Here is a 72,089-nt window from a genome sequence, read left to right on the forward strand (position 1 = left end):
TTATTGAACTCTTTGTGTACATTCAGAGTTCCATTACATGTATAAATCATTTGACAACTATCTGGGCTCTCCTCAATTCCCCCAAATTCCGTTTAAAGGTAAATTACTATAACAACTGCTATGTGGAATTCAGTAATTAAGCCATCATGCCCTCATTACATTATATAGTGTCCGGAAACGGATTTATATAAGTTACGACAACTTGTTTTCGGATCATATCCATTTGTACTGTACTATGTGTTGTGGACTTGATGTTGAGTTCTGAATTAAATAATGTTCATATCAATACAGTTTCCCAATAACGTTATATGTTATGAGTAAATACATATCGCGTTTAAAACAAAAATATAAAATATCTAACACATATTACATATTGAATATCTCAGTTAAAATGAAGGTGCGAAAGAATAATCTGCTGAAAGGGGCATTCCTTTGTTTGAATAAAGTTTAGAGGTCTTCAAAATTAAACTTACAATCTTTAGATTAATACGGCAGTTTTACTCTCAAGGTAAACCAAGTTCTTATGGTATGAAGTCCTGAAAATTCTTCATTCGACCCGAAGTATCAATAATTATCGCAAAGACATACGGTATTTGAATACGAAACGCCTTCTTCCTGTACATTTTGGTGTTTATTTCATTACATGTACTTGTATGCACAAACACTCATCGTTCGGACATAGATTTCATCAATAGAAATTGTACATGTTTCTGATTTCAAAACGAAGGAATGCCCCTTTAAGTTAGATTCACAAATGCATTTTCTTACAAAGAACTAAGGTATAACCGGGGCTCTTTTATTCTATTTGATCATATTGCAAAGAAAGATGAATATCTTATTTGTAAAATCGCATTTATCAAAAGCTGTTTAGTCACATAATCGGCATCGTATGAGCTAATATCAATATGTTATGGTAAGCAGGTGCTTCATATAATCATTTTTAAATATTTGTGTAACTTTCAAATTTACAGATGTTAACAATGATGTCATTATTCAGTGAACTGATTGATGGATTAATGAGCTCTGATGATATTGTTTAAGTATGAACTATATTACGTCATTTCCTGTCAGAATTATATAGAGGGGTTAATTAATTCAATCTAAATGAGTTTAAGAAGACACGTGTCAAACATCCCTGTTGACTCTGGCACTTCCTCGACGATTAAACATTTTTACGTTAATTTATTTGGTAAATATCATATGAAATGTTCTTAATGTCTAAAATCCTTGGTTACCTAGCTCATTTCCTAGACTTGGCGGTGGCCATCACAGTTATATAAATAATACCTCAGAAAAAAGTCTCAGACGAATCTTAGTTAACGAGATTCTTGTCTTTAAGAAAATTATTAACATAAACTATGTAGTCACATAAAATTAAGTACGAAATGTCTCGGATAATTTGCTTACTACAATCATACTGTTGTACACCAGTCGTAATGTTTTCATATACAATGCTCACATCACAGAAATTAAATCAGGTCAGTTATCGAGGTACCTGAAGATTTTTATTGGCATCCGTTTTTTTCTTCTATTTGAAGACATGCATAATCATGAGAGATTTGATTAGGTTTAAAACCATTTATAATAAATTAATATGGCAAGCTCACCGCTCACTCACTTGTCCTGTCTGCGCGCTCTCCACCCTCCGATATATTATAAACAGTAGGAGAATCAAACTTAAGGATTTCGTATTTGATTAAAACTTCTTAAACATTTTATTTTAATGCTGATCTGGTCCATCCATTGTAAATTTCAATTGAAGGTAATTGGTTTCACACAAGCTTTACAGCTTGTTTCCATATCCTGTTCAGTCCTGAAGTGATATTTGTTGTAATCTGTCTCGTCTGCAATGAACGAAATATAGTTTATATTAATATTTGCATTTGTAACCAAATTTGAGGTCTATTTGACACGACACAAAACACAAATCGAAAGTAATTTAAATTTCACATTCAAACAACGATTTTATACTTCAAACTTTGACCAAGTCTCTCGAACAATGCTCCCCAGGAACAGAAGTATTTAAATTAATTGTATCGTAAATTAAGAATTAGATACACAAAAAAGGATGATATATACACGGAAATAAACATTACTGTCAGTTTTCACGGTAAGTATATAACTTAACTAGCTACACTAGTCTCATAGTATCACACATAAACGTAGACATTACATACCGGACGTTTTGTAATACATAGACTATCCCCGAGTCCGTCTCTTACTGTATATGTTACTCATTGCAAGGTAATTCTGTGATTTTGTACAACCCTTTAATGATTTTCTTTAAAGCATTCTATATCCAAAAGTACAAAATTGTTTACAGTTAAGGGTTAATGAACCTCCCATCTATATTTTAACATTTCTTTGGGCTCATTTATTTATTTTTTCAGCTGCATGGTAGTGCATTTCCGCAGTTTTGGCCTTCGCATCACTGACGAGCCCTAGAAGGAGTTGACAGCTGCATGGTGTATAGTTTACTTAATACATATTATAAAAGACACATACACAATGATGTACTTCTTCTGTATTGCAATAAGGATACTTTGTAACACTATAATGGAACCACCAACCAATTAAGAAATAGACTTTTGAAACTTTCCCCTCTGGGAATACAAGGTTTAGCCAGGGATACAATGTTCGGTAGCACCTGCATGATAGGCAAATATATTATGAAGTTCTACAATAGATTTTGGTTTATTTGGTTTTGGTATTATTTGTTTAACGTCCTATTAACAGCCAGGGTCATTTAAGGACGTGCCAGATTTGGAGGTGGAGGAAAGCCGGAGTACCACCGGCCTACGGTCAGTACCTGGCAATTGCCCCACGTAGGCTTCGAACTCGCAACCTAGAGGTGGCGGGCTAGTATAAAGCATCTTTAACCACTCGGCCACTGGCGGCCCTCTAAAGCAGTTAAGTAGCCTAATAGGTAACTATTCATAGGTAATAAATTTGGCAAGTCAGATTGACTTTTTAAAAGTTGAAGTCATAATAATAAACGGGTAGAAAATTTCAGATTCCTTAGAATTTTTACTGCGAAATTTATCAAATTTCAAAATGGTTATCCTGCAAAAATTTGTGCTGAAGGACTCAACTTTGTTATGTAGAGTTATAAGAGACCATAAACTTTTGGTATGAATCATAATTTCCAAATTTAATTCAGGAATCTAAATAAATGATATACTCCAAAACACTGACACTGAAGTCTATGGAAAAGCAAAGGGTTTTTTGGTCCCTATAAATGTGGGCATCTACGCGAGGGGAATTTTTTTGTATTATTGTTTGCAGTATGAGGTATTTATGGAACAGACAAAAAGGAAAAAATCGCGGAAATAACTCCAATGTCATACGTATAGTCTACCTATCGAAATCGAAAAGCTAAACGCCCGCGGAAATAACAAAGTTCCTTATAACAATATTTGTTTAAAGTATATTACATATTTTAACATCAAAAGAAACATTAGAAAATTAAAGCTAATATGTCTCGTTAACAAACACAAAGGTATAGATTAAAAGCAATATTTCTCCTGTGAACGTTTATATAACCATCCATAATAGACTGACATCGAACATTTGTAGTAAATTTACTAAAGTTTTCATTATTTAGGGTCATGACGTCATTTCCTGTTTTCGTGTCTTGTTTACTCTTTTTTTAACTTTCAGATTGTACCATTTTGTAACGATGACTCAATTTGTGGTTATTGTAGATAACTATAATTTTTTTTAAACAATTCAATGAAATTTAAAACATGATATATATATTAATTCCCCATTGTGGACCTCATTTCCAGGTAAGATCTAATTAAATTCAAATACATGTAAACATGACACGGACACATTGGGTAATGGAATCACGGAAGGTTCAAAGGATTAAATTTCCATAATAATCTTCATAAATCAATCAAAATGAATAAAATAATAGGATCGTGAGAATGTACCGCCATCTAGAACTCAACACATGAATCAGCCGTGGTAAGATTTTAACTTAAATCTATATACTGTAAAGAGGGGTTTTTGCCATCGTACAAAATTTGTAGTATTACCTGATGTTTAAGGATAAAGATGGTTATTTTTCACATGTTATTATGAAACGGACTATAATTTTCTGTAACAGTTTCACTTTAAAAGTGTCAATATTTCCGAAGTAAGCTTTATTCTCAACGTAAGTGAAGTAACGATTTTGTTGACAAGAAGAACGATGTATGTCATTGCCTGTCTTCGAAGTAAACAATGGTTTCAGCGTCAATCTGTTTTCTACAGTAATGTGTACAATCACTCATATTTATTTAAAAATGAAAATAAAGTGGCATTAATTGTTTCTTCATAAATGAGAAAAATATAAAATATTTCATCACACGATTTGAAATATTGCTTTTTAATATCATAACAAACCAACGATAAGCTCTTTATTACATTTCCTGTAAGTTTTTTTTAAATAAATGTTTTGGCACCGACAGCTGATGGACGACAACACGTAGCATCCCAACCAAAATATGCGTTTAGCTATCTCTTCACATAGGGGACCTTGTTAGTTTTACCAGTAGAAGTTGTTCACACACTGACCAGTTTCCGATAATGTGATATGTTTCCTTCATAAAAAAAAACAAAACAGAAACAAAAAACAAATTAATGTTTTTTTATCATCAAAACGTATCTGTTACTGGTTAATATCCTATAACAGTCTTGAGTATTAACAGCCACAGCCGCGGGTAGAATTTGTCAGGCTTCTACAGTCTTAAACAAATTTGACTGTATCTGGTAATCTGAAAACAAGATAGCACTGATCTGTTAGTTGTAAAGTTTATCATATATTAACATTTTTTGCACCAAATATGTTGGTCAACCGCATTCTTCAAATACATATTGATCTCCAGAGAAAACTTTGTTTTTTTACAACCATATACAATTTTAGTATTGCTATCTATCAAATCAAAAATGTGTAATTAACCTTCGAAAGCTGCTTCAATGGTTTAGATTTTTTAAAAATAAGCATTTTTCGTTATGAGCGCAAAACATACATATGTTGTCTTTGTTGAAAGCAAATCTTTTCAGCCGAGTGAGATTTCTGGATAGAATATAACTGTTACGATGATACATATCAGTTTATTCATGCCCAGTTGTTAAGATTTGACAGTCCGTTCCCGTTTTTTAAAATGTTCAATCTTAATAGGTTTCACAAAAAATCTAGACAATATATTAAATTGTGATATGTATAAAACATCTTCAATTTATTTCCATAAAAACTATTCCGGGATCCAAACAGTGTCTATAATTTTCTTAGATTCTCTAAGATAGTAATCAAGTGCCCTGTATGCAAAATTATCTTTACTGATGCATAATGATGATTTTGTATTGGGTTATAACATTTGAAATAACTATAGACATTTTCTTCATGGCTATAAGAGAAAAGTTTGCATCTCTTTTTCTCAGTTTCATTTTCATTTCTAGAATTTTGTTTTAATATTTATACTTGCAATTCCTCAACTAAAGCGCTTACAGCCCTGCATCTTGACAGCAATAATATTGGTTTTATTTTCACATTATTTTATTTTCTCATTTGCATGTAAAATAGATTTACCAATTAATTGGAGATTTGCATTATAACTTACAAGACCAAAAGGAATTCTTAAAATAAATGATATATCTGATCATGAACGATGCCCTATGGCTTATATTTAAAGTAATTGTCAACGAAACATGACACAACACATTAATGCTGTTCTGTAATTCGCCGACATTAGATGCCACTGTTTTCCAAGTAAATTACATTCAGTGTAATCAATATTATGAAGTTTTCAATGTATGCAACTGTATGCGGAGAGGGCGGTTGCACTCTTGATCAGATGCTTCGCCAGAAAAATGTTTAAGTCATATGATTGGTATCTAAAATTTCAGCAAGTTGTTTAAAATGACTCGAGGCAAATACAATTTAGCTTTGTGGTTTACAGAAGTGCCTGTTAGCACAATCATGAATACAAGTATTTACCAAAGATCGCAATGAATCAGGTGGAATGTTTAAATTTGGTGGATGGGTATTATATTTCCGTGTTATCAATAGTGTGATATAATATACTGCTACACAATATTAAGCATTCCTAACCAACTATCAGATAGTGTTTATTGCATATAGAGTCTTACACGAGTTTACATTGCATATATGATTTATGAAGCGGGTCTTGGAATTTTAAATTTAAAAAGCCTCTGGCGGTGTAAATGAAAAATTAATGTCGAGGTTTGTAAATTTCATATGAAATGAATCCGAATTATGATTTTACACAACTACTATCTTTGTGAAAACAGCATTTTATCAGGCTTTTTTGAAATATATAATGGGCGTGTCTCTAATTCATTTGTGACGTAAAGATCCTTGGCAATAATACATGAATGTTATAGTGTCAGGAATGAATGTGATGTCAACAGGGCCATTATGTAATGGGTTTTAAGGTACTGATAACAAGGTAGTTATGTAATGGGTGTTATGGTACTGATAACAAGGTAGTTATGTAATGGGTGTTATGGTACTGATAACAGGGAAGTTATGTAATGGGTGTTATGACACTGATAACAGGGTATTGATGTGATGGGTGTTATGACACTGATAACATGGTAGTTATGTGATGGGTGTTATGACACTGATAACAGGGTAGTTATGAAGTGGGTGTTATGACACTGATAACAGGGTATTGATGTGATGGGTGTTATGACACTGATAACAGGGTATTGATGTGATGGGTATTATGACACTGATAACAGAGTAGTTATGTAATGGGTATTATGACACTGATAACAGGGTAGTTATGTAATGCGTGTTATGACACTGATAACAAGGTATTGATGTGATGGGTGTTATGACACTGATAACAGGGTATTGATGTGATGGGTGTTATGACACTGATAACAGAGTAGTTATGTAATAGGTGTTATGACACTGATAACAGGGTAGTTATGTAATGCGTGTTATGACACTGATAACAAGGTATTGATGTGATGGGTGTTATGACACTGATAACAGGGTAGTTATGTAATGGGTGTTATGACACTGATAACAAGGTATTGATGTGATGGGTGTTATGACACTGATAACAGAGTAGTTATGTAATGGGTGTTATGACACTGATAACAAGGTATTGATGTGATGGGTGTTATGACACTGATAACAGGGTAGTTATGTAATAGGTGTTATGTGATGGATGTTATGATACTGATAACAAGGTAATTGTGTATTGGGTATTATTACACTGATAACAGGGTAGTTATGTAATTAAGGGTTAACTGTAATATTTTTTTTTACGTTATTGAGCAATAACACAAAAAACTGGGGTGTACTCTGAATAAACCGCGAAGCGGTTTATGAAAAGAGTACACCCCAGTTTTTTGTGTTATTGCTCAATAACGTAAAACAATATTACAGTTAACCCTTATAATTTAATTAACAACGATAAGAAACATTTTCATTAAGTTTAACATGTTTATTTTGCTCCAGATATTTAAAAACACATCGATAAATACAAAATCCCGTAAACAACTATTACTCCGCTACTTCCGGTATAACTGAAAGTAGTTCCTTTTATTTCTTTTATGTTATGAGATGATAACATAATTTGTTTAGCCAATGAAAAGGCTTGTTACAAGCACAATTAAATTATTAGGTGTTATTACACTGATAACAGGGTAGTTATGTAATGGGTGTTATGACACTGATAACAGGGCCGTTATGTAATGAGTTTTATGTACCTATAACAGGGTAGTTATGTTACGTCAACCTATATATATATATACATGTATATCATATTTATAAAAAGGTAATAATGTGAAAGTTGTTATAACACTGATAACAGGGTAGTCACATTATGGGTGTTATGATACTGATAACAGGGTAGCCATGTTATGGGTGTTATTACTCTGATAACAGGGTAGCTATGTTATGGGTGTTATGACACTGATAACAGGGTAGCTATGTTATGGGTGTTATGACACTGATAACAGGGTAGCTATGTTATGGGTGTTATGATACTGATAACAGGGTAGCTATGTTATGGGTGTTATGACACTGATAACAGGGTAGCTATGTTATGGGTGTTATGACACTGATAACAGGGTAGCTATGTTATGGGTGTTATGACACTGATAACAGGGTAGCTATGTTATGGGTGTTATGATACTGATAACAGGGTAGCCATGTTATGGGTGTTATTACTCTGATAACAGGGTAGCTATGTTATGGGTGTTATTACTCTTTTAACAGGGTAGTTATGTTATGGGTGTTATGACACTGATAACAGGGTAGCTATGTTATGGGTGTTATTACACTGATAACAGGGTAGTTATGTTATGGGTGTTATGACACTGATAACAGGGTAGCTATGTTATGGGTGTTATTACTCTTTTAACAGGGTAGCTATGTTATGGGTGTTATGACACTGATAACAAGGTAATAATGCTGATAACAAGGTAGTTATATGTGGCGTATGTTGTTGCAGTGTAGTGATGTAACGGTTGCTATGGCAATGATAACAGAGTAGCTTTATAGCGGATGATAACACGTTTCTGAAGGTTTTATTACCTTTAAAACTGCTATGTTTGTATCTTATCCTTTAGTGGTCACCATTAACTTTTTCAAATTTGAAATTGTCATTATATTGTGTTCCTTTTTAAAATCCTTCATAATTAAAAATATCAGTTATATTTCTTTAATCTATGCTTGATTACCTTGACGTTCTCTTACAAACTTATACCAAAGAGAAATTTAAATCCAAGGAAAAAAATAAATATAAATCAAATGCACTTTTTGCGTAATTGTTGTATTTCCTAGTTTTAAATAATGACACAATTTGATTTAATTTCAAAACGTGGACTTTATTCTGGTATAAACGTCATTTGCCCGCTAGTCAAAACATTCCGTATGGGACCAGCGTGTCTCAGCAAAAATTCTTTGACGAATAGAAGTGTAGCGTTATGGACACACGCTGCACCAGGTACACTGTTATATAGACCACAATTTACACACTGTAGTCACAATACATTGTAAATTACAGGTGTGATGTATCATACCTTACTCATCAGCCCCGCCCTTTTCTGCTTTTTTATCAGTTTATTTGATCAGTCTTGTTAATTTGTTGTGATAAAAAGTAGTTGAATAAAATACTTCTTTTTTAACTTCTCAAAGTTCGTGTTATCAAACTTACCCCATAACACTACCTGTTTACATGTTTGAAGTTTTCATAAAAACAACTCAAATTTTGATTATCGTCAAACACGTCTGAATAATGATTCTGCGAATGATTTGTCAAGTTTACAAGTCTTTAGGTAAGTGTTATCAGAAAACATTTACCCAAAAAATACCAGATAAAAAAAATGTTTCAATTATTCAAACGTAAAACGCTTGCTAAGTATAGAATAAAAGTTGGAATGTTGTGTATAGAGAAGCACATAATGTCGATATATAATATACAATGTACTGATGTATTTTGTTTCTATTTTTAACATTTCTGAAAAAAGATTATCGATTCAAAATAATTATTTATCAGTTAACAGAACAACACAACCGAAATTATGACACAATATGACTCTTAAAGACACATCCTTAAAAAAATAGATAATCTCTACAATTAAACGCATTTTAATTTGAATTTTGGTTTGTTTTTGTATAACGTCCTATTAATAGCCAGGGTCATTTAAAGACGTGACAGGTTTTGGAGGTGGAGGAAAGACTGAGTACCCGGAGAAAAACCACCGGCCTACGGTCAGTACCTGGCAAACTGCCCCACGTAGGTTTCGAACTCGCAACCCAGAGGTGGAGGGCTAGTGATAAAGTGTCGGGACACCTTAACCACTCGGCCACATTTTTTGTTTTTACATTGAATCAACCTTCGGGTGTTTATGCGAGAGGCGACCTATGTGAGGCTCTTTTCAGAATCGAAACTGATCCATAATTACACTTTGGATGATAATAGCATGTTTAGCCTCTGCCTATCCCTTCTTTCCGCTAGTAAGTCTCTTTAGGTTTTAACGTCAAAGTTCAACCAAAACTCTAACCTAATATCAATCAAATTATTAAATTCAAAAAATGACCTTTTAAAGTACAATGTAAATATATCAAGATTTTCCACATGAATAAGGTTTCTGACGTCATTGCCGACCACCATTTAAATCTATGTCATCCAAAGGTATGTAGCCTTTTAAAAACGAAACTGCGATGAAAGAAATACACCTTTAGATCTACCAATGACCAAAGACGAAGAACTTCCTCTTTATGATAACATGGTGACGTCCATAAGTCCACCATATTGTTATTTAGTCAATGTCAAACGAAATCTGTGCTGTACGTTTGTCAATTAACAGCCGGAATCATACATCGTGCCGAAATAGAGATACTACTTCCGAGAAATGTAAAAAAAAAAAAAAAATGAAGAAAAAAAAAAGAGGAAATAAGGACACTTCTTATATTGCTGCTTATTGATAGGCTGCCCCTGTTATTTACATTGTAAGTTGTAAGTAGAATCTAGGTAAGCAGTCGATGTGAAAGAGTCCGTTTTCTTTCCTTGATTCAATGTTGATCAGGATATGTACAATACCGTGCGATTGGCGTAAGCATTCAATTAAAAAAATGAACGAAACAAGAGAAATATGAAAGTAACAAGATACACGTGTATGTTGATTTCTTCCATGTACCATAACTCGGGTACACAAGAACTTAATAAACATGTACCCAAAGACAGGACGTATTTACGAAATATCGCCATGTAAACAGTAAACTATTTTTGTCTACATCCTAGTCACTCGGCAGCGAATTTGGTAAAAAAAATTCTTGTTTTAAAATGTATAGCTGTCCTTCTGATAAAAAAAGCAAAACGCAAGTATTTTTGAGCTTATAATGTATTTCAACAGTATGTATATATATAAACAATTGTCAGCGTTACTTTCGCTTTTTATAATTAACCTGTATTTAAGGATGTACTTTTATGAGAACTTCAATTTTGTTAATTTGTAAAGGAAAATTAACCACTTACATCGGTTCAAAGAAGGAACGAGGCAATCACGTGACTGCGAAAATGGTTGCACGTACATAAAAGACTTCTTCCTCGATATCAAATAATTCTAATAATTATGCAGAGTTTGAAGGTAAGCTACCAAAATAGCGCACAAGAGTATTTTAATCTCTATTGGGCGTGGGTTTGTGTGTGATAGTATGTATATAATATTATGTATGTATACATAATCATAACTATATATTATTTGATATCTCTGTTGCAAAAAAAAAAGGCAAAAACCCACCATATTTTATGTATTCATTGTTTACTCCTCCCATATTCCCTAAAATGTATTATTTGCCTATACCAGTTCTCGCCTTCATTGTCTATTGTTCCTTTCTCTACTCCTTTCTCCTTTTCCTGGTCCCTCGTATCCGTATGCTCACCTTTTCTCACAAGCATATACTGCACACGATTTATATACACCTACCTTATCACGTGAGAGAAACGCCTTCCGCTTCCTACAAAGGAATATAATTTTTTGAAAATGGGTACTGTAATAATAAAATGGGTACTGTAATAATAAAATGGGTACTGTAATAATAAAATGGGTACTGTAATAATAAAATGGGTACTGTAATAATAAAATGGGTACTGTAATAATAAAATGGGTACTGTAATAATAAAATGGGTACTGTAATAATAAAATGGGTACTGTAATAATAAAATGGGTACTGTAATAATAAAATGGGTACTGTAATAATAAAATGGGTACTGTAATAATAAAATGGGTACTGTAATAATAAAATGGGTACTGTAATAATAAACTGTGTTATAAAATTGCAATCGGACTCTTTTACATTAAAGGGCATAGCCTGTTCAAGGAAAACAAATATTTTTTATTAAATTTTCATCACCTCCCCCTTGTGCGAGATGCATGGGTGAGGTGTATGTGTGTGTGTTTCGGAGGTTGCTGTATGTTTACGTCTGTCTCATTGTGATAGCGCGGAAATGATACCGATTTTATAGGGCTACCTCACTGAATCATACTGCCAAAGACACCTAGCACGACACCCATCAGGGTCCGTTATACTGACAACGGGTGAGCCAGTCGCCCCAATCTAAAATGATACGAAATCAAATAGTTTCGAGGAACCTTTTACAGAAGACAGAAATTTGCTTGTGTTGAAATTTTGGTTAACGTGTCCGAACAAACAAAAACAACAATGAGGTAAAAATATAAAAAGATATTAGAAAAAAATATCAGATTACGCGATAGATTACATAAAAGATATTACGCATGTAAATCATTTTATGGACATTAAGGTAGCGATTTTGAAAATTGAATCGCGTCAGATCCGAAGGAAGTATTTGAAACTGTTTTTTGGTTTTAAACATATTTTATTACCATAAATAGTAAAAGGATTGGGCACAAGTTTCACAAACATTATCAAGAAGTGCCCCCCCCCCCCCCCCCCCCCCAACACACACACTAAAATCCGCCAGTGGACGATTGGTCAAAACAATGGCTAGTTACAACTGATCCCATTAAAACTAAAGCATTTTTATCTCTAGTATAACACAGCATTATGAATCATTATGATATATTGTTTATGCGAGACTATTCTGCAATTCTAAGAAAAACACAGGCACTTTGGTGTGACTATAAGCTCTATTACTAAGAGGAGTGACCATATAAAAAAACTTATAGCTGTCAGCATTGGAAAATGTAAATGTTTTGAGAAAGATAAACTTCTTAGTTAACAGAAAAGTACAAAGTAAAAATGATTATGGTTGGTACTTCCAACTTTGGAATATGCTTGTGAACTTTGGAGCGGTTGTTTTCAATTCCATGTTGATTTACAAGAAGAAACAAAGAAAAAAAACAATAACAAAAACAACAAGAAGCAGCCGGAATTGTAACAGGACTGCCTAGTTATGCAAGTAAACAATCTTTGTATTTTGAAACAGGATTGAAAGCTTCATTAATTAGACGAGACAGGGGAAAACTTAACTTTCTCCGAGTACTCTGGCTTTCCTCCACCTCCAAAACCTGGCATGTCCTTAAATGACCCTGGCTGTTAATAGGACGTTAAACAAACCAAACCAAAACCAGGAAAAGTCTCTCTTAACTATCAGGAACCAACCATCTCTAAATGCTTTTAAAACCTCTATACATACAAATTACAAATAACCTCCGCTCTGTTTGAACCACAGTGACGTCATCTTAACATTCTGCACACTAAGTTACATGCAGGACTCTAATTACTAATCCTTATCGTGTTTTAACTGAATCCCCTGAATCTGCTTATAGTTACCCCTGTGAAAGTTCGAATCCTTTTTGTTGGAATGTCCACTTAACTGGTCTGTAGGTAGGGTGTAATAATTGTACCTGCTGCCCCCATTGCATGATCGTAAGAGGCGACTAAATTTGGGATCTTATCTTTTCTCTTCTTTTTTAACAACTTTCTTCTTCCAAATGTCTCTCCCTTGACAATGCCTCACTTTAGGCCTTTAGTTGAACGTTCGCCCCTATGACCCTAGCTGTTGATTGGACGATAAACAATACTAAACCAAACCAAACCACTTTATACCAACATAAAAAATGATATGTTTATTAAGTCATTTCATCTTGATTCGCGTTTGCATAGAAGTGTTGATCCAAAATTAGAAAAAAACAAAACTATTTTTGAAATTGTCAAAATATTTATTCGTGCATGTGATAGATTTTGATTGATCGTCTTGCAGAGAAGGAGAGATGATCCTATAAATTATCCCCCTATTCCCTGTCTTTCTATACAACCTACCCGATCATATCACGACCTTTTTCTGAAACATCGGGTCATAAGTAATATATAAATTATATAAAATATGTGTTCTTTTCTGCATGGCACCGATAAACTATATCCAAGAGGAGCGCAAGTGCACATCAAAGCAAGATTATTAGATTAGAGCATTTACATAGACAAATTCAACAGTCAACAGAGGAAGAAGCTGGAGTGTGTATATGTAGCTAGTGTGTGCCAAACAGATATGGTATATATCATGCATTACTATACAATATTTTGTTGTAAATCACCAGCAGTTCTTTATGATAGTCTTTCCGTTTCCCTGCACTTCAGCCTGTTTCTCCTTTCAATTCCTTCATTTTCAAATTCGCTTTCTTGTATAAAATGTATATATATGTCTATTGTTGCTGTTATCGTATTGATTTATAATCGTGGAGGAAAGGATTTCAATAACACCGCGTGCAGCCTCACAATTGGGGATGCGGTATCGTGGGATATGGGTAGTCGGCGCCGAAGCGGTAGGGAGACCAAAATGGCAGGACAATAATTACTTCTGTCTTTTTCTAAGCATATCTATTTTTCTTAGAATGAAATGCACGAGTTGAGGGAATGTGTCGGTGACTTAACTGTGCAATTTCCTGCTGAATGTGCAGACACTCGTGGACAGTGTACATTAACAAAAAAAAACAACATTACTTTAATTTTATTGCGCAACTCTTAGTTATTGCCTAACATGCGGAAATCCCATTCTGCAAACACTGTAATACATTCAAGTAAAACGGAAAATATTTCGGTTCCTTGACTATATAAAAATTACAAAAAACTAAATAAATATAATCATTACAGGATAACAAGCCCCCCCCCCCCCCCCCCCCCCCCTGAAAAAAAATTGGGGGTTAAGTGATACTTCATGATTCAGTTTATATGTCACGATTTCAGGACTTTAAGATCATTTCAGATATGGATATAGAGGCCTTAGCTCTGCACACCTCGTAACCTGATCGACACAACGATACAGGGGACATAACTCTTACCATAAACGCATGTTAATTAAATCAATTCTTTGAGATAACTTGATGGTTTGCTCTGTTTGTGGAATTCGGAGTGAGCTTTTTCTAATAGAATCTGTACTTTATATCAATGGAAATTGTCTAATTCTTTTAAATCGTATAGTATTTTAACAGAACTAGACCATTCAATTGATATAATGTACAAATTCTAAAGAAAATTTCACTCGTAATTGTAATTTATTAAAATCTAAAATTGTTGGAGATACGCCCTTGTTCCTCTAAACAATCGAACTGTCTTTATCCACTTCTTTGTTTTCGTATTTGACTTTGTTTTTTCTGACTTCCCATCTTGATTTCTACACTTTTGGACCTCATCGCTTCTCTAACGAATCCTAGAAGATCGAGAGACCTACATATGATGCTATTTTTTAATCATTAATCGGTATACACCGGGTCTATAATTAAATATATTGTGTGCACGCATTTGGTTTTGGTGAAGCTGTAGGTAAGATGAAAAGATTAAGCATATGTGATATTAATGTTCGCTGTTGGTAACTGTTGACCGTCACACTTTGTTGGATTTGATGGAAGATATTTTGACAGATACCAGATGGGTTTGAAATCAAGAAAATATCTGTGATATATCAGTCTTCACGCATATGGAAATAAAATATTGCTGTTTTAACAGCTATCTATGAACATCGTCTTGATGGTGTAATTACCCCCTTCAGACCGTCAACACTTTGATTTGAAATATGAACCAGATGTGATATGTTTTAAATGAAATATCTTGAGCTCAACCTTTTTATTGCACTGTTGATCAAATATGACCTTTGAACCTAGGCCTATAACCCTTACTGATGACCAACAGTGTATGATGCGGTACAGAATCTGATGTTATAATAATCTGGTGCGAATATGAACCAAGTCTGTGAAGTTTTTAATAAAATGTCTAGTAAATAAGTCTTTCATTGCAGAAGGAGTCCGTTATGACTGTTGACCCTTTAATCCTGAACGATGAGCACCAGCATATGACAAGATGTAGTAGTGAATATTATGATATTATGGTATAAATGTGAAACAAATCTAGACCTGTTGAAGGGTTATTTCTTAAGGTATGTCATTAGTTCGGCATGGGACAGGACGCGATTCGACGTTACCGACGGACATTGGTAACACGGTATACTTGTTACGAAATTATCGAAGATTTCATCAGAAATTGTAACAACAACTGTCAATTTCACTTTTAGGTCTATAATGATGATGATTCTTTGGTTTCAACAAATGTAGAAACACATTGACAATATCGGTAGTATACACGCATGTGCTAATTGAAGGACAGAACAGACTACCTTTTTGCCACTTTTTTCCCTTCCAAGGTAATGCCTTTGTTTGACTTTCGGGACACTCGGACATTATCGATTCAATAACTACCAACCATGACGGATGTCCAGGGGAACACAGTCTCTTGGTTTTTATTGATTGATTGAAAAGTTATCTAAACACGACCCTTATTGACCACCGCAAGATCTATGTATTTTAAACAAATTGCTCCGACATCAGCCACATGCCTATATGTCTTCTTACAAATTCTCATAAAGGACAATTTCTTTGGTGTGAATATTCCATTATCTGCATTACTGCTTCCGTAACATATGATGTTTCAATATCCACTTTGATTCATTATTTAACACCTTTCCCCCCCAATAACAGTGTTACCGCGACCGATGTCGATATTAAACGTCCTGCACGGAGTTACGAGAGATGCAGGTTGGTGAAAACTTCAGGGAAGTTATATCGTCAGCAAACATTACCTTTGTCACTATCGCAGCTTTTATTTTGAGAACATGGCATCATATGGTTGGACCTTGTTTAGTATATCGGATATCGTCACTGAAGAAATAGATAGTTCGCTTCCTAGGGCACCTGGTATTAATATCACCCTTGTGTAGGATTGATGGTACTATGGAATCTTCCTTTATTATGGTAACACTTGTTAATAAAGTCTTAATTCGTTTTGACATCGTTATGGGCATTTCGTTATATTTTGTATCATTGCTACATTAAACATATATTTGTCCCATTTTCATTTTCTAGATTCCCGAATGGATCCCAAAATTTTAGGCCCTTAGCATCACTGATGAATCCTTGAGAAAAGACAGCGAATCACTCATTATTCGACATAATAAAATAATTACAAAATTCATTTTTAAATGTGATACTCGCCATCTCTTTGTGTGTCTATAGCAAACAAATGATGCATGGATCAATGAAGGTTCGTGTTATATGCATCATTAAGCGCAATAGTAAAACGTTTAATATATATATTATATACAACAATTTATTTTTTTTCATTTTTTTTTTCATTTTCATTGAGATCTAAAAGTATGCTATTTGATTGACTAAGCACATCATCGGGAAAATAAATGTGAAAACAGCTATGAAATTTATTTCAGTATTGTTTTCATTTGGAAAAACAGCGTGAAATGGAGGTTTTCTCGACAGCAACGATACATTGTAGAAAGGGGAATAACTCGAATGCATTGTATGACATTGATTGTAAGTCCGGATATATATATATAGTCACTCGACGTCCCACCTGGCAATATTGTCTCCCACACGAAGTCTTTTAGGCCATCGAAAATCCAAGAAAATGCATAGATCTTGCGGTGGTCAATAAGCCACCGCAAGATCTATGCATTTTAAACAAATTGCTCCGACATCAGCCACATGCTTATATGTCTTCTTACAAATTCTCATAAAGGACAATTTCTTTAGTGTGAATATTCCATTATCTGCATTACTGTTTCCGTAACATATGATGTTTCAATATCCACTTTGATTAATTATTTAACACTTTTACCCCCAATAACAGTGTTACCGCGACAGATGTCGCCATTAAACGTCCTACACGGAGTTACGAGAGATGCAGGTTGGTGAAAACTTCAGGGAAGTTATATAGTCGGCAAACATTACCTTTGTCACTATCGCAGGTTTTATTTTGAGAACATGGCATCATATGGTTGGACCTTGTTTAGTATAGCGGATATCGTCACTTAAGAAATAGATACTTCGCTTCCTAGGGCACCTGGTATCAATATCACCCTTGTGTAGGATTGATGGTACTATTGAATCTTCCTTTATTATGCCAACACTTGTCAATAAAGTCTAAATTCGTTTTGACATCGTTATGGGCATTTCGTTATATTTTGCATCATTGCTACGTTAAACATATATTTGTCCCATTTTCATTTTCTAGATTCCCGAATGGATCCCAAAATTTTAGGCCCTTAGCATCACTGATGAATCCCTGAGAAAAGACAGCGAATCACTCATTATTCGACATAATAAAATAATTACAAAATTCACCTTTAAATGTGATACTCACAATTTATTTGCGTGTCTTAAGCAAACAAATGATGTATAGACCAATGAAGGCTCTTGTAACATATGCATCATTAAGCGAAATAGTAAAACGTTTAATATATATATTATATACAACAATTTATTTTTTTTCATTTTTTTTTTCATTTTCATTGAGATCTAAAAGTATGCTATTTATTTGATTAAGCACATTATCAGGGAAATAAATGCGTAAGTAGCTATGAAATTGATTTGAGTATTGTTTTCATTTTGAAAAATGGTGTGAAATTGAGATTTCTCGACAGCAAAGATACCACATAGTAAGGGGAATAACTCGAATGTATTGTATGACAAAGCTTTAGATTGTCAGTTCGGATAGTCAATCGACGTCCCACCTGACAATATTGTTGCCCCAAACCATGTCTTTTAGGCCACAGTCCATGTCTTTTAGGCCATCGAAAACCCACGATTAAAAAAAATAAAAATAATAATAGTGATAAAAAAACGTCAACTTAAGAATAAGTGTCTGTCAAAAGATGACAAAAAGCAATTCAAAGTTATACCTTTAGATTTTTGTATGATTTTTGTTTGTTTCTACATTGCATCCCGATAGATAAGACAACTGGTCGGTAATGATAATAAGCGTTACACCATGGTTAGAGTGGCTCGAAATGGGTTTTCGTAAAAATGCCGATTATCAGACTCTGTATATATATTCATTGATACCCATTGTGACAACATTTCAGTGTCTATAAGTACTGTTCTTTAGTTTATGGTTATTATCGGCTGGGATTTCATGGTAGTTCTTTGTCGTGGTCGTCCCCTTTAATATTACGCGTTAAAAATGGTATTTTGATATTTTCAAAGTTTCCATGGTCCATAAAAGTGTATTATGTTGTGATATTCTCGTCATAATTAGCATTGATAGAAAATGTATGAAAACCCTGTTCTCTGAAGTATAATACACTATTAAACTTCGAGAACCAAATAACCCAGCTTTACATGTAGATGAGGACGTACGTTTTTAAAGCGGTGTCACCAACATCACGCGTAACGTCATAATGATAAGCATGTTGTCGAGTTATTAATTAAAGTATAACACCAATCTGAATATACTAGTCTATTGAAAAAAGGTGGAAGTTTCAGATGAAATCAGTTAATAACTTTATTGAAACTGTTAACTTTATTCATTTTACAACATATGAAAAACAAGTTAAACCCACTTTTTTGGCCCAAATGGAAGTGCGCGAGGGGTCTTATTCTGAGAAGAAACCAGAGTTCCTGGCGAAAACCCACGTGGTCGGGCAGGTGACCCTTTCCATTGTCATTTACTACAAATTTACAGGGGACATTTTTTTCTGACACTGTTGAAGATTAAAAAAATTTTTTTATCGGACGTTACAGTTAACCACTAAGAAAGGTGTTAATTGAAGATTTTCGAACCGTAAATACTCGTTCCAGTCAAACCTTCTTCGAAATTGGAATAAATTCGGTAGAAAATCTCGGAAGTGAATCTGAGAATTTCATTATTTCATACTCAATTTTATTGCTTCACAACGAATGGCAGTGTAACGAGGTTAGCTCATGAAATTACAACGAAATGTTTGTTTAATGTCCCAGCTACTGACATTCGTCTTAAACCTATATTTTTAAAGAGCTTGATATTGGTAAAATGTTTAAACCTATCGTTTTGATATTGTTTACCGGTCCAAACACCATAACGAGGGGAAATAATTTTGTTGGCTTTTCGATGTCCTCTACGATATTTTTCTTTCATCAACATCTATGGCGATAAAAATTAGGGTGGTATACAGGGGGATAACTGTACAGAACAACCTACAATATAATCTAAGTACACACATTTAAAAGTTAACAATTCACTTAATGACAAGCTAATTGGCTCCTCGTTAAGAAACATACCTTGACATACCTCTTCAAACCAAATACTTCGCAGCTCTATCGTAGACATGTTTTAAAGCAGTATTCCCACTTAACACTAGTCTTAATATACATGTTTGCGTTTTAAAAAGTTTCCACCCGGATCTGAATCTACATATTAAGAAGGTAAATTTAGAATTGGAATTATAGACTTTGAAAAGTAACTTATTGTTCCACTGTCAAACATGCATACAATGGAAACAAACTTTTCCAATGTACTTTACCAGGCTCTTTTTACAAGAAACCAAGTTTGGCAAAATACAAGTCAGCGTTTCTCCCCTTAGGAATTTCCAGAATTTCCGGTTCATCGTGAAGGTTGTTGTTCCATGTTGCAACGTTCATTAGTATTTCAAAAGAACAAGTTGTTTTTCAAGTCAATGGTACATATTGAATTAGGTCACTTAGCAAATAAAGAAGAAAAATTCTGAAAGTTTCCCAAAATACGTACATGGAGTCCGTTTAAATGACCACAGCGGTAGTGTAAAATAACAGGGGATATTTTTTCTGATACCGTTGAAGATCAAAAATCTTTTATTAGACGTAACAGTTAGCCACTTAGGTGGGTGTTAATTGAAGATTTTTGAAACATACACACTCGTATCAGTCAAACTTTCTTCGAAATTGAAATCAATTCGGTAGAAAATATCGGAAGGGAATCTGTGAGAATTTTTATTCTTTCATACCCAACTTTATTGCTTCACAACGAATGGCAGTGTAATGAGGTTAGCTCATGAAATTACAAGGAAATGTTTGTTTAATATCCAAGCCACTGACATTCGTCTTAAACCTACACGTTTTAGGAGCCTTATATTGCCGCGGTGGCTGAGTGGTTAAGTTGTCCCGACACTTTATCACTAGCACTCCACCTCTGGGTTGTGAGTTCGAATCCTACGTGGGGCAGTTGCCAGGTACGGACCGTAGGTCGGTGGTTTTTCTCTGGGTACTCCGGCTTTCCCCCACCTCCAAAACCAGGCACGTCCTTAAATGATCCTGGCTGTTTATAGGACGTTAAACAAAAACAAACAAAAAACTTATATCGCTAAATGTTTGAATCCATCGTTTTGAAATTGCTGACCGGTCCATATACCATAACAAGGGGAAATAATTTTGTTGGCATTTCGATGTCCTCTGCGATATTTTTCTGTCATCAACATCTGCTCTCTATAGGGTGACAATCGAATCCTCTGGGATGTACTCCTCTGGAAAAAAAAAAAACCCAACAAAACCCAACAAAAATAAAACTTAAACGTTAACAATGGGGAGACAGAACTTTTGTATTTGATAACGGTTGGCGAGTGGCGATATGTGGGATTTGGCGGAATTAACGGGGTTTTATAGAGTAAAGAAATCCGTTCCTATCAAAATTAAGGGGGTATGTGGGGTTGGTGATAAAATGGAGGGCGGTATACAGCGACTTACAGCGACTTATCCTGTCTGCTACATTTCTATATCTGCGAGATTGCCCCTTCTTTCAACATCTTGGTAATATTTAATTCAATAACATACTTTTGCTGTGTAACATGAATTTCCACCCCGGTTTCTGAATCCTAACAGTATTCCCAATGATAGAAACAAATACTTAGAACTCAATCGGTGACGTTTACTTGCAAGACATTATGAAGTATTGCACAGTATTGGATTTCGCTGCCGTTGCTATATTATTACCTAAATGCGAAAAAATGTATAATGTTTTCGTTTTTTTCCCATTGACTTTCAAATTGTTTCATATATCGATGGATCACTTCCGCTATGTACAAAAGTTAAGTTGATGCATTTTGAACAATGAATTATAAATCAAACTGATTTAATTTATAAATATATAGAACGTGGTTCCAGTCGTGCTTCCTTTGAACTTGTGATGCCCGTTCTGTTCGTGCATATTCTTATTTAGGCCCAGTGTTGCATGTTGACGTTATGGTATTTCTTCAAGGTATCCCCCCCCCCCCCCCCCCCCCCCCCCCTTCCTTGTATTACTGATGATTTCGGCATGTATCATACATGTTAAAAGTGTCCTACTGACAGGACGTTATAATTGTTACGTCTGTTCCGTCGCATGATTCGTCAAAAGGTGATACAATTTTCAGCACATTTTTTGCTTCATAATGTCTTCCATGATAATGCCTCTCTTTTGACCTTTAGATGACCGCTCGTCCCTGTGAGGAAGGCATTAGGTCTGTCCCCTTGCAAAGACATGCCACAGTATATAAAGATAAAAGTTGCTACTCCTGCACGCTGATCATTTTTGGGAGATGAGGTAGCATTATAAAGTCGGGATCAGTACCGCGCTATCACAAGGAGACAAACACGAACATACTGTGTTGTCCCAAAATATCGTACAAATGTACATAGGGGAGGCCCGTCCTAACATGACCATAGATGTTGATAGGACGCTAAACAATACACAGGGGATGCCGTCCTTAATGACCATAGATGTTGATAGGACGTTAAACAATATACAGGGGAGGCCGTCCTTAAATGACCATAGATGTTGATAGGACGTTAAACAATATACAGGGGATGCCGTCCTTAATGACCATAGATGTTGATAGGACGTTAAACAATATACAGGGGAGGCCGTCCTTAAATGACCATAGATGTTGATAGGACGTTAAACAATACACAGGGGATGCCGTCCTTAAATGACCTTAGCTGTTAATAGGACGTTAAACAATACACAGGGGAGGCCGTCCTTAAATGACTATAGCTGTTAATAGGACGTTAAACTATACACAGGGGAGGCCGTCCTTAAATGACCATAATATTGATAGGACGTTAAACAATACACAGGGGATGCCGTCCTTAAATGACTATAGATGTTGATAGGACGTTAAACAATACACAAGGGAGGCCGTCCTTAGTGACCATAGCTGTTAATAGGACGTTAAACAATACACAGGGGATGCCGTCCTTAATGACCATAGCTGTTGATAGGACGTTAAATAATATACAGGGGAGGCCGTCCTTAAATGACCATAGATGTTGATAGGACGTTAAACAATACACAGCGGAGGCCGTCCTTAAATGACCATAGCTGTTGATAGGACGTTAAACAATACACAGGGGAGGCCGTCCTTAAATGCCAATAGCTGTTGATAGGACGTTAAACAATACACAGGGGAGGCCGTCCTTAAATGCCAATAGCTGTTGATAGGACGTTAAACAGTACACAGGGGAGCCCGTCCTTAAATTACCATAGATGTTGATAGGACGTTAAACAATACACAGGGGAGGCCGTCCTTAAATGACCACAGTTATTGATAGGACGATAAACAACAGAAACCAAACAAACCATACGGTTTATCAACTTAATTTGATATTTCTTACTTGTGTGACTATAAAAATCTAAATATAATCATACTACATTGGAATTCTAGGAATTTATCAAGGAGAAACGAATTATGTTTTAAAACTTTATGTAAAGCTTAGATCTTTATTTTGTTTACAATGGCTTTATAAAATTCTTCTGGTACGGTTCATACGGTAATTGAATTTGCGGAAATCACCGACCTGGGAACGATACAAAATACAAAATAAAAGCATATTTAGTTACGGGGGTATGTCTGTCAAGTCAGCGTTCCAAATTTTATCAAACAACTGGGAAACAATTAATGTTTTTTTAATGAAATATCTTTTCAAAATCCAATATTCAGGAGCATAAACACATCTGAAAATTTCCCATTTGACCAACTAAACAACAAAATAGTATCGCTATTGTGAACGTCGAATAGAATCGGAGGTTGGATTTGCTAGACTGACATTTAAAACGTAGAATTAAAAAAAAATGATGCAAGTGACTGCTCTTCTGAGGCAAGTAAAACAGGAATACAGAATGGTTTTGATAAATTCAGCAATAACATTTCTACTGTCTATTTGCCAGATAGCACTAAAGGTAATTAAGTTTGTTTGTTTTGTTTTTAGGTGTTAAACTTTCTCGCAAAAACCAGGGCCATCTGAGGGAGGGTGTAAAGGAGACACCAGTTGTCTTTGTACCTGATCAATGTGCGTAATGCTTTGAATACTAAGTAAAAAGTAGAGTAAAACAATGGAATGTGACTTATTTCAGGTCCGCCATCAATCGATGAATTCCATAAGTAAAAATGTGTCAACTTTTTATTGATTATTTAAACATTCCTTTTCTAAACACGTTTGAAGAGGAACAAGAATTTTTGAGAACATGTTTTCCGGGAAGGTAAGCTACATCGATGACATCCGCCATGTAAATCAGGAATTAACACATTCTCAAAACGAGAACTGAAGATCCAAATGACACATCATACCATTTTTTTCCGGTCAATGGATATCAATTTGAAACCTTCAGGATTTTCAATAAAAGTTTGAATTTTACGTCAAGTATTCATATCTCTCATTGATATGGTTTAAACTTTCTTTAAACTTTTTTTTTCTAGAATCTAGTGCAGTCATATTTAAAACTTCGTAGAGTGCAGATGTTTTGAAAAAATGATTACTGAATATTCAGTATATTTTATTGAGGTTACATTACAGTACATTAAAGATTTCTGAAAAATAGTTGTAAACGGTAATTTGGGCGTTTGTAAAAGCAAAAAAGGAACACCTTCTAAAAACACGAAAAGCATTAACATTTTAAGTGAAACAGCTTCAACAAGTATAAGTGAAGGCATTCTATCTGAAAATTTCTGGCCTTAGATGAAGGGTCTGTTGGTTTCCTGTACCAAAATCATGTACGTATGAAAAGTTCAGTTACTTTCGAATCAAATCTGTCAGCATTGTGATAATGTCATAAATGTTCTTCAGGCTTAACAATTTATATTCATAAACCAAAACTCACCTTCAGTGGATTAATTTTAATGGATATTAAGTGCTAGCTTTCATCAGCATTCTTTACTTTTAAGACAACACCTTAACTAAATTTTTCGAAACTAATTTCCATAGGAAAGCATTATTGGATCAAAGGAAAATAAATTAGCAAAGGGACTCTCCTTTAGTTCTGTACTGCGTCTCTATGGACATTTTTTAGTTAAGACATTTCTTTAAATTAAGCAGTATTAATTAAAAAGATTCAAAATAGATAACAAGAAAGAGGAGCACCTCTCGTCCATATAAAATATACAGAAAACATACATGATACAAGAAATTCTCCGATGAATCTTCACACAATGACATTTCCATCATTCATTACAGGCTTACATACCCTATCTGGTATTCAACTGATTGCCATTCAAATCCAGCCTGCTTCTGTAAATGTTTCCGCAACGGACACACCAGGGAGCTGTATGCTTTCATAATTAAACATATTTCAAGTAAAAGAGGTAATGCTGAACGTCCTCAAGCTCAATGATAACAAATGACAAAAGAGACAGAATATAAGTTTATTTTGATAAACATTTTATATACAATGAAATTTGGTTTGTGTACTTGTTTTATAATTATCTTGACGACCGGTGATAGGATTACTCTCATTGGTCAGTTTAAAGTGTCATCATGCTGAAACATCTTAACGCTAAAGTGTGTAAACCGGAAGGAACATTTGATGGTGACCGATATATAAAAATAAATTCAAACTGTTCTCTTATATTTTTCTGTGAATGCCAAACTGGCTTCTTTTGTTGAAACGTGCGTATTTAGGATGTTTGCTCTTGTTTACTTCGCGTTCAGATAACAGGCAAAACAAGTGAAAATGTTTACGTGATTTCAGATTAAAGAGTAATATTTGCAGACATATGTGTATTAATGAGGGGAAATGGCAACGCTTCTTCGTTCATCAGATTTCTCCGAAAACTAGGTTCCTCTTCCGGTGAACGGTTTTAGATTTTCCACATCTCCATTTAAACATGCGGTTACATTTTCTGAAAAGAAAACAAAGAAACACAGTTACAAGTAAATAATTTAGCTGCCATGGCACCACGTTTTAACGGTCTTTTGATATTCCTGTTGTTGGTATATTACTTTTACCAATATTGAGTACCCTATCTCTCCCTTTCTATCTACATGTACCTTACATTAAATCAATGTACGACTTCTATGAGTAATGCACCCTTCTTTGTACAATTGTCAATATAGTCAGTAATGCCTGTCCGAGGATTAATATAGCTACTTGTCACGTCTAAATTCTAATACATAGTGACAAAAGTTGAGAGTGTACACACGTAAGTAATATTTTAAAATGTTCCAATATCTGCTTTTACCACATCTATAGAATTATGTTTGATTCCAGCAATGTCGACTCCTAGAATCGCGAAGAACTAGAAGGATGAGACCACTGAACAGCTATAAGACACATATATCTATATACTGTATCCTTACCATATTCACATGGAAATAATCTTTTATGTTTTTTCTTCTTCTACAAACCTTGTAAAAAGGCCTTGGGCGCGGTTTCATCAATATTCCATAAGGACTCACACAATCAAATAATTTACTATATGTTATTACTAGTGACCCCATCCCTTTATTCGCTCGTTTGAAGTTCAAATGATGTGAAATTTATATCAAATTAAAGTTTGAAGTTTTTTGTATCGGATAAATGTTGTTATTGTATAGGTTTAATGGCATATAAGAGCACACGCGTACTCGAAAGACAGTAACCCTGACATTTACAGTACACTAGGGAAATTACCTACACTACCTTTTTACATCTCGAATCCTACGTAATTCTATTTTCAGTAGGAGTGTATATTTTTGATTTTCCAAACCTCAAGACCTTATTCTTTATTATCGTATATAGAAAGTACCCATTTCATATGTTATTTACTCAGGAAAACAGCTACAAATCTAAGAAGTACATTTTTCTCAGGCAACTGGTTCAGGTGAAACACCAACTGATTGGCTGATTTAGTTGTTTGAGTCCTTAAGAGGAAATTCCATAACTATATTTACGGAAAGCGTTACAGAATATATGGTAAGTTTCTTAACTGATATTTTTTCCTAAAATTTATTAATTTTTTTTTGGAACATTTAAGTTATGGAATTTCCTAAGAATAGGAAGAAACCGGCACCTGCTAGTATCATTTAATTAATCCTAATCACTGGTGAAATGTTTAAGTCATCTTTGGGGAATAAGATCTAGAATGTACAAATATTTTTACATTGTAATATCACTTTATCTACAGCGAGAAAACTTAAGGCATTTTCACCCTACATAGCATGGTCGCCCCTCATTACATGGTCACCTCTCATAACATTGTCACCCCTCAAAACAGTGTCACCCCTCATAACATGGTCAACTCTCATAATACTGTCACCCCCTCGTAACATAGTCACCCCCTCATAACAATAGTCACCCCCTCGTAACATAGTCACCCCCTCATAACACTGTCACCCCCTCGTAACATAGTCACAATAGTCACCCCCTCATAACATTGTCACCCCCTCGTAACATTGTCACCCCCTCGTAACATTGTCACCCCCTCATAACACTGTCACCCCTACATAACACTGTCACCCCTACATAACATTGTCACCCCTCATAACATTGTCACCCCCTCATAACATTGTCACCCCCTCGTAACATAGTCACCCCCTCATAACACTGTCACCCATAACAAAGTATTAGTACCTCTACATAGCATTATCATCCCTACATAACATTGACACCCTACAAAGCACTGTCTACCTTCATAGCATTTTAAACCTTTATTGCATTTTCACCGTACATAACATCATCACACCTCCATAGCGTTGTCACCCATAAATAGCATTCTCATCCACTACTACGGAGGCAGCATTGAGTTATCTGTGTCTATGGATTTATTGAGACAATTGCTGAGCCTGTTCACCAGTTCTATACTACACTTGTTACAAGTAGTTTATTCCACGGCCATTAAGATTGCAACTATTGCAATATACTGTCTATGGTCACTGTACTGATTCATCACTTGGTTCACAAACAGCAACAACCATAAACTAGAAACTGTATCAAAATTGCAATTAGTAGTGTTGTTGCTTGATTGCTAGTAAGGGCAATTAAAAAGGGATCTGAATGACTAACTAGCTTTATCAAGGCCACACAAATAAAGTACTTATTTTCTAACGTAATCACGAGAATTCGAGGTCAAATGCAGTTTTAAAAATGTCCCAAGGGTTAGAGGTTGTCACATCATTATAGAGTTGATATTGATTTTCCCCCTGTCATAATTAAATAAAAAACAAATTGTCATGTCAATATAAATATTTCATTTTAATCCCGTTTTAAAGGCAAAGCGGTCTTCTTGTGAATTGGTGACGACTAAAGCATAAAAACGTGTCAGGTGATTTTTTCCATCAACAAGTGGACAATTCATCCTCCATCTAATTCTAACCAAAACGATAGAAATATACTCTGTATTATAAAGCAACTCTGAAACACAAAGCTATGATAATGCACTTGACATTTCTAGACAACCAGAAGACCTTATAACCAATACATTATGCACTTGACGACCTCTTGTCGTTCTCACGTGGTGTCTTTTTAAACAACTCACTTCCTATTTTACTTATACATTGTGACAATACAAAAAACACTAAGCAATAATTTATATAATATAATATCATTAGAAGTTTTATTACAAAGCAAAAACAGACAACGCGAGGTTTGTAGGTATATATGCTATATTTCGGCCGTTTCCTAATAGGATTTTTTCCACAGATTGTTTTTTGTTCTTCTTTGTAATTACCTATGTTTCCGGTAGCTATTGGTAAAGTAATATGTGCTGATGGCCGTCTAGTCTCTCGTTAAGGGGCTAATCTATTTCTGTAGACAATAAATTGGGTTGGTTTCGCCAGATGAGTCCGCGGCATAATCTCTCCGAATGAGAATTTAGGTTAAGTATACCCTCTAGAATATTGCAGATTTACGTTCAATTAATTCAGGGACGACTGACAAATCATAGAAACATGAACGATACAAAAAAAGAAAAGAAAACAAAAGAGAAGAGATTTCGCAATATGCCTTTCTTTAACACTGAATGTTCATTTAAGTGATTGTAATGTCGTTTTAGCCTTTTCTCGTGTTGTCATAGTGTATTTCAAAAGCTAATGTATCTAATTGGGAAGTTTAAGAACGTGGGTGTATTTGGTTTTATCCTATAATGACACACCGAGGTTAATCTACAAAAATAACAAATGACATGTCGGGATTAACCCACAATAAAAACAAATGAGACATACATTTGAAATAATGAGAACTAAAACAGAGGAAACGAGTTTTCTGGAAACATATCCACTATTATGAGTATGAATATTATGATTATTAATTTATATGCATCAGCATCTATACCAACCAACCAACCAACCAACCAAATGATGAATGAATGAATAAACCAATGAATGAATGAATATAGTATTATATATATCGTATATATACATATCCATGTAATGGTAGGCACTGAGAGATCAAAGGTCACGACTTTCTGTAACGTAGGTTGAAACCTAGTTATCTTGTATTGTTCAGGAAAGAGAACGGGCTTGAAAGCTTCACCCATCAATAAATCAACTACTATTTGTATCGTTAGTGGGCATAACAATTATGGCCACAACACCCCAAGGGATTCGCGCCTTATCTGAATCGGCCTTTAATGATCACCATCGTCACATAGGAAGGGATTCTTCTTACCAGTTCTGGTACTATGATAGTAAGCCAAACAGCCAATCGAATCTTAATGCGTTATCTCGTTAAAATGACGATAAAAAGCAACGTTCCCGAATTTAACATGCTTCGATTTTACGTTCCTAACAGCCGACCTCTCACATTCACTTACGAAATACTAGTATATAAACATTTATAGCATTAGACAAACCATTTCTTTTTTTTATATTTTCACGTTGTATTGTTGATAAGTAGCTATGACGAGAGAAACACATATTCATGTCGTTTTTTTAGAGGTCAACCTGATCATGTTGTCTTTACATATATTTATTTCAGACACATTAACGGTAACTTTGTTATTAGCCAATAAAAGTATCTAATCCTAACTCCAACGAGTCGATTGGGTTACGGATATATACTTGAGTTCAATGAATTTTGTGGAACTTTTGATTAAGTGTTTCTCAAATTGGTCATTAGTTTTGAGCATGTCCTCTATAGCCAGTACAGCTGTCATGCACATGTTGTGCCTGGATCACTGGGTTTGGCAATCTCTTAGGTAGGACCAAAGTAAAGCATACATAGAATAACAGTTAAAGTCATGTTTGAAGGTTGCAAGCATCAGCATGTTCTTCATGAAAACATAATTATATTATACCAACGTACCCCATACGACGATTTAGAGAAAATAAAACTACCTTTACTGTTTACTGATACTATCATCCGGTGGATAGTTTCCCTATCTATATAAATCAGTTTACCAAACAACATCAACTCTTATTTGTTTTCCGGAATAGTGTGTTACAGTAAATTTGATTGGCTGTTAGATGCAGCTGTTGTCCAGAAAGAACTTGAGTTACATGTGAGGTGCTGTCTAACGGAAAAGACGTCATGCTTAACAAAAACGAAACAAAATGAAACTGTTGGATTTGGACAACCAAGACACTGATACAGATATTAATAACCAATATGGTAATATTCTAAGAAGTCATGAAGAACTTGAAAATGAATCAGTTATATTTAATATTGAATTATTCGAAAACTGGAAAAATTGACTAAAATTGGAGTAATTTATAATCTTAATATTACTAATAATTGATATCAGTGTTTCGGTGTAAGCTGCCAGCAATTGACAAGTTTAATGCACATAACCTACATTTTTATTACATGTAATCAACTCATTTATGATCTCAGGTTTCAGTTCACGACGAAAAATCCATAAAATTTATCCTTGATTTATTTGCTCGGACTACATGTGCAAATTGCTCCGTATACATAATCTTAAACTTCTATCAGAAATGCTCAAACCACGAAGGTTATATCACCGGTGTCATAACTAATAGACATTGAAGGCCTCTTAAACGGAAGATTTATTTTGCTGATTTGCATAATACGATTGCTCTCACTAACACATCACGCCTCTTTCAGGTTAATGCCCCAGTCATCGATTTTCTATAAAAAGGAAAATCTCATGCTCTAATAGCAGCTTCTAAATCAATCATCGTGGTCCTAAATCTACTTCAATCTCCCCATTTTATGAGCATGCTCGGTTAATGATACTAAATTCATCCTGTACATCTTTCCGTATTTATGTGCTCGCATAGGCCCTTTCGTCTTGTCTTTTATAAATGTTTTGGTATAAGTTTTCTTAAATGTTAAGGTTTCTTCATTATGAATGTTCTGTATACCTGGACATTACGTCGATATGATTATAGGTGACTGATTACATGTAATTATATTAGTGTATCTCTAATTAACAATTCATTATTATATTGTAGATAATGACGGTATCATACAACTGGCGATAACGGTGAAAATATTCGGATGTAATCACACGACCTTGGTAGGTGGTGGTATAATTTGCTCATCTGGTACAGTAAACATTTGACATAATTTAGTGGGAGAGTTGATGAAAACTCCTCATGGTTTGTTAGAAATTGGAAACTATTTAATAAAAAGACTTCCTGAACAATAAGAAACTCCACAAATATTTCTGCTTTATTTAAGTGAGACCAAAAACTAAGAGGCATTTATGGTCGTCTGCTATGCTTGTTTACATGCACCTGTTCACACCACAACTTCCAGCCAGTGTGCCGACCACTCAAAAATATGTATGAACGAACATTCTCAAATAGTAATGGAAAATATCCAATATTTATTTTTTCGCAATTATAATATGGCTTCGGTCCTTATGAAAAGCCATTTTCTGAATCCGTAACAATTTAATCCAAATTGTCGTCAGACAAACTGATATTAACTATTATGAATTCATAGACTTCATCAGTGCGGACACCTTTACCGTGTTAACGAGTGCTAGTGAAAACCTACAACAGACCGCGTGCTGTTACCTCACCATATTAGCCGAAAACAATGTAAACGCGTACCATAACGACAAAGCTTGGTCAAACCATTTTCGATAGTCGCACCTTTCCCACAAACAAACATAATATCATCATCTTTATGGTCACACTTTCAGAGAAAAGAAAGCAAGGAACTTGGAAATTTAATTCTCCTAACAGGTAATTTATGAAGGTGAATCTATTGGCTTATTGGCCACAAGGACGCAAAGTAATTTTTTTTACTGATTTTGTCGGTCGAGTTGAACGAGAAAGGTTCAGTTATAGCTATATACACCTAAATATTCATTATCCATTATACAAAAAAATCTTTCTGTTAATTTATTATATACAGTGTATATTTTATTGTGCTATCGTTGCTAGTCTGTCGGTTTTTATAAGGACCGTTAAAAATACGCTAAAATAGTCTGAAACACATGAGAACCTAGCATGTAGAATAACACACATTTTGCACCAATGCCCTTCATGTATCCGCATTTGGGAATCCATCGAGTAAAGTGTAATCAGGTAAGATAAAAGCAAAGTTCAGAGAAGAAATTAATAAGCTAACGGCAGTGGTCGCAGGTGTAAGGAATGTCTTAAACAAGAGTCTACAGTATCCTTTCATTATGTTGCCTTTCTCGTTTTAATTAGAATGCTCGCTAATCAGTAAGAAATAGATATGGCTACAAGATTTATTTTGCCACATGCAGCACGAAGGTTATGTATTCATTAGTGGCTTAGTAGAAATGTATAGGGTATATATATACTGCATCAAAACGGCGTTAATCAAGCATTCTCTTCCACAGGATAAATACCGTCTGATCAAAGGTGATTAATCTCAGGATACATTCACAATAAACCTTATATTTGAATATGTAGCTTTGGACAAAATGTCAGAACAAATAAACACGTTTAATAAAACAGCGCCTGACAGGTACAAGTGTTGGTTTTCGTGATTACGAAATGTCACCAAATTCATATAGTGAGGTTTAGTTTAGCGAAATACTGTTGTTTTTTTTTTAAATAATTTTTTTTTTTTTTTTTTTTTTTACAAATCATGTAGATCGTCTAATACAACCTACACTATTTACCCGAAATACCACTGTTTGAAAGTTTATCATCAATTTCTCCTCACTTCATATTATTCAATACGATTAACTAGCAACAACTTGAGTTAACTTGAGTTATTGTTTAAAAAATTTTTTCTTCATTTTATCGTTCTCATATTTCGTCTTTCGGCATATCTATATATTACTTGTCATTATTAACTAAACGAAATGTCAAGTAACTAATTAAGTGGATGATATTGAAACTGAGGGAACGTGGAGGTAGGTTTATATGTAACTAATGATACTACTTTGATACTAGATACAACAAGACAGGTCACACCGGAAGCGGAGAAACAACTAACTTAGGAACAAAAGTAACTAGGGAGGCAACTCGACAATAAGAGAGCACAGGACGATATCTGTAACTGTGAAACTGAGAAGATGAATGGCGCTAGAAAATTAGGGAGATGAATATCTGGAGATACTATGGGATCAGCATAAGGAATATCATGTGACAAATATCAAGAATATTGACAAGAAAATTACGTGAGGGACGAGTAATAAGGTGTCACGTGACATGTAACTAGGGAAACGACAAAACAGGTAACTAAGGATCCGTGGATGTCGTAACCAGGGAGGCAAGAATAGATGTACATATAACTAGGGAGCAGAGGGACAAATAACTAGAAATACATATTTCATTCATATCTGTATGAGCGGTTTCCGCTTATTAAGATGTATGGTCATGCCACATCTACAAGAATAGCGTTGAAATAGGGACGGCCGATCTTATTGACACCCAATTACCTATATAACGAAGCAGCCGAGCCCATATCTGTATTCGGTAATATGTGAAATTAGAGTCATAGTGAGTGTGCTCTATATCGATAAACAAGGATTGTTTGTAAAAGACGTATTCAAAGCCAAGTAAACCAAATAGAGCTAAAGTGGGCTTAAGCTAATTCCAGCTCCTCGTTACCTATTAAGAACAATACTTACGCCCATCCCATTCTTCTTTTGTCAAGGGAAGCTATTTCCGAGTCTAAAATGGTGTCGATAACATCGTCCTGATCTCTGAAAACTAGATAAAATTAGAAAAGATTTAACAATTTTTATTTTTCGCAATTTACAAATAGATAAAATGGTTTCTCTAGTTCCTTAACGTATTGTCAGTAATCAGAAACTGTATGTAAACATAGGAGTTTTCCGCCTCCTTGACAACACATACAATTTTCATGCATAGTGGTCTAATCTACTTTGGATCGCGTTATCCGGAAATGAAATATAATCACATAAAGCATATATAATGTAGCTATGTCTATCTACTATCATGATAAAAATGAATATATTTCATTTAACATCAATCAGTCTCTATTAATTATGTAGAATGACATATATATTCATTGCTTTGAGAAGTTCGAAAATACATATACGTTTATTAATCATCGAGTTAATATAGAATGTATAACCATAGGTATCACTTCCGGTCTACATGCAGACACATATATGTCAGATTACACTTTAGGAAAGCGTCCGGTTAGCCGTGGACTAGAATGCCGCCAGACTGTGTTTACTTTATTAATATATAATCTATACTCCACGAAAAACTTTCATATTCGCTGACATGATTATCCAGAAAACTGAGGGAGAAACAGCTCCTCTTTCTTGGATCAATTGCATTTGAATATTAGTCTGAATTCATATTAGTCTGAATTCATATTAGTCTGAATTCATATTAGTCTAAATTCATATTAGTCTGAATTCATATTAGTCTAAATTCATATTAGTCTAAATTCATATTAGTCTAAATTCATATTAGTCTGAATTCGTATTAGTCTGAATTCGTGGGAAAAACTTCCTTTATCTTTGCTTTCAGATACATCCACGATGTGTGTGTGTGTGTTTTATTGCAAATAACTTGCATTGTTTTTTTTAAACTTGTAAGATCTCTTAGAAGGTTCGAAGTTAATTGCAACTCTGCAAGAGGTTCAATCATTTCAGAGTCGCAACTGAAATATGACGTCGTCATTCATAAGATTATTATACACGCATCTTCTACATAATTTGTTTACTGTATGAAAATAATTAATATGTAAACTATGTGACTAATCAATTTGCTTTTGCAATCAGGATAAGGTTTAGTACAGAGACGTGGACTTGGCGCGTGGTATTTATGTTTCAAGGGTATGCATTAAAAAGAATATATATAAAATTCAAAATCCCTGCATTTACCGAAAACTCTGACATTTTGGTTAAACAACTGGAATATTCTGTATTCGAGTGCAGATTTGTAAACGAAACAGTGCGAGGAAGTGAAATAAGTATAAGATCGTGTTATTTATTTGTTTATTTTATCAATAAACATTATAGTATCGTATAGGGTATATTTTCAGTTTTCGAGTGGTTTCTCGGATCAAATTTTGGGCACTGATAAATTCCCATTACACAGTCGAGCCGCCAGATACATAATGATATAAAACCGTGTCGTTTTTTGAATTGGAATTGTTGCTTAAAATACCAAGGAAACATGGCATGGCCTAACCCATCTACTCCATAGAGACATGACTATTTTTAGACAATATGTCAGAGACAGAGTCCGATTGATCAAGGATATCGAGATAGGCCTAAATATTGCTGACGTTGTCGGAACACAGGGGCACGCCACTATTCGCACGGTATGATTACTTTATCACTCAAGCATATAAAAAGCCATACGATAGACCGTGTCCCTATGACACGGTCTTATACGACCGAATAGATGATTTACTTTTTTATGTTTGGATATAAACATAAAATCTGTCACGTCTCGAAACTTCGATCATTCAAGCGTTTTACAGCGTGACGTTGCCATCCAAATGTTAAATGCAAACGCATAAACAAACAATCATCTTATAAAAAAAAAACAGTTATCAATATACCTCCTTTATTTTTACATTAATGTCGTCTGTCGTGAATCAGGCGGCTCCTACATATTCCGTTATTGCTGTGGATTTCATTGCTCTTTGAACGCGACCTTGTGTTAAAAGCAAATGACTGTGTATTACCCACGAAGAATCGGAATATAGAAAATTACAGCTTGGTGATTGACCAATCAAATGCTTAATATTTCATTTTTGCAGTATGACAATCAACAATATTTCGTATCTCTGTTTGGCATTGGGAATAATTTAAGCAAACGCCTCATATATTCTGGGTTTAAGACATAATTTTAAAGAACAGCTTTTAATAACGGGGATGTATGTACGTTTGGTGACATTCAAGCTCGCGTTTAATCCTTAACACCGAAGGAAGGTATCGCCGATATTCCTGAGCTAACTCAATTCAGTGAGTGTCTACATTTTTCTGTTGGACAATTACCTATCTTGGGTTTTGTGACTTTCCATCAAATTAGATAAAAATGACTTATGTTAGGTGATTTTCTGAATTATTTGTTGTTGTAAATGTTATACTCTTATTATTAGAATTCCCCGTTTCACCTTACCTGAAGCCATATGCACTGATGACGTCATCAAGATCGTACATACAAGGAACAAGATGGTAAGTCGGCACATGTATTGCATCATCTGCAATGATAGGAGAGAAGAAATAAAATGTTAACACATTGAACAATAAACCATTGTTTCATAAGTAGCATCACAGTCAATTATCAAGTTTTATTACCAGAACCTAATCAAAGAAAGGGACTTTAATGTAAGGATGTTACGGGGATCAGTGGTAAAAGACAGGAGTATACGCGTTTGGTATTTGCCAACGACTATTGATTATAGTGTAATAGTGGTCGCTGTTAGTCATAAGCATTGTTGAAAGATAAAAGCCTCCTTTTTCTGGTACGAAATAGGTCAGAACTGTTCAAAGGCCGTTGATATGCCTGGCTGTTCAGTTTGCACCAGGTTACTATTTTAAGAGCGTCACGGTTAATTGATTTCGTCTCCTTAACAAAACCAGAAGACGCTTACCCTTCCTTTACCCCAGTTCTTACTTTCCTTATACTTATTAATGGCCATAACGTCGATATTTTGTTCATATGTTGCTTTCGTTTGATCGGTTTTTAGTTGTAACTGCGATTTAGCTTACAAGTCGGTAGTCTCTGTTACAATACACTTTTGGGAAGTCAGGTGACACATTGGTAACAAACCTGCCTTGTACCTAGGTGACAGGGGTTCGATTAACAGATCGGAGTGGACAGGTATTTGGTCAACCACGTGGGTTTTTCCCGGGTTCTGGTGTTTTTCCCTCAGAAAGACACCTCGCGAGCTTCAATCCGTGGCAATAAGCGTGATTTATATAAGTTGATATAACTTGTTTCGCAATTATTGTAAAATAAAGTTTACATTGACATTTACATTGCAATCCATATGTTTACCTTACATTTTACACTTTACATGTTTACCTATTTCTGAGACAAAATATTATACATGTGAAATATTTCAGATTTGATTAATATGTATTATTTTCCTTGACTTATGAAAGTAACCGAACAATCAAAATATTTTCACATGAATTCATATACCTGAAGCAACAAGGAACTAAATCATTACCAACTAAAATTAGCTCTGCATAAAAGAAAACATTTTGATAGTGCATTTTGTTACTCTATCTACGAGGAAAAATTTCTTTTTCGGTGTCCTAACAATTAATTTGACCAAACCCTTACGGAAAGTAATTTACATATACGTTTACGTGTCTGACAATTTCGAGTAATGGCAGTCCGTCTGGTGTTTTCAAGGCCACGCCAGGACACAAAAAATAGTGATTAATTTTGAAAAGAGCACGACCTTTATAACTTGGAAATAAACCAACGTCTTGTATATTTGGTTTATATACACATTAATCAACCACAACAGATGTCATTTTCTGCTGATCTGTACAAATTAAATGACATTTCCAAATATGTTGGTAATATGTCTTACTGTAAGTGTACATATTATTGCGGTAATATTATTTTAGCCTTTTTCGCGCTAGAAGAATTACGCTAAATTATGATTGCGCTCGTTGCACTTTCTATATACCGTTTCTATATAAGACAATTTTGGCGCACCAATTCATCAATACGCTAATCTGTTAAAATTTGCTAATGCGCTTAAATAAGAGATCGCCAAATAAAACTTGTTTACAGTAATCTGAAAATTTAAAGCCACATACTCCAAAACGACCTAAAATTCTACTTGAACACATGTATTAATGGCAATCCAAGATGCTCATTCACGCTCTCCTAACAATATAATGACCACTGGCCTGGACACTTGACCGGGGGAGTCTTTGAGACATCAGTGTATAGAAATAACTCGCCGCATTTATATTTATCGCGAGATGTGTCACGGAGCCGAGAACGAGGCTATAAAAACGTGCGCTGCATATAAACTACACACATTGCCGTTGTTTACATATCGTGAATACGTGAACTTTGCCTAAGTATGCTTTCATTTGAGCATATTAACAGAATATTAGCGTAATAACTGAACAAAATAAACATACATATAGTTTACATTTAAATACTTAATTTTCAAATGTAGCAATATGCATAAAACAAAACATCGATAAAAGTTTAGATCAGTGAAGTTGACAATGTTCAAAAGCTAACCAGCAATCCAATAGACGTCCGGCAAAATCGGAATTCAAGTCTATTTCCTTTTTTTTGGCAGAATCTGTCTGCGTTTTCCCAGGTCCACGCTTTCGGCGTTCCGCTATTTTGTATGGACTGTAAAACCCGCCGTTGCATTGTGGGACTAATTTTCAGAGAAACTTGGTCCGGCAGCCACAGTTATTATTTATGGGAATTCCCCGTATACTTTCATAAATACACATTTTCTTTCAGTTTCTGATTCATGATAGTCTGTTAGGTATGTATCAAGTCAGAAAACTGAAAAAACTCAAAATGTAAAACATTGATATTTGTTTCTTCGGGAGTATGTGGCTTTAAATAAAGAATAATTAAGGTGCTATTCAATTGCAACATTTATTTTGCACATTACTATATTTTTGATTTTACTTGCTGATGTTATATTTTTAAATTATATAACATACACAATTTTACATGCAAAATTTTACTAAAAAAAAAGAAAAGAAAAAGACTGAACATCGACAACAAGTAAATGTTCATGGCGTTTGTATAAATTATATATCTAAATAATAAAAAGGATTTGTATTTGGAGAAAGCCTTTAAGAATAAATGTTTTTGGATATCTTTAACCCGCGATAGCGAATCCAGCATGCATTGTATCTAGAATCATATCGTACCTGGAGATATTTCTTAATGAAATCAAGATATAAATACCGAAATAAAGAAGAAAACAACATATCTTAAACAAATGTGATGGAGCAATCGACATCAATCAGGAAAATAATGGTATAGGACACAATCAAAAGAGTATTGAATAAATTGACACCAGTATATCTCGGCAGCAAATATGGAGAGAGGGAGGATGTTACTATCAGGAAATGGACATTCACACCCGGAAATTCCAAAATGCGACATTTATGATAAAGTTGTATGAGATGAGGGAATTGAAGTAGAATAGAGTACTTCATTTACGTTCAGATGGGTGAATACGATATTTGTTTTCCCATTTAATAGATTAATCCATTAAATAAGATAATTTGAAGGACTTTACAATGTCTTTATCTTAAATTCTAATGAGCCCTTCAATGAATTCTGCCTAATAGGAAACGAAACCAAATGAGTCATATTTGTTCCATGGAAACGCCAAAAGTTGTTTGGAAGACATTGTCTGCTAATGCGTTATCTGCCAAAATTATAATAATTCTCATAATTCTAACTAAGTGTCATTTTGGCCCTATCATTTTATCACGATATATGCTTCAATATAGTTATTTGTCATCTATTTTCTCAACATTTTGCAAATGAAAACTCTCATGGCAAGTGGAGCGTTGTTAGTTTTGGAAAGTGGTCCGATAATTCATTTTTTTTAAATTCTTAATAGAAAATGCATTTTTGTTGAGTGGATGTTTCTAGATCGACGAAACTAGCTTCCCAAGTCTTTGAAATTCGTATAGGAAATAATTGGAAATTGAAGAGGTAGTAAGTTTTTGCACGGAGTTATTCGATGCGTTAACTGAAGATACAGTCACAAACTTGAAAATCGCTGTGTGTGGTTGTAGCAAGAGGTACAAACATGTATTTTGTTTTATTTTACAATGTTTTGAAGCTGATTGTCCCGCTATGAATAACACATATAATAGACTTGATCGTTTCAATTCCATATCATTTAACCACTTGCCAATGACCGAGACTGATTTATTGTTTATCAAATATAGTGTTCTCAAGTAATTTTGTGTCTTTGGTGACGTTATGATAGTACTTGGCACTATGCAAGTCATTTATTTAAAATGTAAAAACAACACCTAACCACATACATCTACAATCAGAGCGTATATAAGCGGACAATTGTTTAGGTATATTTCATGAATAAAAAAAATTATTAGTCAAAATGATATGCGATTGGAATTGTAATTCAATGATAAAGAACTAAAGCACGTTCTTTGTTTCTGAATGTCACGTGACGCTTGAACGTATCACACGCACGATGTTATCGGCGATGATAAACAGTTAATGAGTTTAACGTCATTACTATGCCGGAAGTATCCAATTCAAGTCTAATCACTGTAATGGAATTCCGATGTATTTATTCTTTAAATAGACGCTAAGAGTGCTGGAAAATTAACATATATATCTCCACACATCAGTAATCAGCAGGGTTTGCCATATCTTATGTATGTTATCATTGTTAAAGAGGCATTACATATCATTATGTAAAATATATATTGATTATGATGTCAACTTGAATTTAGCACGTGCCGCTGTCTAAACAAGATATTTGCGATATGCTAAGAAAAGGACAAGTAGTTAAAGGGAATGTTTCGTGTTTAATTCTCGTTGCATGTTATGTTTTTAGCAATTGCAATTGTCCATGCGTTTTCTTCACGAGAAGTGATTAAATATTTAAGCATTAAAGCATCTCGATAAGGCAGTTACAACTACAATAAATGACACACCAAATAGACTATATCACACGAGCATTATGTGTACACATTTTATTTTATATTAATTTCGAACAACCATTACCGGACGTGTAATCAAATATATATAGATAGAACAGACATATTAACCAGATATGAAGTCACTTTCATCATGATAGGAATGATAGCATCATGGTCCAGCGGGAAATGGTATTAATTTTAAATGGGATATCATGTGCGCTATGCTTCCAAAATAGCACTATTTAGCGGTTCATTCTTAGGAAGATATGCTAGGCTTCAGACGATCGTGAGAGCATAAGAGATGAAGGAGCCCTTAAAATCTCACACATTTAATAGAGCGTACCATTCTCTCTCCGCTGACAAATACGACACGTTAACTGTCGTATGTAGAGTGTGTTAGGTGAAAACATATTTTCAATATTTTGATAATTTAAATTTCGATTTGATTTCTACTGATCAGATTAGTACCTAGGTCATTTTGGATATTCCTTTTGTTGCTTCCAGCCATACAGCTCGGTTATAAATAAGCTGGATAACTCCAAAATATAGCAAAACATGCTCTCTATCTCAACTCAGAGGCTGGGTGTAGTGACAATGAAAAGAACATTAGTGGAAATGTTAACCCGTCATTCTTACTATTGTGTTTTCAGTGACACCTTTATACCCTAACACTGCTATGTGTCCCGTTTAGTTTGCTGTAACTTCAAGAGTTCGGGGGAAAATTGATTGAATTATGATCATGGTTTTGTTCATAATTAGGCATTCTGTTAAACATATAGACTTGCTCATGCCATTGCATTCTTAATACGCTAAAAATATTCTAAAATGCATTTTGATAATTCAAAAGCTGTTAAAATTTGAGGACTTGCTTTTTAAACTAACTATAAAGTGTTGCTATAAGCATACAACATTTGTATAATCAATAGGAAACTCTATTCTTGGTGAATAGCCATTTAGAGTAATGTTGGTGTAAATCGCTTGATTTAATTGTTTTTAATAACGGGAACTTATAGTCCCATGGAAATATTTAAGCTGTATGTTTGAAATGTATCAGTACAAGATAATGTTTGCTGGAAATGTTGAATGTTGCATGGGGAAATTGCATATACCCTAGTAAGCTTACAACCCAATTAGTTATGATTTCAGGGCGAAATGAAATCCTTTAAGAATGTTTCATAAACCGAAATGCTAGTGAATATTCAAATAGAACATTCTAAAACAAAAGTCTAAAATACCAAAAATAAATAAGATAATAATAAAATATGTTTCGTTGGATATTATTAAATGATACATTTTTTTCAGTATATAATACTGTCAAATATATTTCATGTACCAAACCTGATAGGGATAATTATTACAATGACGATATCAGTGTATTGCATTAGCTTTTCTAGGAAAGCTATGGTAGCCCAAATCAAAATAATTTCAAAGCATTATTTGAAATCACTAATCAATAAAAAGTAAAGAAAAATCAATTTTAGAGTTTTATGTAAAATATATAATAACAAAATTTGCTTATTGTTTTAATTTGTAGAACTATGCTGTGACAATTATCCGTAGAAACAAAATATGTCTGAAACCATAAATTCTGATATCGTATTAACCAATTAGCTTCTATTTCCTAAAAATAATGATAAAAGTCTCCATCAATATTCTTAAAAAAAAATCAAAACTTCTTACCTCCAATATATCTAGTTAGTTCCAGATGTTGTTTATAAGTGTTACAATTTGTTCTGTCACCAGGATTCTTGCAGACGTGTCACGGCACTGTGGTACTGATGGAGGATCAGGTTCGTCTGCTCATCGATATCGGTATGAGGAGAGAACGACGCCACGCGCTAGTTTTATTGGTACATTGGGCGGTATGGCTATTTACTGGCAGCGTAGATTTGAAACAAGGTCTTAATGTCTTACAGTTCAAAACAGCAATTCAGGAAATAAAAAGTTCATCTTATTGATCTTTAAATGATTACACGTCATTTATCATGTAGCTTATTGCATTGGCTAAAGCAACTGTTCATCATTTTTTCTGACGAAACTAATACTGTTATAGCTGCGAGCAAGATTGGCATATATATCCATTGCAAATTATATTGACAATGTTGTGGCATTTTCATGACTGTTTCATCAAAACAAACGTTTTAATAATAATGACACAATTCCGTTGGACGTTTTTTGTTTCTTGTATGTTGATATACACAACGTTTTAGTGATATATAGAAATGTGGAGGAAAATTGTATGAAGCTACAAGATTATTTTTCCATATTCAGAAAATAACAAATAACAATTAATTCAATAATGTAATTATGTAATTGAGAAAATATTTGAAAAAATATGAGTTAAATATAGATTATCAAGACTATTGAAATTAATAGAGACAAAAGACCAGGTGTTTTGGAAGAGTAAACATCTCATCAACGGCAACAGCTATGTTTATCTCAAAATGAGAGATAATATGGATCAATGATACCGCTATGCATGTCAAATACGACTTGCGGATTGTTTGATTGAATGTTGTGGATAACAAAAATCGTCAATATTCATTGATACTTCACCAGCATTTTCGCGTCACTTCAGTGTCGTTACGTTGACATCAGAAATAAAAACAAATATATAAATGTTGTTTCCTTACATCATTAAAGGACACTGTAGAAGACATTGTTTTCCTGACTCTCCACGCTCGAGGTCCATGGAGTCACGGATTTGACCTATGACGAACAAATGTCTGACGCAGTTTCATGTAAAGGAATATTGGTTTTGAACAATTCTCTCTGCACCAACAATTATCCGATATAATTCACACCGACTATTACACCGTGGGACTTTATGAAAGGTTAATTTTTGCCTCCAGATATGCAAGGTAAATAAGACAAAACATTGTTATGTAATTTTTATCGATTTTTTGCGCTGTTCCTAAGGTGAAAGCATTTATGACAAAAGTTAAGTAGGCTTTGGGATATAATTATAACTTTGTTTTAAGGTTCATGTAAATATAAGTGATCTTTTAAATGCCTTTCAGTCACTATTCTGGTGCAATTGAACAGGAGTAATTTGATCAAATGTTAGTACATTTGTATTTATCGTGACTAACCATAGGTCTTGCAGGTGACATTTAATCTGTTGCTTGTTATTTTTTTAAGCGCAAGTTTCAGGAGAATACAGTAAGCTCATGTAGATTTCGTATACTGCACAAAATAAGAATGTCGTTATGCTCAAAAGTGTCTAGATGGGATTGATTCACGTCTTTTGACGTGATTACATAGACAGCTTGTTCTATAGGTTTTTGTGTAACTGCCCGAGCTATGCGTTGTACAAAACATACCTCTTTTTATGCCAGTCATGATGGCGAGAATAGCTTTATCATATACCTTGCTAATTGTTATATAGTGATAGAAGCAAGGGAAGGTTCACCCATCCAAACCGGAACTGTTGTTATACAGAAACACGATCGGTGTATGTGGAATACTCCGATATTTTTTGTGTGCTTTACAAGGTTCTGGCTTGCACATACAATATACATTAACGCTGCATGCTTTAGTGGAGATAACACATGTTCATTTTGGATCTCGTCGAAAGTATCAAATGAGCAAAACAATTATGTGAAGGAAAGGTTGCTATTTTAGATAGCAACATCTTTATCATTGCTCATTGATGTTTGGTGTATATTCTCAGTAGGTAAATTGAACCTTATTATGGGATGGTAATGAGGGATATGTTTTATGGGAAATATCATATGTGTATAAAGAACAAAGTTCATGTATGTAATAAACGCAATGCAATACCACACACATGCGTTGATCGTATGACACAGACCGCACTACTTTAAAGTGCGAACTTCCAAATACAGGGTGATCTCGTGAATTAATTCATTATTTATCAAACTTGTGACATGTGCTGCATCATGTCCCATTTCCATCAGTAATTGGTACGTGTTTAAGATGTCTAACATCCACATTTTTATTTTCAGTAAACATCATTGATACGCATGTATATGGGCGTTGAGGATATCCTTTTGGATGGCTTTAACTGACCAAAAAGGTGACGGAGAGGAGAGAGATCAACCAGGTGACGTAGAGGAGAGAGATCAACCAGGTGACGGTGAGGAAGAAGATCAACCAGGTAAGCTTGAGGTAAAGATCAACCAGGTGACGGAGAGGAGAGAGATCAACCAGGTGACGTAGAGGAGAGAGACCAACCAGTTGGCGTAGAGGAGAGAGATCAACCATGTGACGTAGAGGAGAGAGATCAACCAGGTGAGGGAAAGGAGAGAGATCAACCAGGTGACGTAGAGGAGAGAGATCAACCAGTTGACGGAGAGAAGAGAGATCAACCAGGTGACGTAGAGGAGAGACATCAACCAGGTGACGTAGAGGAGAGAGATCAACCAGGTGACGTAGGGGAGAGAGATCAACCAGGTGACAGAGAGGAGAGAGATCAACAAGGTGACAGAGAGGAGAGAGGTCAACCAGATGACGGAGAGAAGAGAGATCAAACAGGTGACGGAGAAGAGAGACATCAACCAGTTGGCGTAGAGGAGAGAGATCAACCAGGTGACGTAGAGGAGAGAGATCAACCAGGTGACGGAGAGGAGAGAGATCAACCAGGTGAGGGAGAGGAGGGAGATCAACCAGGTGACGTAGGGGAGAGAGATAAACCAGGTGAGGGAGAGGAGAGAGATCAACCAGGTGACGTAGGGGAGAGAGATAAACCAGGTGACGTAGGGGAGAGAGATCAACCAGGTGACGTAGGGGAGAGAGGTCAACCAGGTGACAGAGAGGAGAGAGATCAACAAGGTGACGTAGGGGAGAGAGATAAACCAGGTGAGGGAGAGGAGGGAGATCAACCAGGTGACTTAGGGGAGAGAGATAAACCAGGTGAGGGAGAGGAGAGAGATCAACCAGGTGACGTAGGGGAGAGAGATAAACCAGGTGAGGGAGTGGGGAGAGATTACCTTGACGAGAATCTCTTATTAGACGTGAAGCGGTCGGGATCATCTGTCCGTCCACAGAATTTTTCCCTGGTTTCCGACCACATCAAGATGTGACATGTAAATCGATAGAAGTTCGGTATGCCACACGCCCATGATAACTGACATGGCTTACATTGTGCTATAACACAATGTGTCTATTCTAAAATGTTACTATTCACAATAGGGTGACTGTAAGGAGAGAACCCTACCACAGACAAATAACCTCATTACTTTCAAATTCTATCGATGATGGCGTTACTCTCAATTACATATTGCGGAATCTAAAAAAAACAAAAACACGAAAAAATAGGTATTTGTGATGTAGACAGATAACTCAGCCCTCGGGATGGGATTTTGTAAAGTACACGACAAAGCCTCGTGCTTTGCTCAAACAATGTTCTTTAAGCTAATACTAAAATAATCTTGAATGTGTTCCTATCTATAAAAGGTCAATGCTTTCTATGGGAAATGATACGTAAAGGAATCTTCTCACTCTAAGAAGAGGTCATGTAACTTTTGTTTTATCCTTTCTTTGTGGGTGTGTTTACCCTTATTGCTATTATATATACATATACTTAATCTAATAGTACGTTTTGCATTTCCGTATAACCATGTAATGTGATCAGGTTGTTGATTTCACCGGTAAATACCTTTTGTGAGATGCATGATGACAGTGTCTGACTAATTAATATGTAGATATCACATGCGTATTGATCCCTCAGTCTCTAGTTAGCGAACTTGTTAACGTATTTTATCTTAATGTTGACTTGATAATTAAATGTTAGCGATATTTCATATTGTCTTCATACAATGACAGATATTCAGGCGTGTGTGTATCTTTTCCTTGACGAGCTCCTCTATAGTTACCGTATCCTGTTCTTTGGTCAACAACCTTTTGTTTTCTTCCTATCGTCAGTCAGTGACTTATGTAAAGCATGGCAACTGACATCATTCTTCTTTTTAACGCCAAAAATGGTTTACCATTCTAAAACCTCGGCATGGCTTAACTCTTCTTTAAGGTCAAGATTAGTTAGACTTTTAGAGCTGTACAATTCATTTCTTTTCAGAAAAATGTCACCCTTTTTACGTTTAAACATGTTTTTCAATTGTTTAACCTTCTTTACCATTCAATAACTTTGGGGAAATCTATCTTGCGTTAAATGTCAAAAATGGTTTACCCCTTAAGAGCCATATTAGAACGAATAACCTGTCATAAACCGTGTTTAAAATCGAGGTTTAAAAGTTGCATTGTCAGGGAGAGACATTCTGTTCTTTTTCAATCTCTATTTACTCTGTTCCCGTATAATGTTTTACAAGATCTCAACACTTATGTTTTTCAATTCTGATTTTAAGTTAGAGATAAACAGTTTGTATTACCGTCTTCCAGATCACTATACTGTATTTCAAAGGGAAAAGGGTTATCTTTTTACATAGATACATGCACAGTGATGTTCACTGCACAACACAGGTTGTTAGACCTCTGTATCAAGAACCTTGTCCGTCACCGGGGCCGAACTGTATGACGTCACTACAGGATTATAAGTCTGCTCTTCCATTTGTTATAGCAAATATAAATAAAATAAATATATTCATTTATAAATAATAGTGTTTTTTTCATAAAACATCCAATATTGGAATTCGATCAGATAATCATTAGATTACAAAGCAGGAGACATATCAATTGCGCTGTAGTTAATACTTTTTTAATTAATACTATAAGTGTCTTTTTATGAAATTTCATATTTTTAATGATAACTTCAAAATATAATTTCAATGCACATTTAAATAACAGATTAAGATTTGTTTTTAAAGTTCAAGGAGAATAAGACCAGCTCTCATATCCATGAACCATTTTCATACTCAAACATGAATTCTCAACTCAGCTTCCTCTGAACTCGCTTATATTAGGAAATAGTAGATAAAAAGAAAAACCTTTACATAAAAATATTTCACTTAAAACTCTTCAGAAATTCTTTCAAAAATTGAAAAAATATAGATTTGATTTAATAAATTTATCATCAACAAAAAATGCGTACTGTTAACATATTTTAGCAGTAATCTTATTTTTGTTTTGCCTTTGGAGCATTCTACTAAGTAATAATTGCGCTAAATGTAATTTATCTACATTGGTTTCTATGGTAATCATTGTTACAGTGTTTATTCATCATTTCACTGATCTACTTTAATTTGGTTGTGCTCTAAATTATGAGTGTTTCAAATCAAGTGCGTGTATAGTATCTCCGCGTGTGTATGGTTTCATGTATAAGAGTCCAGGTGTTCCGGAATCATATGCGTCCCTCTCTATGCAGATCTAGGTCAAATCTTGGTCGTATCACGTTCTCGAAGTAAGAACCACATATATCAAAACGTCAATATCAAAACAGAATTATATTTGTAGTGGCTAATATTGTTATTTTCATTTATTTACTCTTTTATTGACAATGACACATACACATATGACTCTTTTAAGCGTTGCATGTATATAAATATAAACAAAAAATATCCGTGTGATTTCTAAGATGTAACAGGGACTGGACTATGCGGAGTGACCCCTCATCTATCTACACACTTCTGGTGAAAAGGAAAGGTTGGTGAGGAAGATTCGGAAGTACTTCGTTGACCTAATGTGATATCTAAGCCAACGTGCCAACACCAAAACCATGGGGTCCGAAATTCTTTGCATAACATCCTGAAATTACAAAAACAATTATACATTTTTTAAAAATCTAATGTTCATAAAAACAAGAAGAGATTGCCAACATTTAAGTAAAATTCTTCGTTTGTAATGGTCGTGTTCAGGGTTCGAAATGCACGTATTCTACATACTGATTTATTACTACCATATTATACCTATATGCTGTCAATCAATATTTTTAGTATTGTGTAATTGTTTGAAAGAAAAAAAAGACATACATATCTAAGTTGTTGTTAGTTACATCCATTTCGTTTTGATATTTATATAAAATCTTCAACCTTACAAGTTAGCAGGTCGAATACCAAACAATTGACCTATTTGATAGCAGTTTTATTTTGATGCCATTACAGTTTTCCCATAATGTGATGTCCTATGCCACGCTGTTTACAGTAACAGTGAATGATGTAATTTTTCACATGTAAGCTAACCATGGATAATATTACACACACGTTTCAATGTCGGTTATCAATACGTCATCTACCGATGTTTAATTTCTTTTAGAAAACATTCAGGATATTTATTTCGTAGGAATGATGATACCACCTAGAGTTATTTCCCCTTAAAACAAGCAATCTAATAAACCTGGATTGCGTGTATTGTATTGGCGTTAATTACTGATACTGAACCTTGACCTTCACGACGAGTTTACTGACCTTTGCAGTAGATATCTCCTTCGTGTTCCGACATAGTGTTGTAGTCGATACTCTTGTTGCACGTTTTGCATTTGGAACAGCCTTTATGAAATGGCTGTGAATAAATAGATAAATAAATAAATAAATAAATAAGATAAATAAATAAATAAATAAATATAAATAAATAAATAAATATATCAGACGTCGTGAACGCAAATAATTCCAAAGATGACATCAAAACAACCATAGACAGACGTAAAACAAGAATAGACAGGTGTATATCGTAAATCGCTATTCATATGGTATATACCTTTACATATATATTATTCTTTAATTGCGTAACCTCATAGCACTCGCATATCAGATAAACTTTCGAATTCCATCACTTCTTCCATTGGAAATGTTCGATACTCACTATGCTGATGCCTATGGCTTTCTCGTTATCGTAAACCGTCTTTCCACACCTAGGACAATGGGGCCCTGGGCCGCTAGTGGAACCTCCAACGTGAGCATCAGTAGGCTTGTTACTGAAAACAGGAGTCAAAATCTGTTTCATATAATTACTTAAACGAAAAATTGTCAATTGTCTAACGCATACATATATATAAGTTATTATCAGTTGAAAAGGCTTGGAATTTCTGTTGGGTTACTTAAATCCTTATCAACTTATCTTACGGATATGCATTTGTTCCAACTTGTCAGTGAAGATGGTAATATTGGTAGAGTCTAAATAATTCTTAATTGTTTTTACACGGATATGTTAGTAACCCCTGCACGTGTAAAATATCATAATATCAATATGTACACTACACCAACAGTAAACTAATAACTAGGAAAAGACCGAAGAGTAGTCTTATTTTAGAACATGCCAATGCTGATATAAAAAGGTGCTGTTGCAGGAATGCTCTAAAACCGCCCACGAAGGAAATCGATCCTTTACCTAATGCCCGGATAGACAATGTATGTACAATACCTAGTCGTGAGAAAACCTCTCAATGACAAACAGAAATACCACTTATGGGTCTGTGAAAAGCACAGGTATGCTTGAAAACGAAAAAGCTTATGGGTCAAGTGGAAAATAACATCTTGTTCCATATGTATTTTTCATAGCTTTACTGGAAAATATAGTCGATTTCAAGAAATCGCTGTGGGCGGTTCTGCAACAGCACCTTTGCAAACCAAATGTTTTCTCAGTAACCAATTATTCTGATTTTTTTTGTTGATTTTTTTTTTGTTGAAGTTTTTGTGTGTTATGTTGTTTTTCTTTCTGTTTATATAATAATTATATTTTTACAATTTTCGTGGGGAAAACATTACGGTTAAATATAATGGCGCTAAGTAATGTTTCTATATGCAACCTGTCTATAACGTGGTATCTGGATGTGCTACTTTAACATTACGCTAATCTGCTCAAATTTGTTATTGCGCTAAAATTTCAGTACGCAAAAATAGGTTTATTCACAGTACGCACCTCATTTCACCCTTCTTAACACCGTGTTGGGCGCCGGTTTCCGTGCTGAGAGCACCAGCTCCACCTCCGAATCCGTACCCCTTAGGACCAAAGCTCTTTCCATGGCAGGTTTTACAGTAAACTAATCCGTCATGGGCGGCTACAGTGGTGCTGTCCAGCATCTTGTTGCAAACACCTGCAGCAACATCAAAGTAGAACTAATAGATATATTATCTATCAATTAATCTGGTATGCTTACTAATATGCTTCATTCTGTTCTACATTCAACAACTTGTCGAATTTAAATTTAAAATTAAGTTTAACTTGTCAAAGGATTTCGTCATTGTATTAATTGTCCCCATTTAGATATCCAAATGGGCTAAGTTAAGATTCCAAACATGTACGCTCCCCTCTAGATTTCGACACGTTTGGCCCAAACGTTAAACCCCTACAAACAAACCTGTTCTGCATGTATGACTAACTTCATATCAAAAAGAGCGTTTGTGTCATCACTGTGTCCTTTTTGAAGATCAGACTGTTAGCGTGTGCCATCATAACTATACGGTATATTACGTCCTAAAACCTTTCTATTTGTATATGAACCGACAGTTCGCTGTCCTCTAGAGAATACCAATCAAAAGACCTCTTTTAATTGACTCGTTGGGATTTGCGTAATCATCGGAGTACAAATGTAATATGATACAAGTGTATTTCAACTGAGATTCTCGATAGCTAGACAGGGAAGCATGCCTCTACCCCTGGTAGAGTTGTTCTCGTGTTTCTTCCAAATGTCTCCCTTAACACTGCCTCACCTCTTCACTCTCTCGTTGAGCGTTCGCCCCTGTCACGAATGACTTTGGTTTCGTCCCCAGGCCTTGACATATCAAAGACATTCAAATGGTACATCACGTTCCCTGCTAGACGCTCAGCAATGAAAATGATGCGCTAGGATTCCTAACTGGCTTATCCCAGTGTCATTATAACAGACCAGGCGAGATGTCTCATTGATGGCGACAGCACATGTCGGAGAAACTATACTTGAAAGCGGTCCTACATTGGACCCAATTGAGGTCAGCAAAATTTTGTTAATGAACACATTTTAGGATTTTAAACAATAAGAAGCAACCAACATTATTATGGTATTTCACGCTTACATGCAAACAGAAAGGTCGAGGTATAAGAGTCGAGGTATAAGAATGATATTAAGGGCTGCATTGTGTACCTTACATCACTTTTAGTCTTCTTTGAGTTCCCATTTATAGGACAGAGAAGACGAATGGTATATTCTCTGCTGGGGGTACCATGTCTGTCATATGATAAAAAAATCCGGATTGTAACTCCTTACTCACCACATGTAAAGCAGAACTTGTGCCATTTTTGTCCTGCTCCAATCCTCTCTTCAGCAGCATACACAGACTTTCCACACTTTGGGCACTTGGCCTGGACGGGAGGTTTGAACGGCATGGTACTATTCTATGGGGTAACTATCTGTAACACAAGAAAGACTGATCACATATTTATCTAAGTTTATTGAGGCATGCATTAGGCAACTTCAAGGGCTAAATATTGTAACAATCTTAGCTATTGTAAGGTCAATTAGGCATGCAGAGTGCAACTTAAGAATGCAGTCTGCATTACGGGGATATCGCTTAAATGTTGTCAAGATGTCTTAATTCAAAGACAATACATTTCTAGCAGATATATTTGTAATATAGAGGATGTCTAACAGTGTATTCAGTAATACCAAATATGTTTCACCAGTTGGGTTGATATTTTGATATTTTTCACGGGTGCACAGCACGAGTGAAAAATATCAAAATATTAGATACACGAGTGAAATGTATTTGGTATTAATAAAGATTCTTTTAGATATTATGTTTATTACATTTTTATAGTAAAATATACAGGTCAGTTATTCATTTCAACCATTGTCGTTTGTAAGCTGTGTTTAAATTAGTCAAATCGGAAAAAAAGTGATATTTTTATCCCTTTCATAGAATCAATGATTGGCGATATTTCACTGGAAAAGATGCAATAAATGAGATATGTTATATATAACATAAACCAAAATATCTATGAAAGCAAATGACAATAACGACGAATTAACAAGAATTGAATTTGAATTCGCGATTGTATCTTCTTCAGTATTAACGCGAAAATGGAATAAACCAAATAAAATTTAAAACGAAAAAAAAAAGAATAAAACCGTCAATCAAAGAACGAACCGAAGCATGGTAAAATACAAGAGCTTTGGAAAACCAAGGTGAACTGTTTCATATGTTCCAAAAGGAGAACAAAGCACATGGCAAAATATATCAAATATGCAATTACTTATATAGTCAATTAGCCACCATTTTGGTCTTCTTGATTCCAGAAACAGGTATATTGATTTCAATGAGAATAATGATAAAAAGTTCTGTGTCATTCCCTGCATTAGAGTCAATAAAGGCGTGGCTTTAAGTGTGTAATGGCCATTACAGTTTAAATCTAGATTGAATCTGGCATTACGACAAAGCCCGTCCATATACGAGTGGATAATGGTCTATATGTAAGATGATTACAGTCGGTTTCTAACATTAATCATCATCTCAAGACATATTAAAAGGTTCAATTAGAATCCAAGACATGCAATATATTAATCACCGATAGCCTGTAGAAGGTGGTTATCCCATCAGCATATTAAAAATGATAAATAAAAACCGAGACAGAAAGGCTGAAGTGAGCGTTGATGATGCGTGACCGTTATGTTTCCAGTGCAAGTCTCTGATATGCAAATCTTAGTTGCACTAATATGATCTGGAGTCATTATCAATCAAGCAATGTGCTTTACACAAATTGCTTTAATTAGCGATTGTTTCGATAAACAAGCTCTAAGTTTGACCTTAGTGTATTGTCAAAAATGATCTTCCTAGATTATGTAACATTTTACAAAGTGGTCCACAGTGTTAGGTTTGAAACACTGTAGAAAAGGGCATTAAAGTTGAACAGTCTGGAGGGCATTACAGCGGATTTTATTTTTTAATTTTTTTCTTACGTTTTTTAATAAATATAAATAGCAACCAAAACCGGACATGAATAATCACCAGAGTGTATTTTCATTTAATCATTGGTAAAAAGTGTTATCTTATCTTCGAACAGGAAAGCTCTTAAAACAGTAAACAGGCTAGGCAAATTTGTTACATGATTTAAATGTTTTAGAAAGCGTGTCATTCTATCATATAGCGCCATCTAATGGTTTAGAGAAAATAAGAAAGGACTCAAATACACTAATATTGACAGCGCAACCACAAAACAGCAAACTGAGAGACAGCAAATATTGCAAAAACAGCGTCTTTTTATGTAGCAAGCCAGAAAATGTTTAAAAGAAAATGTATACCATTACAACTTATCAGATAAGTTCATTTTCAAAGATTGAAAAGAACAACGAAACTGGATGAAAATCAAACATGTCTGTTCTATTCTGTTGTAAATTAATGAAACTTCATCACTAGTTCGGAGATGCGAGGTTGCCTACATTGTACCAGAGTATCTGTCTGCCAAACTTCCTTAACATATTTCAGTGTATTACTCATCGCTCAGAATCATCTTCAAGTGTTCCAGCAGACGTTACACAGACCAATAACATCAGCACGTGCAAAGTGCGCGTGCCAAACAATCGCCGGGTTATCGCGGCCTGTACATGTGTATACATAACAATATACTCACAAGAAACCACTCGAGGTGATTCCATAACGTTATTTAAAAAAAAACAGATTATCGGCTATCTTATTAGCTAGTTTATCGGTTAGTTTTACCTCCAGCAGATGACATTTCGGACCACATAAGTATATTTCCATGTCATGTCTGCTGCAACTGGTGATAGGTATTTTGTAAGTTGTAATCAGTAAAAGGCATGTTGTAGTGCACTACGGTAGCTGTTTGCGAATAATGAACGCATTCCCGAATTACCGTCGACGCAGCAGTAAAGATGGAATCTGTATAGTATTATCGCGAGTTTGTTACGGATCGAAATTGCATCTAAAGAGGCATATTTTCTTAAGTGGCTTGTTAATATCCGAGTAATTGCTACTCACCAGGTTGGCGAGGAATTTCTTCTTCACCTATTTTTGGTGTCTCGTAACTGCTCTTATAACTATATTAAACCTCTTTAATTTTTATGATGCATATTTTACCCCCTAAAATCCAGAGTAATTTTTCTACCGGGTGTTTTCCCACTGAACATCTCGACCGGTTCGTCATCTATCTGGGGTATTCCGAATGTATTATAGTTGATCTATTTAACTTTCTAAAACTGTTAAATACATGTTAATACACGCCTAATCTTTGAAAATGAATCAAGCTTACTATGTATACGCCAAACATTAAAAGATTACGCAAAATTTACATAGATGTAGTTTAAAACACTTAATACTGAGTAAACAGAGCACTTCAACCGTCCTAACCCTTGAGCAAATGTGACAAACAACAGGTGGCCAGAACGTACAATTCGGAACTGTAACAGGGGGAAGTCCAATGTCAAACCTCCAAACATTGATCCAGCGCAACTATAAATACTCACACACAATACTATCATTAGGGCAATTGAGACTGTTCAAGTATCCAAAAAGGTCTCTCAACCCCAAACACAGACACGTGTAATAACCTAGCAACCATAGATATCCGTCCTTTCGATAACGTGAGTTTTAAGCTTGTGAGACAATTTTCTGAGGTACAGTGTACCGTTCCATTTATCTACAACAATTGCATGTACGTTCAAAATTTTTGGTTGCAATGAAATCATATATTTTTGTTTCAATTAGCGACCAATATAGGTGTGTATACATATACTACGAGGGCTGATTGAAAAGTTGTGAGCTTCGTTTCAAAGGATATGAATATTTCCGGGCATATTGTATTACTTTTTAACATATTCAGTATCTATACACTTTTGCCCAGCGGTATTTAAGGGCCTCAATGGCACTTTTATAGAACTTCTTTTCTTGGCTTTTCAGAAAGTCATTCACTACTTCATCGTTATAAACTAGCCAAATGAGACCAGTCCGTGGGTAGATGGCCCTATATAATCAGAGAATAGTAGGACTTAAAAAGAACATCCTTGAGTACCTCCTTCAATACGAGGCTCACAACTTGTCAATCAGCTCTCGTATATTATATGTGCTCTATTACTGGTCGTTAAGAGAATTAGACCATATGTTACGGAAGGGTAAACGTCTTCTGCTTCAAGGTCAGGATAACATTGGGGTAGTGACAACGTGACACGTCAGGAATTCAGCAGACATAATTAACATACTTTGATACATTTTAGCACACAGAACCAAACACGCCACAGATTACATTTATCGTCATCGAACTTTTCTGCTCAGGAACATTTGTGGTTAGATTTGTCAGAAACTTGATACTACACTGTATTCAACCAATATCTTATAGATACAGACAATTAAACGTGAAGTGTGAAACCTAATTCCAGAAATATAGACAATTATTTTACAACTATTGTGAAACAAGTTATTTCAACTTACATGTATATCAAAAGCATCTGTGTTACAGTACCACTGAGCCATCTGACCACCTTAACTCGATGATTAAGGTGTGAATAAATTGTATGAAAGTTTTAACAATCTGGTAAGCCAGACTGTATTTATCCAATCAGCTGGTTGCATTTTGATGCAAGATTTTATTCACGAAAGCCGAAATGCAGAGGCTGTGTCAGTCCTGAACAATATATCTTAAACAATCCCATGTGTTTATTTCACGGTCGACAGCTAACAAATAGAGTAAAGACTATTTTTTGGGATTTGTTATAAACTATCATTAATAATATTACTAACTATATAATTGCAAATGTACAGTGATTCTAAGTGATGAGTCTCGTGGAAATTCTTGTATATCGTACTTTGTTCTATACCCAGATAATTAAAACAATTTATTAGTTCTAATTATTTCATGTAATGTGTCTATAAAGCCAGAGATTGGCATCAATTTCATTTACTATTGGTTGAACACGTTACGTATGTCTTTAAGCTGTGTACAAAATATCGACATCTTGGCATATTACTACAATGATTATTAGCAGTACACATATACATTGAGTTTTTGTTCTAAAATACAGTCTACATACTAGACCATGTCAAGGAAGGTCGGGCAACTTTGAACGCGCGGCCTGATTTTAACAGTAGAAAGCAGATTAATGTCAAAATCGAAACATATAGGTATCTTAAGTATTTTAATGAGATACAATTTTGAATATTTCATATATCAATATCCCCTAACGGAACAGAGCATCCCCCAACCACAACCCGCATACCCACTCCACGATTCAGCTTCAGTCAGATATTGCGGTCAAATTTGAATAAAGCAGACCTTATGTATCAAATGTTCATGAACCTCCAAAATTTAAAAGTCCATGAAAAAAGAAAGATTTCTAAGATATCGTAGACAAAAATATATGACCGATAATAAATCATCTAAAACGCACAATTTATAGCACGATTAGCGATCAGACTTGCAGTAACCTGAGAAATTGCAAAAATGGACTGCATTTCATGTCATACTTTTTTGTACATTAGCAGATGGTAAAGGCTGTATCGAAAGCCTGTATCGAAAATTCGTCTAATTCTTAGAATGTGGTAAGTAGCCAAAGTTATAGGGTTCGTTTGTGTACAGTATTGTCAGCTTAAACAGCCTCAGTAAAAGATATTGATTATGTAACAAATTCCCTGAATTACAAAAACAGAAATTATGTAACTATACTGAAAAAATATATGCCATTCATACGACCTACAGGTACTAGCATTTAACAACAATATTTTCTGACCAAATCTGTTGAAAAGAGGAATTTACAAAATTCATTTTAGGCGGGGTAAAGCTTAAGAAGCTTGACAGGATTGGTGTATTAGTTTATGATCACATATGTTCTCGAGGAGAAAAATACCTCCCGGAAATTGGAAGAGTGGATATAAAGATGAGAACAATATACTTTCCTTATTGTATAAATCATATTACATGAAAGAATACCCGACTTGAATCAATTGTTCTATAAGCGTTTATGTTTTACGTCAAAAACATCAAAGGAAAAGGGAATTGCAAATATCAATATCAATAGGGCTGATGGTGGTGGTGGGGGTTATAAAAAATGATGTGTATTATCTTTTATTATAACACTTAAGATTAAGACCCCCACTCTGCGACTTTCGAGCGGAATTTTTCGGTTTTACAAACGGGGAACTGCACCCTACAGGTAGGGCGTAAGAATTGTACCTGCTGCCCCAATTGCATGATCGTAAGAGGCGACTAAATTTGGAATCTTATCTTTCCTCTTCTTTCTTAACAACTTTTTTTTCTTCCTAATGTCTCCCTTGACAATGCCTCACTTTTGGTCTTCAGTTGAACGTTAGCCCCTGTGAGGAAGGCTTTGGGTTCTGTGTCTTGGCCGATACATAACAAGAGTCTTTGAAAATGGTAGTTGCTACTCCTGCTTAGCGCTCAGCATATTTGGAGTGGGACGACTGGTTCGCCAATTGTCAGTATAATGTGACCGGTTGAGGTGTCCTGCTGAACTTAAAACGGGGTAAATATGTTTTTGTAGCTCGTGACGAAACTTACCAGGTATATATTTATTTTATTTTTTGCCCTCAAAATGCTTTCTTTCGTTAAGTTAGGGATCGCGTTCAAAGTTATCTGACTTTCCGTGACATGTGCGAGCAAGTGGACTATGAATTTTTGAACAAAACCTATCAAAACCTATAAGTGTCGTGCTAATTATCATTACAGTAACATGCCAAAATGTCGGGAAATTATTTACAGATTAAAGAAACTAGTAACTGCTTTCTGGCTTTACTACACGAGAGCATGATTGCCGGAAGTACAAAACCAATAATCATTTTAATGCGAGAGTAAATATGTATTTTAGGTGAAGCTACTAGTATATAATACCATGTTACAAATATATTATCATTGCACTAGAACTGCTGCAGCTGCCAGAACTATTTCTAGACGCTAAGATTTCATATCATAGCCTAGATTTATATTATCTGATTTCGTTTTTTTCCCCTTTTTTTCTTTCTAATACAGGGTATTTCTTAAGAACTTTATGTTGAAAACAGAAGCAATGTCGTTCGTTATCACCAGAGCAGAGATATATTGGAGGATGGATGACCGCTATCAGGCATCTACATGTTTGTATATGTCTGATCAGGAGATAGACACCAGATATACTGTGAAACGAAGATTTGTTTTCCCCATTTAAGCGAGCTAAACTCTAAAAATATGTGTATATACATGTATATAAAAAAAGATTTTTAAAACAAATTTAATATATTTGCAAAATCTTTTTCCCTATGTTATCAAATATTTTTGCATTTCATGTAAAAATACAGAACACCCGATATTCAATTATCCATGTAAAAAATTTCAGTCATAATTTCTCAGACAGACATAATTTATTATAGAAATATGACATGCTATCTTATTGACAGTTATTTCATCACACCAAGTCAAATAAGACGGGTTCCTAGGCTGTTTAAGTACATATTTTACAAGGTTACCTATTTCATAATTCATAATCTATCAATGTAATCGATGAATCGAAGAACTTGATTGACCGATTCCAGTCTTCGTTTTGAGTTGATTCTGCGTATTAGTAGTCCTGATGGCCATGAAACTTATAGCAGTCACGGACTCCTTATGAAAGTGAAAAAAACTAGAAAACACGAAACGCTAAGAAGACGAAAACAAGGCCACGCACACTATGATTTATGGTAAATTGGACTTTTGTATGGAAACATAAAGTGGAGTCGTCAAAAATGTATGGAATACTGTGGAAAAGAACATCTGGAGAGGCAGCGCGATATGTTTCATTCAACTTCAAATTTGTTTATATATCAATGAAAAACAATGTTGTTTGTTTACATTCATATTTTAACATTTCCCTTTACCAAATGTTGTCCTGGAATCTACTAACCACGTCGTTTATACTATAAAAGTCGACATTTCCAATGTATAACACCGTTATGATAACAGTATCCTGTTTTTATCGAGGAATGTAACTTTTTACGTTTTGTACAGACTTTGACATATCGAGAATAAATGATAGCGATGATAAATGATGGGGAAAGAGGCACGAAGGCGTTCGCCGGGAGATTGGAGAAAAAGGATAGACAGAAAACTACTAGTATCTAGAAGAATTTACCTAGCTATAAAAACTGATCTCAGAACAGATAGAGAATTGTCTTGAGGGCTATCCGCGGGTGATTCATCGCTCCTCAGAATGTAGGTATGATAGACAAGCGATGTACGTGTGTTGCTAAAAATAGACCAAATACCGAAGATGTTTACTATAGATCGTTTGTGTTATATTTATAAGACCATATAACCTTTTGACCTTTATAAAAAAACAGATGTGCATGTTGAAATTAGGTTAGACCAATGTGGTTTATCTCGACCATGGAGTAATCCATCATCTATACCGTCTTCGTTGTATACCTGTAAAATAGGTGATGTCTGGTCTATTGAAGAAAGTTTTCCATGCATAGCGTTAAACAATGTATAATGAACAACAGATGTTGTCGAAAATGTAAATAGGAACATACTGGTAGACGCAACGCGTGTTATATCTATTTCCCACTTCTAGCGCACCAATCCGTTATATTCCGACTCCGTTTTGACTTAATATAACCTTAGCTTTTACGGGGGGAAAAGTCGATAAAACAATAGGAAACATGTATAACAACACATATCCATTTTACTAGGATACATCTGAAAAGGACAAAGAAAATGAGAACAATTGTTTCGACGACTCCTGAAATGTAAATCCAGGTCACACCAAGATAATGGAACGACCTCAAAAAGTGAACCAAAACAAAGAATTGACCATTGTTTTTATCATAGTAATTGTTGTTTTATTGTTGGTTATATAGAGACAGAGGTATAGTTAATTATTTTGTTAAGGCGTTCTAGTCGTCGAAATAGTTTAATATATAATTTTATAAACCAGGTGACCATTTATTTGTCAATCTTAAGTGTGAGCTCACTGAAATTTCATAACACTGACATAGAAGGGCATTTCAATATGTCTTGTGATTAACCCCTCAAAGTTCTCGATGTGCGGAGTTTCGAGTAACCGTACACGCATGTACTGTATTTCTTATGGTTGTCCGGAGTAACGAAATCCGTACACATCCTTCTGATTCTTTAAAGTTGTAGACTGTGTACATATTTTTTATTTGTATATTTGTACCTTTTTTACAATACATAATCCGGGCCTAGCCTGTCTATGTGCACATGTTTATGACAACCGAGTGAGAGAGAACTCTTGTAGGCACATGCGCAGCCATATCTCAAACTCAACCATTCGCCCTCTCACTTGAAGCTAGGAAAAGAAGCTGGGCGGTTAGTGATCCCTGGAACCAGGTAAGACAGTCAAACTGGTATACTGTTGTATAATGTAGGACTATTATATTATAGTATCATAATTTTCTTAGATTATGTTATAATTATGATATAACAGTAACTTTGTCTATTAATATACTACAGTTGTCTCGTCAAATGGACTATTAGTATTTATACTGTATATATACATATATATATTTGTAATTGTAGGCTTCTTGCAACCATATCCTGGAACTGTCACAAACATTCCAACCCATATTGCTGATACAAGTAAATAAACAGTATACTTGTACAAGACGGTATCTAACAAGAATGCCAGGAATGTTTGGAATGCCTCTACATCGTGTAAAGCACGTAAACACTTCAGAATATTGTCAAGTAGTGCGGAGAAATTCGTCAGCACTTCATTCCTAATTTTTTTCTGGGATGCTAATGTCGATGACACCGGTTGGCAAGCACGCGCGCGGCTGAAGCGCGTGAGCGCGTGCATAACAAGATACACATGCCGGACAAGATATAGGAAGTCGTTAATTAGCAGACTTTTGTTTGTATACATATATATATATATATACACACACCTATACACAGCTGTCGCGTGTAATGCATGTGTTTACTTCCTGTTTTACCTCATACGTCACCAGTAGCGAACCAATGAAACACCAAACTTTGTAAGGGTCAACGGACGCTACGAGGAATCAACTATTTTTTTCTGTCGGTCATTCATCTAGAGTCATTTTGGCTTTCGACAAAATAGTCGAGAAATTAAGTCACAAATGAAAATGTCTCAAAAATGACTGATCTAAACGATTTTAAAGTAGATAATGGTCTATAATGATTTGCAGAACGTATAGATGATGATGTACATGTACAGTACACATTTTCCGGAATCAGTAACTGAACAGATTTTCGGATTAGTTATCCGGATTTTAAAGATCCAGCCATCCTTTGACATATTCTCTCCGACGTTTTTTCAACAAAATTTGTTCACACCATAATTATTAAGGTTTATTAAACGTGAACGAAACGTGAATGGATATCAAACTGTTTTGGCAGGCATTATTGCTAAACTACATGTACATTTCAATATGAATTAAATTTCAACATGCTCAAGTATTAAGAAAAGGACGTAAATATGTCCATGGTAATGTATATATTGTACGTATCCTTTCAAAAGTAAAATTATCGATCACTCTATTAGTACCCTGTCAGACTCAAATTATATATATAATTTACAAAATAAACAAAAGAAGAATTGTAACGTTGTTTTGACTTGTTATTAAACAAATAAGTGCCAGTGTATTAGTATTGCCATAATATGGTTCAAGATGTAGACTGCTAAATTACATTGCACAATTAGAAATTGGCATAAATGCTGACGTAAATTAGAATAAAATCCAACAAAATATCAAGTGAATTTGGGGGAGCATATCTGTCACAAATATTAGTAAATTACTTGAATTCGTGACCAATGACACCTGTAATTTGTATATATTATTACATTGATTGATTATTCGTGAAAATAAATGTCGGAAACAAAAGCTTCGACTTACCGGTTCCAGTAGGTGTGTGTCTGTTTAGCTATGGGGAAATGTGTGCTGGACCTAATGTTATTGCGCAGAATTTTTTGCACACGACACCAAACTGTTAACTCACTTTCCAAACTCCTGCAAATTTTGTTTCTCGTTTTGCACACCACCCGAAATCTTTCCGTTATTCGAGACATAAATGGGAATATGACGTCAGTGTTTGTATTGTTGCACGAATGCACCCCTGTGGGAGTTGGACAGTGACTTTCGCCTGCTGGGGATATATGATGATCATGTGGAGTAACCAGTAACAATTGTTTGACCACTGTCATTTGTTCAGGTTAGAATCTTTCATCGTGATCAGTAAGGGTTTACTCGGATTTCTTATCCAATTACAAGTTGTATACACTGTCCGAGACACACACGTGTGATTGCTCGCGTGTCGCAGAACATGACGCTAAACAACATGTTAACACACACATACACACGTGTTTGAAATGTATCAAAATCTCGTATCGCTTATCAGTTGTGTACATATGGCGTGTACATGGCATCAACGCCAAGCACGAGCAGACTTTACATTTCAACTCTCCTCAAACCTCTTACAAATGTCTACAGTATCTGACATTTGTATTTTAATCTGCATAAACAATGATTCTGTATCTCAACTATACAGTGTACAAACATCCTGTAAAAAAAAATAATAGTCCTACTACAAAATAAAAGAAATCTTTGTATTTTAACTAGATCTTTGTCAAAAGACTGTCTCACAAAAATATATTTACAGTGGAACTTCGTTAACTCGAACTCGGAAGACTCGAATACCCCGCTTAACTCGAAGTACTTCGTCAGTCCCGGCCGAATTATCTCTTTATCCTTGTAAAAGAACCTCGGAAAACTCGAATTCGGAAAACTCGAAAAACTCTGATAATACGAAGTGAAAATTTATATACATCCAATATGTTTTGTCATTTTATTTATTTACTTTCATTTTAAGGATCCATTGAAAACAAGTCACCAAGAGATGGGTCTTTTAAAGTACATGATTATAATTATTACACTAAAACATATGTACATAGCTTTTGTCTGCGGGTTTCCCCCAGTGTTTTAACATCACATTTCAGCTGATCTGGCCTATACATAATTTACTTTCATTTTAAAATCCATTTAACACAAGTCACCAAGGGACGTGTCTTTTAGAGTACATGATTATAATAATTATACCTAAACATCTTTACATATCATACCAGTGTTTTAACATCACATTTCGGCTGATCGGGCCTATACGTAGGTTCCCAGCTACTCGATCATCGTTGTATCTTGTATCGTTATCTGTGTTCGGAAAAGGAACATTACATCTCAAGTGCGTGGAAAGGTCGCGAGTAGCAAAAACTAAACCCACTTTTAGCTGTAAACCTGACGTTTGTGTATGTGGTATTTAATTTTGTCTATTTCCGTACGCTAAAAACAGATATACTGATAACTTGTTTCTTAAAATAGAATATGACATCACCTTTGAAGAAACAAAGAGAAAGTTTCCCTCTCAGCCACTAATATGATACGCCTCCCGACGTAGGAATCTCTATTAGGCTATTTTGTGAGGCATGAGCGACGTTTGTGATGACTTCCGCCTTGTACTTCCGGTAGAAGGGGGCGTGTCCCTATGGGTAGGAAACAGACCAGTTAATGAGGAATAGATAGCCATCAAAACGAAAGGAAGATAATTGGATAAATTGTTGCCGGTGTTGTATGTTTACACAGCGTCCCTGTGTATATACTTCGTAGATGCAAGGATCTACATCAGTGTGTAGCACACGTGCTGTATCCCCACGTGGGTGATAAGACATGCTTTAGCCATTCAGCTCATCAGAAAACTGTTCAAATCATGTACAGTTCATTACGATGATATACGTATAAATAGAAATGTGTGTCGAAACCAACTTCGTGTTGCATAATATTTCAACATCTTTCTGTCCGTAAAAGGCAATATATAGCTGCATGCTTGTTAAAAGCCATTTTCACAAAACTCACATGACAAACATTTAATATTATCTAGTAATATAGTATCAAAACTTCCAAACCAACACGAATTAATAGTAATTGCTAAAAACTAAATATAAACTTGTTTGAATCGCAACATATAAACAGCCATAGTTTGTATAGGTAACATGGGTCGCGCCTTTGTTGTCACTGTAGTTTCAATTTTAAATTGATATTTGTCGTAATAAACTTCACGTAATGCGTCCATAATAATACGCCCTGCACATGTCACATGATTTGTCATTGGTATGTATGTGGGCAGTTGTAACTGAATGTAAATTATTGTTGAAAAAAAAACAAAGACAATTATTTCGATATGAAATGTCGTATTTGAGTAAACTAATATTTTGTAACTTATAGAAATGTTTCAATTGTATTTCTATGTAAAGCATTATCTGATATTTGTCGACTGAAACTTCACTGACGTTCTTACCTAGCTTTATGTAGATTGAAATAAATCAATAGATTATCAAAACAACAGCTTGTTTTATTTCCGAATTTGATAAAACGTAGAGAATTTATTGTTTAGCCATTGAACGGTCATCATATTGCAGTTATAGTCGATATGAATCCATTCTGGATAGCAGATAAATAAACTGGTGTCCATCATGCACTTTTTCATTTACGAGATTATTTTTTTCAATATTCTCTCATCTGTTTCATGAAAGATCATAAAGTCTTTTCTTGAACGTCTGGACTTAATGGAACAGCTTACTGCGAAGCGTTGGCATGCCGTAATGACGTCATGTTTACATGTATTGTCTTGTGAATGAAGTAAGGTTGGCTCCAAGTAAACATCCTGTAGATACATGTATACAAGGATTTATAACTACTTAACATTGATGATAATGTTTAAAACTAATCGCACCCGACACTGGCCTCCTCGGTACTTATGGAGAAATTGTCTACCACATTGGCTAGTCTATAGGGACATAACTATCCGGGATTCCACATGCAATTATGCCTGTATCTCAATATTCAAAATAAGACGCGATTTAAGTCCAAAATCTTGCCATCCAGTAAATAATAATGATAATTAAAAATAAATAGATGAATAAATAAAATAAATAAATAACACTTTCAGGGTAATGAACTTGATTGTTTAATTAATTCCGTTCCAAGTATATATTCATCACATACATATTCTGAATCATTTAAAATAAAGTATTTGATCTGTATGAAGGCTGATTACCGCCATCTCGTGTTGTCATATTATCGCTGCGCCCCTTCCTTTGTCGCTTTGTGTTTCTCTGGAAGCCGAGGAGAAATGTGCAAGTCTGTGCTGTCGTGGCTGTGTCCTTGGGCAAGACACTTTACCCTAAATGCTCTGGATGGCATGAGACAAGCCTTCCGTGTGTTGTGCATTAAGGTAGTCACCAACTATTACAAGGAGTATCCGCCTAAAAAGACCCAGGCCGCTATTGGGCGATTAACCCAACAAACAACAAAGAAAGAAAGAAAGAAAGAAAGAAAGAAACTTTGTCGCAGTCTCAAACCGCGACAATTTCTGAGGAGTGATTTTCAGACAGATTTGTATACATTATCCAAATGTTTCAATGCTGTAGTGCTAACCAGCTCGATTCTCTGACATAAACACCTGGAACGCAATATATAAATACTGTAAATCGAATTATCTTGTGGGAGGTATTACATTAATGCATTCTTAAATGTGCTGTACATTTACGCTACACTCCCGAGCTACAGCTACACATGCTATTCTGCAATACATCTATATTTCCATATTCCATTTCTTTGAAAACCAGAATTGAGATGTCATGACGTCATATTATCGCACACATGACTCGTAGCGCCGAATTACTTCGGAACACCTTGAATTTTTCGTTGTAATCTATTGGTAATAATGGACGATTGTAGTTATGTCGACTATAGGGTTCCGCGACAAGCCACACATTTTATTTGATACAATGCAGCGAGTGTTCCTTTGATTCTATTCTATTAACCATTTCGTTACACTGGTTTCGAACTTGGTGCCAGTAGGATCATGGGAGAGACGAAACATCCTAAAATTTGTCGGTCGAGTCTATTACCATCTCGGACACTACTTATGTCAGTGCTATTACGTTTCACATTGGTCATTAGTCTGATGAAGGTGACAAAGTCGTCATCGGAAAGTCACACTCTTAAATATTGGTTGTGTTATATAACTTGTATCATATTTACATTATGCTTAGTTCACACCAACGGCGAATGCAGCGCTTTAAATTAGCGAGCAAAGCGCCGTCATTTTTGTTGACTTTTCAAACAATATCACGATCTCTTACGCTCTGATAAGCTCCGATACGAATTGGTTGCCGCTTTGGGGACGAATTATTTCCCGACTTGTAACGGTTCCTCACGCTTTGGTCACGCTTTGATAAGCTTTGTTACGCTTTATTACGCTTTTATGCGATTATGACGCTTTAAATCAGGCTCTGATACGGTTTTCAAGCTCTGTTATGCATTGTTACGCTTTGTTAAGCTCTGTTACGCATTGGAAAATGTCGAGATCGCCGATTTCATGCGACTTTTGATCAAAAGCCTATATAAAGATGCTGCAGATCCACAAAATCATTGCACGCTTTGAGTCAAGCTTTGCTGAGCTTTGTTATGCTTTGTTAAGCTTTGATACGCTCTCGGCGCTTTAACCAATTCGTGACAGAGCGCGCAAAATTTTTAAACAGTTTAAAAAATTTTGGCGCTCTAGCCGAATGTCCAACTTTACTCCAAGCTTTCCCACGATCTATTACGACCCTGACGCTTTAATCAAGCTTTGTTACGCTTTGGTGCCGCTTTACACGCCGCTTTAAAGCGCCATCAAAGCGCCGTTGGTGTGAACTATGTATTACCAACTTGAAGAAATTGTTCCAAAAGTTCCTTTATCGAGTTCGTACCTGCACCGTTTCGTTTGCTACACTATTCATTCTGTGCAAATATCTTCGTCGCCTATAAGAGACGAAATTTAATGTAAATTTGTGTTTTTTCCCCATAAGTCATTATTGAAATTAACTGTGTGTGTGCTTTTTAGCAACGGAATGAACAGAAATAAGAACGAAATCAGTACAAAAATAAGATAAATACATAAAAAAAAAAAAAAAAATCTCAAAACTCACAAAGCATGGGATAAAAGAATGAAGCCCACCAATCATACCCGCCCGCCTGTCCATCCGTAATCGTTATGGAACGCGCCGTACCTCCAGAACTTAAGCGTGTAATCAATTCAATTCAATTCTTTTATTACTTTCGGCCGTACGGCCTATCAGTCACAAAAAAAAACATTGTACATGAAATACACAAGTTACAGCAAGGCGTATACAACAGGACATAACATATAGAGAATGAGACATCATAACATCAATGATTGATTTAGTAATTATTTCTTAATTTAGTAGCTTCATGTATATATTTTCCTAGAGAACACAGTTCCTTTACATTTTCTACTTTGAATAGCTGAATTAATTTAAAAACAGGGGGGTTATTCCAGTAATAACGCTTGGTGTACTTTTTCCTTATATTTCTATAACTATTACATTCAAGAATTAAATGATATTCATCTTCAATTTGTTGTCTAGTATTACACATATTACAAAAACGTCTTAATCTTATATCTACCAGCTTCAATGGCTAAACAATGTGCAGATAGACGTATCCTAGTAAGACAAATTCTAAATCTTTTAGGAATATATTTGGTAAGATAAAAAGGTAGTGTGACAATGTCCACAAGATGTTTATATATATGACATTTTGAGGATGACTCTAATAAATGGTGTAGGTGTTGCTGAGCTTGGTCAAAAATTATCTGCTTAATAACTGGCAAAATATTGTCGATATAACTTGCATAATCGCATATTCAAGATGGCAGGGCTGTGATGTTTCATTAGTCTTTCACTGAATATCCATGTACTAGTGGTTTGAAGCAGATCGGGAAATCTTCCTATGCTCTTGCATTTGTTTAGAGTTTATGATGGAAATAGTCATTTAAAAAATCTTATTTACATACGTTTTAAAGAGTACCTTTCATGGATACACAGAAAAATAATCAATTTTCATTTGAAGGTAGTTTTTTGTAGAAAGGGCAGTCATCACGGAAACTCACGCCATATTCATGATCAATCGCGTTTGGTGCTATAAGTGGTAGTGTCATGTCAGATCAATCAGTGCTTCCTCTTAAGTTTATATACATGTACTTCATGCTTGAAGCGGTAAGAATAGATCGGCAATGTAAGTTATGTTCGAATGTATTCACACGCTGGTGAAAATTTATTCACCGGACAGAATAGAAGCACGCGACCAAAATCTCATTTGGGAAATGACATAATCTTAAATAACCAGATTCATTGGGGCGCGAAGAGTTTGTTTGTTTGTTTGTTTATTTTGCTTAACGTCCTATTAATAGCTAAGGTCATTTAAGGACGACCTCCTGTGCGTGCGACATGCATGCGTGTGGTGAGAGCGTATGTGTGTTTTGGGAGGCTGCGGTATTTTCGTGTTAAGTCTCCTTGTGATAGGCTGGAACTTTTGCTGATTTATAGTGCTAGCTCACTGAAGCATACTGCCGAAGACACCCAGCAGCACACCCCACCCGGTCACATTATACTGACAACGGGCGAACCAGTCGGCCCACTCCAAATATGCTGAGCGCTAAGCAGGAGCAGCAACTACCATTTTTAAAGACTCTGGTATGTCTAGGCCAGGGGAGAGAACCCAAATCCTTCCTCACAGCAGCGAACGCTCAACTAAAGGCCAAAAGTGAGGCATTGTCAAGGGAGACATAAGAAAGAAGAAAGCTGTTAAGATGAAGAGAAAAGAAAAGATCCCAAATTTAGTTTGAGGTACAATTCTTACGCCGCGAAGAAAAGTGAAAATGTAAATGATCTATGGCAAATGCATCGTAACTATTTAGTGCGACTGGTTAGAACACAGTGTTTTTGTAGTGGCATTTTGGTTTACTGGCAAAAATTGAAATCTTACGGAATTTCCGGAAACCTTTTAGGATTCACACAGCTAAATCAGCTGGTGTTCCCTGAGGAAACTGTCTTAGGTTTGTAGCTTTTTTCCTGAGTAAATCACAGGCGCTTGCATAGAAAATGTGATTTTCATTTTTTTTATTTGACAGTGGTATGTGTAATCTGTTAAGCTCCGTATTACACAGTACACATACCACTGATATCATTTTTTTTAAATTCTCATTTTCTATGCATGCGCCTGTGGAGTAAATAACATATGAAATGGATACTTTCTATATACGAGAATAAAGAGTTGGGTGTTGAGATTTGCAAAATCAGACATACACTCCTACTAAAAATGGAACGACGTAAGATTCGAGGTGTGAAAGGCGAGAATTCCCCACGTGTGGGTTCCCCAGTGTACTGTAAATGTAATGATTACTGTCTTTCGAGTACCCGTGTGCTGTTATATGCCACTAAACCTATACAATAACAACATTTTTCCGATAAAAAAAACACTTCAAACTTTAATTTGATATAAAGTTCACATCATTTGAACTTCAAACGAGGGAATAAAGGGATGTGGTCACTAGTAATCACATATAGTAAATTATTTAGTTGTGTGAGTCCTTTTAGAATGGTTAAAATTATTTCTAATACAGAAACTAGAGAGTTTTCATTGAGGATCTGCTTTCTTCCATTGGAAACATTAAGGCAGGGGTGCCTCAGGGCTCTATTCTCGGCCAATTACTTTTTTTTTTTTAAATATATATAAATATTTATTAGCCGACGATACATCTACTATTAAATCCTCTTCTTTATGTGTTAAGTTTTGTTTATAAGAAATTCTTTAAATACAAATGACCCGCTTAATATTATCCTGAGCGGGAATTTAAAAAAATTAACTGAGACACATGCGCACATGGGTGTTGTTTTTAATTAGCGCATGAAATGGTCTGATCATGTCGATTATATTTAAAATTCTGTATTGAAGAAAATTAATGCAACCAGGCAATTAATATATATTCTTAATAGGTACAAATGTACATGTAGTTCACTAAACTATGATCTTTTAGAGTAAATCTAACCTAAACTTCAGGGTGATGTTGTGGAATTCCCTTTGAGAATGCTTATTATTTCTTTTTCATCTGTTCTTATTATATATATGCTATACAAAGACGTACCCTTTTCTCAAATTAAAAAAAAACTTTAATCTAGAGGTTGCCATAGGTTTAAACTCACTGTTCCAAGGAAATGAAAATCTGTCGGTGATTGTAAACACAATCATTTTTAATATTAAAGAGAGTACATGCAGATATTCAGATTAGTTTCATAATTCACTATAACAAATCGTGAACGTTTTGTGAGGAGAAGGTCCTTATTGCCAAATTGCAAAGGTCTATATGTCCTCTTAATCTTCTTTTTAGGGACCGTGATGCGTGGTTCGACGCTCCCTACCCATGTCCGTTTGTGTTTCTTAGGCAGCTGAGAAATGGACTGGTCTGTCCTGTCATGGTTGTGTCCTTGGGCAGGAAACTTTACCCTAATTGCTCTAGCTGGCACGTGACGGGCCTCCCGTATGTTGTTCAGTGAGATAGTCACCAGCTACTACAAGGAGACCCCGCCTCAAAATGACCCTGGCTATTCAAGGGAAGATAAACCGTGTAAACAAAAAACAAACACACTACTTCGAACCTATTCTACCACAAAACGTTACATAATAACATGCAGATATATACAATATAGGTAAATTGACGTCCTGTTTAACGCTATACGCGCTACCGAGAGAATAAAAGAATATTTGTCTGAAATCTGTTTTTCTCACGTAAGATTTAATCATGCCAATTAGGACTTGGGACTTGCAATAACCAATCCACATTATTCAATATGACATTGTTTCTTTCATCCTGTAGAATAACAGTTTAATCCGGCGAGACGTCGCTGCTGTAGATCTGTGTAAGTATGTACATGTATCTAAGCGAGTCTAATCATTTTCAGGTATAGATAGTGACTAAAAATCTCATCTCCACAAACTACAATGTAATATATATATTGATGAATGAGCCGTAACACTAGCTTACATACACAATTTAGATGAATTGACTTTTATAGTAATGATATTGAACAGTCATGGTCATGGGTTTGGGAAAATATGTATGGTAGAGCAGTAGTATGTATCTAATAAATCTCGATTTTTCGCAGATAGTGAACGCGACAAAGCGACAAGACGACAGGACGACAAAACGAAAAAAACGACATCGTGACAATAGGAGGTGACCGTAATCAGCCACTATTATTTCATGTACATATAAGGCTTAATATTCTTACTGGATTTTAAATCAATAAATCCATTATCCACAGAAGCCTCGGAACAATAGACATCAGTTCACATCGTTTTATTTTCATCACACTCCATCTAAACATATCACACGCAAAAATACTTATATTTATCCAAA

The 72,089-nt window shown here is 35.0% G+C and overlaps 2 protein-coding genes and 1 long non-coding RNA gene across 3 annotated transcripts in view; all 3 read right to left on the reverse strand.

Annotated features, from left to right (window-relative positions):
• Positions 1–25,401: 25,401 nt before the first annotated feature.
• Positions 25,402–43,161, reverse strand: LOC117335726. Its single transcript, XR_004534482.1, has 4 exons — positions 42,672–43,161; positions 36,475–36,556; positions 33,993–34,074; positions 25,402–25,892 (listed from the first exon to the last, which is right to left on the reverse strand). It is a non-coding gene; the product is annotated as an uncharacterized LOC117335726 (long non-coding RNA).
• Positions 43,162–48,352: 5,191 nt separating this feature from the next.
• LOC117335725 (cysteine and glycine-rich protein 2-like) lies at positions 48,353–62,801 on the reverse strand. The gene is made up of 6 exons (XM_033895901.1): positions 62,675–62,801; positions 52,088–52,226; positions 50,760–50,934; positions 49,704–49,815; positions 49,310–49,403; positions 48,353–48,650 (listed from the first exon to the last, which is right to left on the reverse strand). Exons 2-6 carry the CDS (start codon positions 52,200–52,202, stop codon positions 48,595–48,597), a joined length of 552 nt encoding a protein of 183 aa, XP_033751792.1. The 5' UTR covers positions 52,203–52,226; positions 62,675–62,801; the 3' UTR covers positions 48,353–48,594.
• Positions 62,802–72,027: 9,226 nt separating this feature from the next.
• Positions 72,028–72,089, reverse strand: part of LOC117335807 — a 1,137-nt gene continuing 1,075 nt past the window's right edge. Inside the window, exon 2 of the mRNA XM_033896005.1 lies at positions 72,028–72,089. This exon is cut by the window's right edge and continues 646 nt beyond it. The gene's annotated coding sequence lies outside the window, so the exon portion shown is untranslated.

Source organism: Pecten maximus, chromosome 10 (assembly GCF_902652985.1).
Source record: "Pecten maximus chromosome 10, xPecMax1.1, whole genome shotgun sequence".
Lineage (NCBI taxonomy): Eukaryota > Metazoa > Mollusca > Bivalvia > Pectinida > Pectinidae > Pecten > Pecten maximus.

Excerpts from the sequence above, each read along its gene's own strand:
- LOC117335725 (XM_033895901.1), bottom strand. The coding sequence starts at position 52,202 with ATGCCGTTCAAACCTCCCGTCCAGGCCAAGTGCCCAAAGTGTGGAAAG. Across the intron at positions 50,935-52,087 it reads CAAGTTCTGCTTTACATGTG|GTGTTTGCAACAAGATGCTG; the intron begins GTGAGTAAGGAG and ends ATGTTGCTGCAG. Across the intron at positions 48,651-49,309 it reads AGGAGATATCTACTGCAAAG|GATGTTATGCAAAGAATTTC; the intron begins GTCAGTAAACTC and ends TTGTAATTTCAG.